The following is a 72,089-nucleotide window of genomic DNA, read 5'->3' as shown; positions in this document are numbered from 1 at the left end:
CTATGTATATTTCCAATCAAAACAAGCAGTCATGTGAATTCCCACTGGAATTGCAAGAACTGTGTAAGAGCAAATTATGCTCAGTTCTGGATTATGAAAAGGGATTGCTCATCCAAAAACCTTGAATTCTGTACAAGGTGAAAAAGGCATCCAGAACAAATTTATAGTGCCAAGTTGTGATCCCATCACAGTCAGCAGCAAAGCTCTCACTGATTTCAGAGGGACCAAGACTTGGACAGCTTTTTTTTTTTTTCCTTAAGAACTGGCATCATATAATGCCACATGCCCATTGTTATTGAATAGATATATTTATGTGCAAACTTTTGATATTGATATTTTGTTGTCAGATTGTCACTTAGTGGAATTCAGTGTGGTCAGTTTAACAAACCAAAATGCTACTAGTCAAGTAAATCTGTCTGCAAGAAATATCTATGAAGAAGACTGAATCTTAAATCCCTCTTCACAAAGTCTTATAAATGAGGAAATAGCACCAAAGATCTATTAGTAATAGTTATTTCCTAATTGCAGTGGGAAGCATCCTGCATGCTTAAATAAATATTGTTAACTCTGACCTCTTGGTTCAGCAGGACTGATAAGACAATTGTTTGACCTATATGAACACATACAGTATGCATGGACTGAAAGCAGCAGGAAAACAGGAAACAATAAATCAGAAATTAGAGCACTGATTGTTATAGCTAATTACATCAGACTTCTGCTTAATTTCTCACTCTGTCATTCTAACCTGATTTTCTTGCCAACAGACTTTGCAAATTGCTGGTGTCACGTACATACAGCATATAATAATCTTTAGTTACAGTGATTGACAAATGAATGAGAAGAAGAACATAGTTTATTATGGAAGAATGAGCAGTGACACACACCAGATACCTGCTCAGATGTTTTTTTAATTCACTTACCTAGATATGCTGCATGATACACTTTGCCAGGACCACAGGTTTGGCATCATAACATCATAATTGAATTTGTGTCATAGTTTGATAATGCTGGACAAAGAAGGAAAAATAAAGCTATAAAAGGAGAAAAATTGCATAGATTGATCTCCACAGCAAGAGAGATAAAGTGGTAACCAGAAAAGTTAAATCAATTCCAAAAATAATAGGCTTAGAATTAGGTATATTAATCAGCATGTTTATTCTTGATGTTATTTTCCTCATACTGCACATCAGATGACTCGATGTCCTTATTATTGTGTCTTTCTACATTACTTCAGTTTCAAACTATATCTTCCTTTATCCCTCTTCATCACTGCCATCAGGATCTTCAGATGTCTTAAATGAGCACAGACTAATTTTACTGTAGCTAGAAATATTTGGTAGAATATAAACAATTAATTTGTAGCTATTGAAATTACAATTTTGCCCTTCTCATCCTAGCAAAAAGTCATTATCATGTTTGTTAAGGCACTGTCCTTCTGTTAGATGCTTTCCTTTGGACCATCAGCTTGCTGACATTGTTTTGAGAGCTCAGGCCACACTATGTCACAGGTAGTTTTTGATGGGGAGAGATGCAGCTTTCACTTTCCTCAATATCTCTTTGACTCCCATCAGTGTGAGCTCAAGGCGAGTAGAGCCAAACAGACACACTGGAGAAGTACCAGAAGGATTAATATTGTATCATCGTTGCCTTTAACAGTCTGTGCCTTGTGTATTATGTATTCTGAAAGTACCCGTATGATTTAGCAAGCAACATCTGGTAAAAAAAAGGAAAGAACTCCAGGCCAATGTAATGTTTTATTCATGCGGTACACCCATATATCATATTCCTTAATGTTATTTTGAGTATTGCAAATTATTTTCTTCACAACTGTTGTCATGTCTGCTTCATCCTATTCCTTTGGGATTTTTATTTGTAACTTTGTAAGGGTCAAGGCCTAGAAATCAAGCAAAAAAACAACATATTTAACAGTCATTAAAACTTTCTGGAAAAGCTTTTGCTTTACCTATCATGATAAGGCAACGGTCTTCCTGCAGCAGCAAGACTGGGGCTTATCACTACAGATAAAGCAGGAACACTGCACAACAACACAGCTTTCTGTTGATTGTGGTGGGCCACATTAAAACATTTTGTATTGTTGAGGGATCCAGCTGAGCCAGAGATACCCCCTGGTCTCTCAGCAATGTAAGCACCAAGCCAGGAAGCTGCTCCAGCTAGCAGAACAAAAACCTTAGGAGATACTAACAGTGTAGAAGAAGCCCTGTAAAAATTCCAGTTTACTTTCTGATTTCCCTCATGTTATCTTGTTGAATTCCTGTCCTTGTTTCGGAGAAAGCCAGTTCATCCATCTCCATATAGAAGACAAGCACAGTTGTGTTTGCAGCATTGTTATCAAAGAGTAATGCATGGATAGAGCAAACAAACAAACCCTAATCCAAAGCTATTTTAACTGCAGCGTTAGAGCTAGGAAACCTGCTGATTACCTCTTGTTATGCATGGCAGCTAATGGGACTAATGATATATTTGAAGCATATTCTTAAAACTATGCGATACAGCCAAGCTTCTTTTTGCAAATGAGTGGGTCCATATCCCCTCTCCAATGGTTCTGTTGTGACCTAGCTGAAGAAGATTCAAGTACAGCAAAATCCTGCTCCATATTTTGACATGAAAGGAAGATAGAGAGCAAGCAACCTTTGAGAAAATCAAAAAATTTCTTGCAATGAAGTGTCTGCACAGAGTAGCCTGAGATAAACAGGGGAAAAGCCTTTAAAGTAATTCCACAGAAATACAAACATCACATGTGTTCCATTATCTTTCTCTAGAATGAAATAATCCTGAAGCATAGAACAGGAATACAGTTGACTATTTTTCCTCATAACCAATGAATATAATTTTTTCTTGGAACTTGATTTAATAACATCTCAGTTACCTTCCAAAACTAAAAAATTAATGGAAACTGAGGAATTCATATATTTGCTGTACTTTTTCTGGGTTTTTTTGAGTGGTAACTCCCACCTGTTTGCCTGTTACTGTAGATTTTGACCTTTAACACACAGAAATCTGCAATCTGCCCCTCTGCATCAGACTCGGTACAGAAGTCCTGTAAGTAGACCACCCCTTCACAGGTAAGGAAAGCCATTAAACCCTGTGAATTTTCACAGTGGATAAGCCTAGATTAATTTGACCCAGGTGTTTGTCTATTACTGTGCATGGGAACACTTGCAGTGTCCCCTAGCTCTTTCTCCTGCGGTGGTCCAGCCTCAGTACTCTCTGGACTCTAATCTAAACCATGTAAGAGTCCCAGCTGGCGCAGGACTTTGTAGACAGGCTCTTGTTATGCTGCTTGTGTCACTTTGATGTATTCTTTTGCTTTACATATGAATACTTGTAGAAGTAGGAGGAAAACATGGAGAGCCATGTGCTGGAGTTAAGTTACAAATGTCAATCCCTTATTCAGCATTACAAAAACGAGTCCTTGATTTTATGCTGCACATGCGAAGGGAAGTGTCATTATGAGCAATGCAAAAATGTAGAGGTAAATCTGTCCACATTTGCACCTCTGCAGCCCTTGCTGAAGTGAGGTTGTTTGAGCAGAAGTAAGAGAGGTCTGAATCTCTCCCATTAGTATTTATTTGCATGTAAGATATTTAGTTTAATTTATACTTTATTTTAACACCAAAAAATTAATTGAGCATTAATGGCTAAATAATTGGATGCTAAGTCAATATGTGTATGGATGCGAGAAGGCCAAGATGCACATAATATAAGATGACGTCTTTTATTTTAAAAATTCCATTATTTCACCTCACTTTTCTTGACTTAAATAGAGAGAAGAATAACTTTTTCTAATTTAGCTAAATTTTGCTAAGTTAATTAATGGGTAAAAATGTGAACTTCCCCACATACCCCAAACCTGTGCAACTGAAAATATTTCTAAAATTAATCATGGCTAAAGTATAGTACATGACTAAAAGGTATTCTCATATGCCTGGCCTACAGTAGACACAATTATATATTGGCAAGATTGGAAATAATGTGCATAGCAAAATTTTTCATAAGGGTAAGATGAATCTGCAAGGTCTGATTATCTGCTCACAGCACTACAGATTGGCAGCTAATAGAATTAGGCTTGTTTTAAACATGTATAACTGAATTGGGCCCTGGGTAATCAGAAAGTTGGCATATCACAGACCAATTTTTTGTTATGAATAACCCTGTGAAAATCCAGGGATACATCTGGAAACCCACATTGTAAGTGAGATGAGAATCAGGCCATGCCTGAAAATTGTAATTAGACATAAACCAAAAAGAAAAGACAACATTTTGACTTGAGTAAGCTGAGCTTGCTACATCTGTCAGATGCATAATGAAAGGACTGCTCATATCCTTTGGCATAGTAACATATAATAACTCTGTAGTAGTACTTGTCTTAAGACTGTTTATGAAGATGTAATGCATACCATCAAGACTCACATTTTGAGCTAAGTTTGAGACCATGCTAACATTAATATTAATGGTACAGAACAGAATTACTCAAAACCACAAGAAGAAATGTCTCAGTTATCACAAACTCAACCTCAGACTGTCAGAATGGTAAAACTTAACCGCTAATATTTAAACACAAAGCTAGTAATCAAGCAGTCAGTTACATTTCACCTAGACCAATCAATGATGAAAGCTGCAATTGCCTCTAGACTGCTGCATCTTTAGTCATCAAATCCAAACGTATAAAATTGTTTATAAACAATGGAGATGTTGAATGCAAATGGATTTCAGGTACTGCACAGTTCAGCCTCTGAGTGCAAGGATTGGATTAGTCCCATTTTGTTCTGAGGAGCCATTTTTTCAGAAAATGTTTAAGGAAATTAATGGTTTTATTTATATATTCTTGATTTGCCTTTAATTCAATCTATTGCAAAGGAAAAAGCAATCTTTTCTACCTGATCTGAAATGCTAGTACACAAAGAGATTTGTATTCCAAATTTATACCATCCCTTAAGTGAGATGCCTCATCCTGCCTTGAAGATAAGATTCCAGGCATTGCTCAGATACTTGGGTATAATTTATTGTAGCCACACAAAAGTCAGATCTAAATCCTTTTGGATCATGATGCCACAAAACAGCAGTTCAAAGTTCAAAGAGGGAGGCCGACAGATGCAATTAAGTTATCACTGTTGGGATAACTGTAACCCTTCCTGTGCTTTTAGAGCTTCTGGGATCCTGAAGATTGTAAAAAGTTAAAATATATATATATATAAAAAAGAGCATATTCCTCAACCCTACCTACATTTTCATTGCAAAAATCACAGCAGTTGTGATAAAATACATCCAGTGAATGACTTCCTGCCACTAAGGAAAAAAAAAATCCAAAATCTTGTTTCCTGATGACTACAAACTTCTCTTGACAAACCTCCAGTGCCAAATGTGGTTTCCATTTACTGTTTTGGGATTTATTTGTCTATGCCAAAGTTCAGGTGTGCCAGCTCTTTGTAATAAGCCATTTGGATGAAAGCTTGGCTAGCTCAAAGGATTCTGATGTATTTTATTGCTGCCTTTTAAGATTATTGTTCAGAAATACCAACTCTAATTTTGAAATCAATTAGCCATGCAGTCTGATGAGGTGTTGGCCCAGCTCAGGTTCACACCCGCTGTCCGCAGATTATTGTTAAGTTGAGTCAGGTCCTTAGAGCTGCTCTGTGTTGCCAGCATCTGGTGTACACATGTTTGATGTCCTCACAAAATGACGCTGATGGCTTAAATGGCAAGGCTCTAATGAAGAAAGCCTAGCAAGTTTTCTGCTGTTTGCCAGCAAAACATGATTTTTACAGGGCAGCGTGAAAGTCTTTTTTTTCCCTTGTTTAACTCTTCAATATCAAAAGAATATAAATCTTCCCTGGAGAGAGGAGATTCAGCAAAGGTGACAGGAACGGCACCTGAGGGTCCACTATAGGTAAACAGAAGGAAAATCCCCCTGGGATCTTGCATCTTCCTGGCACCTGTATGGCCTGCTACCTCCAGAGGGAAGGGTGTCTGCTTGTGCTGGCCAGTGAGTTCCATGGAGGGAAAAATGTGACACAGACAAAAAGAGAGGCACCCAAGCTTCTCCAGGGAAAGCAAAGTGAATCGCAGAATATTAGAATGTCTTGAGTTGGAACAGACCTCAAAGATCATCTAGGTCTTCTGCCATAGGCAGGAGTGACTTGCACTAGTCCAGGTGGCTGAAATCATCCAAAAGGGTTTACAATGGTTGTGCCATGACAAAATATCTCAGGATAATCCAAACAAAAGATGAGCTTATTTTCCATTACATCTTTGAAGCCTAGGAAGTTTTTCTGTAGTTTCTCCAGTTTCATGCATGAAACTCCATGCTTAGATAAAAGAATATAACCTCAGAGGAAGAAGCAGAAATACAAACTAAAAACACCCAACAAAAATAAAACCCATCAGACTGTGTTCTTTAACACATATAAGAGAATTAAGTACTTATTCCCTGAGATTTACTTCATCAAATTCACCTGTAGGAGCTGAATAACAGCAATATGAACCATACTGTACAAAGAGCTGTACAAGCGATGTGTGATGAGTTATTTGTGATCATTATTATGCTAGTCTATCTTGAATGATATATGCTAAACAACCAGTCTAATCATCTCAAAGTAATTTAGAAGTATTACATCATGGCTTCAGAGCTGGAAGAGCCTTCTATTCAAACTGCAACATTTTGGAGAATATTAAGTACGTGCAGACTGAATTTTATCTTCCCTTCTTTGTTTTTCAAAACTGTAAGCATTTTGGTTTTTGCTTGCATTAACTGTCATGGTCATGTGGTTGTTTAGAACCATTATCCTCTATGCTGAGTAGAACCAAAAGTTACATACAAACAATCAGTCTATCTCAGAACAATCAGGTATGAAAAATCTAGTCCTTATCTGGTCAATAAAATGGACATGGCAGCAGTATAATCATTCTCAATAGTTACCCTAAAGGAAAAATTACCCTAGAGTCCAGGCATGGCTGTACAAAGTATCAATACTCAATAGATTAATTACGTTCCTTCCATCTGCAATGTGCTTCTAATAAGAATGCTAAAAGGTGCGTATGTGATAAGAAGAAAATGGAGAAAAGGAAGGAAGCCCAGAAAAGTAAGAAGGAGAGTTGGTCTGAAGGACAGTTTAGGGGAATGAGGTAATAATCAATAATAACCAAGGAGGATTTTTCTATCCTTAAATCCTTGAAAATTAAGCATGACAAAAGTGTCATGGACACAATGGTTTGTATAGCCCAGTATCCCACCCCCAACGGTGCTCATGTAGGGAAATAAAAAACAAGTACAGAAAAATCTAATACAAACTCTCCACTTCTAGCAGTCATGGAGCTACTTCCCACATGTTTAAAAGTCACTGATGCATCTGTCTTCCAGGAATTAGTTTAGTACTGTTTGATTCCAAATACTTTCATATTTTACTTTCCATTAGCAGTTTGTGGCTAACAACTCTGTACCACATTTAGTTATGTGGGGAGAGAAAAAAGGCCTCCTCTTGAAACTGTTTTAATGTGCTGAGTTCTTGTGTGAAGAAAAAGTAAATAAAGATCTCATATTCACTTCTTCCCCATACTTCTTGTTTTTGTCATACCTCCTCTATATAGACCATTGTCCTTTAGGTCACTGTTCTTGCAGTCATTGTTCCATACTTTCATTCCAGCCTTATCAATCTTTTTATCTGGTTCTGTTTTATAATTGTGGCAATGCAATGAACAGACTCTGTACACCAGATTCCTTTTTAGCATGGATCTCAACATTCTGGAAACCAGAGCCTGCAGATCAAAAGCCTGAAAAATCTTGCCTCCAGACTAGCCAGATCTGGCATCGCTCCGTATACCGTAAACAAATAGCTTTTCTTTAACATCCTGGAAGGTATATTAAGGGAAGTTCTGTTATCTAAAATCTCATAAATTTATAGATGACTGAAGGGAAATGTGAAGTTCTGCCAAAATGCCACTTCTTTTAAATAATTAAATAACTTTCATTTTCGTTGAGGCCAAAAAGAAAGGTGTATAAATGGAAGCAGTTTGGCTGCTCCTGAGTCAACAGTGAAATAGTTTAGTCAGTCTAACCAGTTTCTTCTAGGTCTATCAAAAATTGGCCTTTTTAATTAAGTTCATTAAGACACTTTGATATTTTACTACAAATATATCCTATTTTACAGTAAATCCATTTATCTTTCTGTTAGTCAGGCATGTGATAGGTAACACCTATCTGCCTATAACTGGAAGACCTTGCAATAATATTAATGCCAGCAGAGAAGGCGAAATTGCTCTGGTCAAAGCTGTTTAGCACAATAGGTATTAGCCAAGACTTGAGGGTAAATGTTGGTAAAATTAAGGAAACCCATTATGATATCTCCTTACAAGCATTTCTATACAGTCTGACATCTGAAAACAACACTTAGCCTCCAACACATACCGGGGAGATGACCACCTGACTGTCTCTGTCATGAGTTACTGTTTGTATCATTAAAGTTTGGAGCTTGGACTGAGCACTAAAATATATGATGTACTGGGCAGGTATAATAATTATGGGAATAAATATTTATGGGTTTCAAAACATTTCAGTGAGGAAAAAATAAAATTCTTTGTCATAGGAAGAATCCTTTTCTCAATTAAAATAGTTCTTTTATAGTGAGTGGCTAAGTTTACTAGCTCCACATCACACAGCACCACTGATCATGTCATTAAGAAAGACAGAAGCTCTGAGCTTTACCTATCTATTAGTTGTTGATATTTGAATGGAAATATGCTGGGGGGATGAAAGAAAATCTCTCTGTTCATCCCACTCTTAGTGATAATCCAGTTTCTGAATTGTCTGCAAGGTAAATATAACAAAATAAATAAGACTAGAGTTACTCTTCCACCAGGCCCTTGTTAATTCTGCTAGTCTGTAAAACAGAGTCTGCCATTTAGGCCAGGTCTCAGGGCAATCCTATTCTTAGCCATATAATTCTCATATTGTTGGTGGGGGGGTTTCTTCTTAGAATTCTGTTATAATGGGCTATTAGTTCCTTGGTTTCTACCTGGCTTTTTTGTCTACCTTCCTATTCATTCCTTACCTTTATCTGGGATGTCTCAGGCACTACATACTCAGGTTTGATTTCTCAGCTTGTTACATCACCACCATTTTTTTTTTTCATGAGAAAAATTATATTTTCAATCAGAATATGATTTAATTGATTTAGGGCTTGGTTTGGGTTTTTTTTTAGTTTGGTTTTTTATCAGTTGGTTGGTTAATTGGTTGGTTTTGGGGGGTTCTTTTTTGAAACACTGAATGAACAGAGCTACACAGAAACCATCAGCATGCATCATGAAGTCTTCCTTAAATGTCCTTATTGCTCTCTCTCATAACAGTTATTGCCATCGCCATTACTGTACTCTCAATGAGTAACATGGTAGAGGATAGCAAATGGTTTAATCTGAAAATCATTACCTTTCTTGAATTTTAGAACTGCTTTGTAAAGAACTGATCGGAATCCAGTGAAATTCTACCTGGCTTTGGCTAGTTTGTGCAGCTTTTCAAGACTTGTGTGGCCCAAGAGACAGGTTACTTCTATCTGAATAAAATAATAAGATAAATACCAGGCAGTAAGCATTAAAAAGAGAAAATTGTATGCATTGCATAAAAATTGTAATGCAGTAAGCATTAAAAAGAGAAAAGTGTATGAAAAATTAAAATGAAAATTTATTTAAGGCACATTTTATATAAGCTTGACCTTGCTCACATTGTAATCATTTCCAATCCTTCAATGACGTCAACCTATACAAAGTTAAGCCTCGTAAAAATAGAAAACGTGAAGGTTATGTGGCAATACACTGACAAGTTTTAATACCACCTCTTTCATAGCAAATGGCCAGCATAGGTGCAGAACTGCCTGCTAGTGGAGTGTACTTATGGAATTGAGGGAAAGAAAAGGCAAAACTCAACAGGTATAGAACATAGGTCATGACACACACATTGAGAAGTCATGACCTTCAATATTAAGGCAACAATTCTGTCCTTAACTCTCTATATGTTATGAACAACAGCAGCTAGACTAAGGGACACTGTCACCATAAATTGAGAAGTCAGAGAGTTTTGTTGCTTTGCTCCAACCATAATGTTACGTAAATGCTGTTTTGTTGGGCCTTTAATACAATAAAGGACTAATTCCTCAGAAATCAAGGGTATAAGTCATGTAAATGAAAACTTGTAAATTATGTCAGTAATCCATAACTCATACAACTGATTTGGAAACCAGAGCCTTATGGTTCAGAAAGAAGTAATTGCTTTATTAACTCCCATTTATCAGTATAAAACTGGCTAATTTAACTGACTGACTGATTTATATATTGATACTTTAAATTTAGCTCAACATCCTAATTTAATAAGGAGATCACATATGGATGTTTAAGAATATATTACTTTCTTGTTGGTTGATACTCTAAGCATGCCCTTATTAAGACAGATTATCTCCTTTCCCTTGCTCTTTTAAGAGAAGGACAAAACAAATTATATATATCATTTATTCTACCTGACAGAAAGGCCATGTTTCCACACAACCCCCTCTCTAGTAATATATTGAATACATGACTAACCACATCATTCATTCTCTTTTTAACATCCATGATGTCATAATCTTTTGCAACAAAACAGTAAGGGTATATTCCTGCGTGCAGACCTTTGGAAATCACCACAGGGAGTCAGACTACTGAAGCACAGTCAAGCAATAAATCTACCAGGTACACTTGAAACAAAAGTTGGAAAGAAAAACTAATATGTATTTATACACCTCTGATTCTCCAATAAGTGAGGTCTTGTGTACACTTAGCTGATCCTAAATTATATGTTAAGAACTCAAGTGTTCTCAGTAACTACCTTTAAATCATAAAATCGAGGCAGAGCTGTATTACTTACTCGAAGTAAAATTATTGATATTGCCAACTATGATAATATGCTTTTCAGGGAGAGACACGGGTTAGGAGCCTAATGAGCACAGCTTTTAGGTATTGGTATTAAATAACTTGCAGCTGTAACAATCATAAGTTATAATCCTTGTAAGCAAGGTTACAGAAAGTATATGATGTACAGCACTGACTACAATACACATGCCAGAAGTAGAAGTGTGAGCATTCAGTGTGATTAACTTTCAACATTAACACACCTATTAAATGTGGCACTATTAGGACAAGGCTGTGTGTAGATCAAGGTAGTCAGGTCTGAGCCAGCTTTCATTTACATAATTTGTCCAGATTTCTATTGATAGCAAATCAGAGAGCTGCCCAGCCAAATGCACATTTCACTATTAAAATGTAGTCTGAAAACTTCAGTATTATGTGGGATTTTGATCACAGAATCTGCCAAACTCCAAATAATAGGTCTAATATCAGATAACAATTTGTGCTAAATTATGGCTTGAAATATCCCTTTTATATCTCATGCTATCATCCAACAAGCATTTTATTTTCCAGAACACACTTTTAAAATTGTGGATATTGGTTAGGAAATCAAAACATTTTTATTTTGGCTCTTCATTCTAAGGATTTGCGCTGAGGATTCATACGGACTTCAAACCTTAATAGCAGATGATTAGAGCAATGTGAAAATTCACTTCCTGAAGTCCAGCCAAGTTCTAAAAGGAATGTTTATTTTGGAGCCTACATTTTTTTAGCGTAAGCCAGAGTATGCGATCTTGCTACTTAGAAATTACCAGAATGTTATTTTGCAATACAGAAAACGTACCCCAATGCCCACACATCCCAGGCCTGTCTCCATGGTGATTCCAGTTCCACATATTTGGACTTAATGCGCTTTACCTCAAATGAAACTGGAATTAAACAGTACAATTCCATCCAAGAATTAAGCCTTCCTTTTTTGTCATTTTATGTCTATAGAGATATCTGATCAAGATGAGGGAAAAGAAATTTGAGTTTGGAATACTGAAAGTGAAAATCTCTGGGGTTTAAAGTCCATGTGTGCTCGTTCATCTTTGCAACCTCACAATGCTAAAATCGTATCATGTAGCTGAATTCATTATCTATTATATTACATTACTCTTCCTCTTTCACTCTCCCCATCTCATACAGCATTTATTCTTCTTAGCCATATGGTACACACACAGCTCCCTTAACATATGCTGGGCAACCTTGTTTGGGGAATGTGAAAAATAAATGTCTGATTAGAACCAGAAAGCCACTAATGAAACAAAATGGTCATTATTCCATAGAAAATAATCACTGAAATGACATCCCTAATGTGCTTTTTGAAGGGTATTTCCTCAGTAACAATAGGCTGATTGCTGAGATAGATGGGTAATTGAGAAAGCTGAAAAATGTTCAAATAACTTAACGGTCAAGAAAAATGATGAAATTTTTGGTTTGCTCTGAAGACAACAGGAAGTGTTTGAGAGAAGGCTATAGTTTATCAGAAATACATTTTCTTCCTGTTTGCAGCAATTTTTCTTTTCTCCATGAGCAAATGTCCAGTGAAAGCAGAGTGCCATTCAACCAGAGGTAAGTCTGCAACAGTACTGGCTTCAGATGATACTGAAGGCTTATAAGGAAAATAATAGTTCTGTCTGATCTCATCTCATCAGAAAAATGTCTCACTCACATTCAAGTGTTTTTCAATTCAAAGCTGGTTCTTCAATCTCCCAGCACTATTGCACTCACAGTGCGATGGACTCGTATTTATCAGGAGTGAACTGCTGCCAGCAGCTGAAAGGTTTGTGGTTTTAGTGAGTGCACTTCAATGTAGCTCATCGTGTATTCACTCTCCAGAGTGGTGAACGTTTTCTTCCCTTCTCTAGAAAAATTGTTTAAGGGCAAAACAAAACACTTTGTGTCAAATCTGCTTTCCTGTATTACAGTTTAAAGTAAATAAATTTTGAAAAAAACAGATATTTTAAATTTAAATCCCTGAAGATTGTGATGAAGTTGAAATGGTAGTTATAATTTTTCTTTTCACTTAAAAATTCTTTTTTAAAGACAACACATTTTAACAGATTAAAAAAAAAAAATGGAAATAACCACCTCTGAAAGGTGGGGTTTTTAAAAAACTAAACAATCCTGCTAATAATAAAAAGACATTGACAAATGATGGAGCTTATTCATAACTCTATTACTTTAAAGAACATGGGGTTTTCCACCATTTTTGTTCTAAAATCAGTTCAAAAACTGACCCATGAAAACTTTCTAATTGTTGAATCATTCTGTTTAACTAACAGGACACACTGTTGCTACAATTAGTGGCAAATCTGTCCAGGAGACTTCCAAATGTTTTTGACTGTGTGTGTTTAACAGATTATTCAGTTTGCTGTAGTTTTGTTAAACTTGAAAACAATTCTTAAAAATGAATGTGATACCATTGTGAGGGACCTGGACAAACTTGAGGATCACAAAATATCCTGAGCTGGAAGGGACTCACAAGGATCACTGATTCCAGCTTTTAAGTGAGTGTCCCCTATGGGGATCAAAGCACAACCTTGGCACTATTAGCACCATGCTCCGGTCAACCGAGCTCATCTCAGGGGAAGCTCAAGGTTCAACAAGGCCAAGTGCAAGGTGCTGCACCGGGGTTGGGACAGCCCCTGGTGTCGACACGGGCTGGGGGATGAAGGGCTTAAGGCCAGCCCTGCCCGGAGGGAGTTGGGGGGGCTGGTGGATGAGGGACTGGACATGACCTGGCCATGTGCACTCACAGCCCAGAAACACAACTCTGTCCTGGGCTGCATCCAAAGGAGTGTGGGCAGCAGGGTCAGGGAGGAGATTCTGCCCCTCTGCTCCATCCTCATGAGACCCCACCTGGAGTATGCATCCAGCCTTCTGGGATCCAGCACTAGAAGAATGTGGACCTATCAGAGCAAATCCAGAGGTCACAAAAATAACCAAGGGAGTGCCTCGCCTCTGAGGACAGGGTAAGAGAATAAGGACTTCCTAGCCTGGAGAACAGAAGGCTCCAGGAAGACCTTATTATGGCTTTTCAGTAATTAAAAAATCTTTAGCAAGGTCTGTTGAAATAGGACAAGGGATAATGGTCTTAAATTAAAAGAGGGTCAATTCAGATAAAAAAAAAATGGAACTGATTTTTGACTGTGAGTGTGATTAAACACTGGAAAATGTTGTCCAGAGAGGTGATGGATGATCCATCCCTGCAAACTTTCAAGGTCTGGTTGAATGGGGCTTCTGAGCAGCCTGATCTGGTTGAAAATGTCCCTGCTTATTTCGGGGAGATTGGATTAGGTGACCATGAAATGTGTCTTTCAACCCAAATTATCCTATTATTCCACAAATAGCAGCTCTTGGACAAATTAAAACATTGCTATGTTAAGGAAAACTCAGGCTGTTATTTTAATTTTATTTATAATAAATCTATTTTAAATATATCTAAATCTATTTTAAATAGAGAGATATACTTTCTCTCCAGTTTTTCTGAATTCAAGATAGAAGGAAATTCAGTGAAAAAATCTCTTTTCTCGGAGAAGATGTTGAAGTTTTGTATGCTGAAGTTTTGTTCAGGTACTGCTTCAGACTATACTGTACACTTTAGAAAGTGTGAAACAGCCATTTCTGTTAAGTCCATGATCCCATATCATTATTTCTACAACCAAACAGCATCCTATACTTTCAAGGATGCCTGCATTAATTCTCAGTGCAGAAGCAGGACCACATTTTCTCCTTCAATCCACATCCTGATTCATATTCCATTGAAATTAAACAAAGATGTCATTGGCTTCAGTGAGCTTTGGACGAGTCTTCAAAGGCATTTTAAACATAGGAATCCTATATATACCAATTGGTTTACTGCATGAAAAACTGTACCTACTTAACTTGCAGAACTAAAGACATACATATGTTGCAGAAAAGCAGCCTAGGAGAAAAGAAAATCACAACTTTACAATGTTTGCTAGAGAAATATCAAGCACATGCAGAGAAGAAAGAGGATCCATTTGTTTAGGGTCTGCCTTAGGGCTTAGAAACAAAAATTCAAGACTGCAATACTAGAGTCTTCCTATGTGATCACAAACTAGTTTATCCACTTCTGTCCTTCTGTAGGAAAGAACAGTACTTCTGTAATTACAAACCAAATGGATAAGTATTTTTAAAATCTGTGGCATGTTCTAATGTTGTGCTACAAGAAGCACTTAGGGTGGGGCCCAGACATAGGCAAAGAAGGTCTCTACTTACGTCAGTCAGCTGGTACCTACCTACATCATCTTCTGGTACCAAAAAAATCACAGTCCCACCATCTGCTTTGCCCATGCCCAAGCTCTGGAAGCCTTGTGTGGTTCTGTCTTCAGGGATCAGGAAAAAGTTGCAGTGAGGAAAAGGGGATCTCCCCATCTCCTCTGAGAAGCAATAGGGCTGGCACCAGCTGTGACACCTAACTCCAGTTCTCTTCTCCTCTGTCCCTGGTCTTGGTCCTGAATATCCATTGCTGCTCTGAGACAAGAGCATCACAGAGTTTCCTTAGCCAGGACAGGCCCTTTTCTGTGGGGTGATAAATGGGAAGTCACACAAGTTTAGGGAGAAATTAAATGTAGAAGAACACTCCATCCACTAGGCAATAATAAAAAAATGTACACCTAAACCATATATGCCAGCACTATATCTACTTTGAAAAAAAATTTGCTATGGTTGAACACAGTATAATGGGTGTGAGTTAAATGCATTCAAAAGATACCTATCTCATCAAGCTTCCCTGAGAATTCAGTCACAGGGACATTTGGGTTGCCTATAAATAGTTCACTAATAGCTATAGGCATGAAGTGAAAGACAAATTGCACACTGCAGACAACAGAGGGGTCAAATCCTACCACAGTCTTATACACCCAAGTAGCATCACTCCAGAAAACTTGAGGTTTCTCTTCTCTGTGATTGAAGAATCTTAAAAGTTTATTTTCATCTTCTGTTTAATGAATAGTCAGAGTTAATTTAGTCTTAAAACTTACATTTTCATTCCACTGTAATTGTACATGTTGTTCAAACATATATCTCCTTGTAACATCTTTACAGTGAATTATCTAAATCTCTAGCTACTGTAATTTTTTTGTGTTAAAATATTTTATGATAATTTTATAGAAGTATTCATAAATTGCATTGTATACATTAATGCTGGATTCTTAATTTTAACCATTTTTGTTTTGGCATATGTTGATAACATATTGATGTTTGCACTAATTACAACAACCTAGCCTAATGAGATTTTCACGAATGCACGCAGAGTGTTAATCAGTATTTACCAGAAAACAATGACTCACTAAAGGAAAGAATCAGCCAAGTGTACAGCATGTCCAGACGGTAGAGATTGCCCAAGTTGTTTTCTTTCAATGCCAGTGTAATCAAAATTGGTTTATTTCTCATTTGGTCAATATCAACATAATTTAATAGCCTTGAAATGCACCAGCAAAGAACCAAATCACTCTCCAGAGAAGCACTGGACAAGGAACGCAACACAAAAGTAAATATCTAAAATAAATAATTCCAAATAATTGGAGAAAGACTTCAAGTACGATCTTATTTTTCCCATGTTTTCCTTTTTTTTTATATGGCAACTCTGACATGTATCAGGCTGGCATTTTTTTTTACATGTAAACATGAAGAGCTCACTATCTTTTACATATGAGTCAACATTTCTGGTTATGGAACTGTCTTTGATGTACTTGTTGATGGCCAAACTTCTGTCTTTAAGTCTTCAAGTCTGACTCCATTCCTCCATGAAGATCCAGTAGCCCTGGTGGAAGTCTCCTGTGCTGTTGATGCTCCCCCTGCTGATAGCGTACAATCAGGAAAATGAAGTGCCAGGGTTTCAGGGAACAATGGGAAGAACAAACCACTTGGATGGGGTTAATACAAGAAATATAAACAGTAGAAGAAATCACAGAGAGAAGGAGATGGGCAAAATCAGAAACAAAGGAAGGGGTAAAATTTTCTTTGGGCAAGAGATACAAAGTCACCAAATCACCTACATGCTCCAAGGAATCTACCATCAAAACATGAATTTTCTAATCAGCAGAGTGGGAAAGCTGCAAAATCTGTGATGGGTTTGAAAGAATTTACAAGAAAAACAAGAATTTCTTTGCAGCAGTCAAGCTCACATGGGATATGGGACATCAGGATTACAGGCTACATATGCACCAGGCAGATAAGTGACAAAGAGTATGACACCTCCCCTTCATCAGCTATCATTAGTTCAAAGGATTGCTAAAGAAGTCCAGTAGTATTGATGAATTTCTAAAGGATCAGGCTTTCATTTTCCATGATCTTTCAAAATCTCAAGAAATTATACATTACCACTTCCCCAATGGCATTCCACCCACACCAAAGAAACAGTGCATTTGACCTCCATGGCTGTACTTGTCATGGCATAGTCCTCAACTGCAGGGATGCTTTGTGCTCCTGTCTCAAACACTGAGTAATTCATTTGCCTCCCAACAGAGAACTGCATCTGTATGACAGATAAAGCCTGGTGTTGTTGTAATAAAATTGTCAACAGAAAGTGCAACACAATGTTTACTCCAATTAAGCAAATCTACCCTGGAGATTTGGGTCTTATTCCCATCTTTGACATGAAGGACTGTGGGCAAGTAAGCACCCGAAATTGTTCACAGCTGATCACTGTTCTTTTCTCATTTGATGGGAAAAATCAAAGGCAGGATTTGTCAAGTAATTAATATTTATTTTGGGGGGTAAATGATACCTTATTTCTCTCCACTGACAGTAAAGTAAACACTCTTAATTCAGATGCAGACATTCATTTCTGTTGTGCTTTTAGCTGTAGGATCTGAATTTTAGAGGTGAACACTCCCAAACACAACTGAAGCCACTCTCAAACACAACCAAATCCAAAGCCTCTATATTTCCCAGGCACAAGGCAGCAGCATTCCATTATCCTAAGGATTCTGAGGGCAAGTGTTACTATTATAGAAGTGCAGGAGAAGACTCAACTTAGTTGACAGTGTGGGTATTGGTAATTTTGTCATAAATGTTAAGGATGAACAGAACTGTTGCTGCCTGTAAAATCAACGTATTTTACTTTGCATGTGGTGCACTGGTGCATTTTTATCAACAGCATGCCTGTGTTCTGCAAGTAGTGTGATGCAGGACACCAAATGCCTGCATCTGGCAAATGAATCCCTTTCAACAAAGTTATCTACCTTCATTTTGCTTTTTCATAACTACTAATAGCCTTGTTGCCTTTCTTTTTTTTTTTTTTTTTCTTATGTATAGCTAGCTGTATTAGCTGCTGCTGAAAACTTTACAGGAGGAAATATTCTCAGTGAAAGTTTATGTACATCATGAGGAGAGGTCAGTTTTTAATAAAGCTTCTTTAAAAATGGTTAAAATATAAGAGCTCTCCAAAACAGCACTGGTCCAGCCACAAGAGTAGTCAGTTCAGACCTAGAAGATCCTCTTTCAATGCCTTGCTCTGAAACAGGGTAGGAGAGAACAGTAATTTGAAGCTGAGCCCTTCACATTCCAGCTAAATGCCCAAAAATTTCCTGCCAGCCCTAATCTAGAGAGCAAAGAGATGAAGAGAGAGCACATTAACTATATGTGGTTGCAATGAACAGTTTTATATATAGCAGTAAAACTGTGAGAGTCAGCTTAGGCATTCTTGACACAAACAGTCTAGTTTTGCAAAATATGACTTTAAGAAAAGGGAGAAAATATGGAGCTGTGCTGTTTTTACAGACCATTCCACAAATGTAGCCTTAAAAACCTTTGGTGAAAAAAGGTAAAATCTGTCTTTTGCTGTCACAATACTCTGCTACCATCAATGAATTTTGTTTAGAATAATATGGCCTTAATGCCCCCATCTCCTGTAGAATTGCTCAGACTGGTAGTTGATTAGAGTGGAGAGAGGTGCCAGTATTATCTGTGTTAGTGCTCCAGAGGTCATCCTACACTAACAAGACCGCCCCAGTCAGGGATGACAGAATCCAGCTGTTGTGCCTTCAGCTGAATGAGAGGAATCCACTTAATGCCAGAGATGCATCTCAAAAGATTAACTATTCTAACTAGTTACTTTCCACCTCTGAAAAAGTGTCTGGCTCATCATTATTGTCCTCTTTTTAGCAGAGGCCTATGGTATACATGAAACCATTTACCTTTTTAACCTCCTGAACTGTAAGGCACCAAATACACATTATTTTAAATGGATAAAACAAAGTTTTAACTTCACTGATATCTGATTAGAGGCGAGCTCATGTAACAGGGGGTATCACTCCATTTCAAAGAAATATGCATATGCACATTTTAGACTTTTAAGCAGTGTACTAGATGTGCCAGGCTCCCTCTGTTTAGCAGCACTGAGTCCTGATCTGAACGACAAGAGGAACACAACACAAAGCATGCTTGCAGTCATTATACAGCACTGCTACAATATACTCTGAAAATCTAACATCCTTAGGTAGAGGTTTAATATTTTAAAAATACTTTAATAAAAACCTAGTGTTAAATATCTTAGTTAGATTTTTTTTTTATAGCACTCTCTTGGTAGCCTGAGACTTCTTCCTGACTAGCACTTTCTCATATGTTATTTCATGGGTTTTTTTGCTTTGCTCTTTAAGAGGATTCAAGTCAGCGCGGCTCTTGCTTCCAAGCTGCTCACGTGCTCGCATGTCAGCATCCGTGGGAATGTCATCTTGGCTCCGGGGCTACAGATTTATGGCTTGGCCACCAGAGGGTACCAGAGTTTTCTAATGAAGGGAAAAACAGTCCTGAGGTCAAAGCATACCTATTGTTTCCTTCCATTTCCCACCGATGCTGATTGCTCCGGGCTGTTTTTTGGTAAGGTGGCGGGAGTTTTTTGGTTCTTGAATCCTACATTAGACAGGACTCATCTCCAGTTTTCTTTCATTCAAGTGATCTTGCCCAACAGAAAAGACATTTAAAACTCGTTTTATAGTTGAGCATGGTTTAACATGCAGAGGTTTTCTTGACATCAGAGTTCTTCAGAAGTTTCAACACACTTGGACTCTTTCAAATACTTGGCTTCTAGAGTGCTGAAAATGAGAAGATATTTTCCACACTCAAAAGAGAATTCCATCATAACCGAACCTGAGAATAAGAGAAAGGCCTCTGTTTTTCAGTGCGCATATCATTTGTAGATTCATAGAAGTTCTATTCCAGAAATAGATTCTATTTCTTTTTATCAGCATTTTGATTCTTCTGATAAAGCTGATGCTTAAAATACCAACCCAGCATAAATTCCCTGCTTTATTGCCTGGTGATTACAGCATTAGAGTGAATGCAAAAACACAGATAGGCATTCCCTTCAGCTCAATGCAGAAGTGGAATAAGCACATTGAAGACAGTGGAAATTTCACAGGAAGGTTTTTCCAAAGTTCTGAGGGTTTTCCTTGTTTTTTACATTAAAAATACAAATCCTGCCTACATAGTTTCCCCAGAACTTGCTTCAATGGCTGGAGATGGAGCGAAACTATGACAACGCAAGAACCCAGGAAGTGAAATTTGAGCAAATCAGATGTGATTTCATCTTCAGTTTTTTGGAGATTTTAGTGACATAAGGGATCGTGCCATTGTGTAGCCTGACTTCTTACATAACAGAAACCATGGAACTTCACCCTGTAATTCCTGTACTGTGTCCAATAAAAATATGGTTGAATTACAGCATAGTGTTTAGAAAGGCATCTGGTCTTGATTTTAGGAGTCTGGGTAAAATGTTTGCTCCTGATGCTCAGGTCATTCTAAAATGAGATGGGCACCTAATTCACTTAGACTTTTAATATTTTAGTTCTCTCTTTGAAAAATGCCTGCCATGATTAGTATGGAGCCATACCAACATACAACTAACCTATTGCCTAATGTTGTTTACAATGATTTTTGTAGAGAAGGAAAACAACATGGACCTACTAAGATCTTACTGCTTCTTTAGCTATTGTAAGGATCTTCACCTCTCATTTATCCTTTCCAAATGCAATTTTTATTAGAAGATATTAATAATAATTTCTTGCAGTGTAATATGAAAAATAAAAGTCTGAGTCAGAAAAACAGCAAAATACATCCTTAACATTTATATATTAAAAATAATGATAAAAAACCAGATTAATAGAAGACTCTAAGCTTTGCCACTGTGGTACTGATACTCTGGAAAACCTGAATACCAAAGCTTTTCTGCTATGTACCAAGCCAGGCAATTTTGAGAACAGTATCTACATCCCCAATGAGAAATTCATATGCTGTGATTTCTCTTTCTTTATGCAGTTTCTAATGATGCTTCTGTAGAAAATTCTCAAAGCACTTTCCAGAGCTGTAGTTGACCATGCATATGGGATCTGCAAACAATATCTATGAAAACAGTACCTGAAAACTGAGGCTGGGAAAGCACAAAGTGATATATGAAAAGATCTAATACCCTTTCTTATCTGCATCATCCAGTTGGAGGATTTCATCTTGAGAAGCACACGTGCTACACAGTAATCTTTGAATTCTACTCAGGTAGGGGAAAACCTATCCTTCTTCTTACCATCCTGTCAGGGCAGTCATCAAGGTACTGTCATTATCAAGTGCTCTTTTCTGTAGGTACAAAGAACAGGACAGAAGATGAGAGGCACTGCCATCAACTTAAACATTCAACTTGCACTTGGTCAAAAGTGCAATAGAAGAACACATCTTATACAACAAAAATGTGTAGCAACATACACTTGAAAGGAAAAAAAAAAATAGGTGAAGTCTTTTTTTTCCATTCCTGTTGCAGCTGCAGTTGAGTAGAGGTCGCTGCTGGTGGGCTAACAGCAGCATCGTGGGAGGAATGGCATCTGCTTGCAGGGATATCAGCTGGGGTGTGCTGCCACTTATTGCCTGCACCTAACCCTCACCTTCCAGATATTATCTCAAGGTGCCACTGAAGACTTTGAACTAAGAGAGGTCAAATGTAACGTTTCTAGTGGAGCACACGGGTCTCACAGAAGGATAGCAGATACACCTGTGTAGAGTCAGGGAGGTAGCAATGCCCAAAACACTGTCAGATTATTTGTTTGCTGAGTCAGAAGCCTCAACCAGTTTGTGCTTTAATTCTCCATCTATGATTTCCCACATCTAGGATATTCAGTTATGAGAATAACCATGCCAAAGTGGGAGAGATCCTTACAGCAAGCAAGTAATAAGAGACTTTAATTTCTTACTTAGTTAGAAAGTGGCATGAAAAGAAATTAAAAAATGGTTGTAGAGGAGAGATGCAGAGGAAGCACAAATGAGATTGAAATAGAAATTTTCAATATGTAAAATAAGTTACTGAAATATTCCTACTCAGAAACAAATATATTGTATCTATCCTAGCTATGTTTCAAAGTAAGATAAGAACTGAACTGTTTTTCATTGGTGGTTTTGAGGATATAGCCAGTTATTTTCATGGAGAATTGCTATGTCACCTTTTAATCAGAAGAAATAATAGATCACAGAACATGTAACGTTTGTTGTTTATTTCCTTAAGACCAGTAAGAATGCAACATGATAAATTGTAAAATTAGACAGCTTAAAATGTTAGCTCAATAAAAGACATCAGGTATTGTTTATGGATTGCAGTGAGGTTTTGCTATTATTTTTTTAATTGTTCCTGCATTACTTGTGGGCATGTGACATAATTTATGCTGTTATGTTGTCAGGCTTCTGATCATGGGAAGGACTATTTGTTTAGACTGTGTAGCTCTTCACTTTAATTCACTCTGGCTCCAGTGTGACATGTTAAAACTACTATCAGTGCAAAATCCAAATTTCCCAGAAAGACTTAAAACAGCACCCTCAGTGAACTGAAATTATCTCCTCTTAAAGCTAATTACCTTAGTATACTTAAGAAAGTAGCACTATAGGAAATCTGTTTCTTTAGACTTTCTTCTATTTCTTTAAATGCCTCAGGTCAGCATGAATAATTGTTGTTTGCTTTTATTGCTATTTTTTTCATTATTCATCTACATGCCTCTGAAAGGACATAAAACTAAAATAATCCAACAAATTAAGAGTAATTTTTAAGGCACACATTCATTATTAAAAGACAAACAGAAAATATTTTCACCTTTCAGTTTATTTTATTAGAAAGAAAGTACTGTGAGGTTTCTATTTAATAGGAAGCTTTAAAGCATTAATGAGTCTCACAGGGCAGTTATTGCAAGTAAATATGGAATGTGTCCAAAATTAAATACATTCTACAATTATCTGTTACCTAAGGGGTGGATGTAGGAGAAATATGCATCAAAGGCTGCTTGCTGATGAAAACAACACATGATTCTGCATTATATGTCACCATCTTTCAAAGCACTCCACCTCACACCATGAGCAGTGTAGCAACTTTCCAGGTCCACAAGAGTGGGTTTGGAGCAGTTTCTTTATTTTATCTGACCCAAACGTAACTTTGGCAATGGTTTTAAAGCCCCATATCCCCAGGATTTTATGACCTCACAGGAGTTGCCTTTTATAAGGGCCAGCCTGGGAGACAAATCAGGAAGCTGTCATACTCCAAAGCCTTCAGTGTGTACTGGGACATAAGGAGCAGGCTGAGGTGAGAAGGGTTTGAGAGGAGAGACTTCAACACAGCTCACTCTCACCTATATCCCACTTCCATTCCTATTTATATCAATTTTATACCAGTTAGGCACTCCTTTCTAATTCTTATTATTGATTTTTTTCCCTATTAGTGCTTTATGATTCAGCTCATCCTTTGTGCAGCTCAGTCATGAACATATGGACTCCCCTACACCTAGTCAGACTGGAGCTGTGTTCATCCCTCTCTAGATATGTATTATTGAGACACTGCCAAATGCACTTTGTCTCAAACACCTTGTACTGATCTCACTTTTTATTAAATGTAACAAACCATTGAGACATGAAAATAAATAAGGAATTATACAGAAAAGTTAATTTATTTGAAATAAATGATAGATCAGTATTCCTACACCTCTTCTAATCCTGGATTATCCACATGGAAAATAACCATTGCTCTCTTTCATTGCCTATTTAGAACAAGCTAATAAATAATAATGAAATTTTTTTAAAGCAAGTTTTTAGATACTATCTTCTGTTTTATTGTCATGGAAATAAAGAAAAACACCACCACAATAAATAAAAAATCAAAACACCCTCTGCAAGCAACCATAATTGCTCACATATCTGTTTGTCTGTTCATCACCCCAGTATCACTTGTCAAGCTCTTTGAACAAAGATTAATTTTTGGTCCAAAAGAAGCAAAATGAAACCTCTAAATATCATGATAATTTTAGTAATCCTCCCAGTAATATTGCCCCTTATCCTAGACTTTGCTTATGTAGTCTTCCCTTTTTCTACACAAAGCCATTGATCATATTGTAAGGAGCTTGTAATGTTGAATCTCTCTCCCATAGATTAGCTAGTTTAGAAATACTTTCCTTTTAAAAGTCAGTATTGAATTTCTGGAAGAAAGAGGAAAAAAATTTGATTTTGATTCTACAGCAGAAAGCCTGTTGTGGAATAAGACTTGTTGAAGAAAAGGGATTTTTAATTCTATGTTATTTTTCAGAAGTAAGCTAAAGATCAGCAAAGAGTTGTGAATCTCTTGTTATTTTAGCCCTGACTACACAGGATGTTTTATATAACCAAAAAATCTCTTAGTGAAAAACTCCTCATGAACTCGTGGCTACAAAGTCATCTTGCAAAAGGGAATAACACTGCTAATTGCACAGGAAAATAATTCCCCTTATCAGTATCCCCTTTTGGTTCTATTCTTGTCTTTTTGGTTTAGGGATGAGAATGACACTTCCTAATAAGCTGCATTTAGTATGCTTCTCAGTAGCATGATAATGGAGAAATTGATTGATTTTCTGTGCCTTCCATAATGAAGGCTACCTAGTTTTTATCTTTATGCAACAATGATAATGATAATAATAATTTTCTTTAAACCCTTGTGGCAACCCCTCCATTTTATCCAATAGCATATAATGATGAGCTTAGCAGATTATGAAATATTTTCTTTTCAGATGGATAACAGTCATCTTTCTGAACAGAAATCAGAAACAGAAAAGTAACTTACATGAATGAGAATCAAAACAACTTGAACCATAAGAAAAGTTTAGGAAACAAGAAAATTTAGACAGTTTGTTGAAAGGCATAGTCCAGAAGTGGACTATTTAGTTTTACAAGCTAAAATTCTCCCTGCTGCAGACAAGTCTAAAATCTAGTGTGTAACCAGTGCACATTAATGTTTCCAGGAACCAGTTTGGGGTTTGGGGTTTTGGTTTGGGTTGCATTAAGGTTTTTTGCTATTTTGTATTTATTAGCTAAATCCTGAGCTCTTGCAAAAAAAATTAAAAAATCCTGCAGCAAAAGCAGATTTCTTACCATAAAAAAGCAACTTTAAAAAGCTTGACTAAGGTAGACTAGAGAGTAGGGCAAGTTATTGGTTTAAATACAGTTTGGGTTTAGCAGTTTAATTTTTTATCCTTTTTTTTATTTTGTGGGTACACACATAAGCATTCTACATGTACATATTTGAGCAACATAACATGTGTTTTAGTGATTAACATAAAGGTAAGCTCAACATGCAATAGTGTAAAATGAACTGGGATATTAACTTACTAACTGTTATCGGAAATTAGAATCCAGTGGAGTTCTGTGTACTAATGCTGAGGTTAAAGACATGAGGAACCAAATATATACAGACATACAAATTTTCAACAGGACTCTGAAGGTTTATTCCTTTTTCTTTCATTTTAAACAAAATCTGAAGTATCCTGCATGCATTTTTGGGTCTTTTGAAAATGCTTTCCTAAGTGTTTAGACACCATGGTGGTGTCTTTTTTCAAACCAGAAAAGAGCAAAGAGCAGATGGAACTTCAAACCTGAAGTAAAGCAGCAGCAAGAGATAGCTGATGACATCTGAAAATGCCAGGACTGCTGATTGTCATCAAGCAAGTTGCCTAAATTTTAAAGAAGTCAGAAAACCTGTTCATTCTTTTATTTTGGGGGGTTTGTGATGTATTAAAATGTGGTGGTTTGCATATTTTGATATCCTGATTTTCCTCTAGCTTGGACATGCCTGTGCTAAAGATCTTAGTAACTTTGCAAAAGACCTTTACACACAATTCTATCAGGGCTAGTTCACAAAAATGTTGGTGTCATGCTTTGAAGTAATGAATTCATGTCTGACTTTGCGATTCTAAAGGTCCTTAGATGGGAGTGAAAAAATAACAGAGACATTCTGGGGTAATCTTTGGTTAGTCTTTGACTGACCTCTTGGAGAATGACTGGATTTCTACTGTGTGGACATTTGTGGTTGGAGCTGAAGGAGGGGCAGACTTCCAGAAATGGGAAAGTCTGAGAACAGCTGGAATATGGTTCCACAGATGCTGTGACAGTATCCAGAAATATCTGTGGTATGACAGAAATGGTGGAGGAGTCAGGAGATTATATTATGCACATTTATTACAGCTCTCTTTTTTACTGCACCTCACCTTAATTTCTTGATGAAACAGAGCCTGGGGATCCATTGTTTAACAGTATTTCAAAAAATAAAATACAGAATTAAACCTCAAGTTTACCATAAAGGAATCTCTGAAAAAAAAGATCTTGCAGTCAACACAGGAAACATTTAAAATATAAAGTTAGTAAGTCTTATTTAAAATAACTTTAATTAGAACATTCTGGAGACTAGATTTACTAGTGTCCATTCTTCAAAATGTTGTACTGATGTTCAATTATTTAAATTTAAATGCATAGTTGAGCACAACAAATACATTCCCCTATGCTTAATTGACATCATCCTGTCCAATCAATTCAGGTTTCTCGTTCTCCAGTCTCATGGGCAATCACAGCATGCATCATCTGGTTACCTCCAAGTCTGGAAAAAACCCAGCAGCTTCTCAGTCCTTTACAAATCCTTCTGATCCCATTCAACAAGGAAGTGCTGAGACCACCAAAGCCAGCAGTATTTCATGGCACAGCTAATAGCTGTGTCAGTGACCAGTGAGAGCAAACCTTTGTAGCCCCAGCAATATCAGTGCTACCAGTGCTACAAGATACCTCTTTAAGCCTTGCTCCTGGTACAGTGATCGGTGAGAAAGGCCAACTGATTGCTCTGTCCACCTATATTTGTAAGAATGCTGTCCTTACTGTACTTAACTCATGTACCCAAAATAATGAGGTTTCTCCTGCTGAGCAAATGTCCTTTACTGAGGTCTCTAATAACCTTTTACACCATGTTCTGCAATCTTTCTATCCAACTTCTGTGTGCTTTTCAGCCAGCTTGAGCTACACTGTCCTTCACTGCTGCACTGTAGAAACTCAGAATTTCTACTCTACATCTGAAATTCTCATTCTCTACTTTTTCTTTCTCAGGGTTGAACAAATTCAAGATAAAGCCTGTGAATTACAGGATCAATCTCAGTTCATTAGCCTTATCTTCTCCTCAATTTTTACTGCATTTTCATTAGCTCACTTAAGCTGATGATTTAACAATTATTAAAATTCCGCAGAAGCTGTGTTGACAATCATTGAAATCTTCATTGCTTAAGAAAGAATAGACCAACATTTCAATCTATTCAGACTATTCAGTCAGATTTGGAGGTTTCTGCTAAAATGAAGAAGCTTTACTTTTGGCTGGGTCCTTCCTCTAGGCTTGTGTCAAATTTATATTTGATCTTTGACACTGGGATGTTATTCTGAGGTTATTTAGTTATTTCTAATGCCTATAAAAATCTAATGATTTACAGAACTTCTGTTCTATTAGTGGGAAAAAAGTTAATTACCCATTCAAAGAAAAATAAAAAATAAAAAATAAAAGGTGTGCTGCTGAAGTGTGTAAATACCACATCTTGATGGAAATTTACTTTGGTAGGTGTTATGCAAACCTCCCAACAAGTCAATTGTGTTGCTATAAGACACTGCCTAAGTTCTCATTAAGAGATTTGGCCTTGGTCTCTAAGGTCAGGTCCCAAGAGGCTATTTGATTCCAGATGCAGACATAGTCTAACCTGCAGCTACTCACTACTTATACCCCATTCCAGGAAAAGAAATCTGATTTCAGAATTTTCAGCATTTAAAAAGAATCTATCCATGAATACAGCAAAGAGGGGGATGGGTGTGATGCACAGTATTAGGAGCAGTGCCTTTGTTAAGGAGACAGCTTTGTACCTTGGCAACCCCTTATATCCGCTGACATCATTGTCCAAACTCGAGTCACATGCAGCTGAGCAACCCAAGATTTTGGAAAACTCTGTACTACAGAACTGAGCTGAGAGGTATCAAGGTACTGAGACCCAAGGAAATGGTTGGAAATGGTTTGGAAGAGGCAGCTGTGTAGTACAGGCTTTGAACATGAACAGTTTAATGCCCAAGTAAAAGAGAGTAAAGACAACATATAAACAACCAGCTTGAAAACAGGGAAATTATTTTTGTTATGTTCTTCCAGCAGACCCTAGTGTACCTGTAGTGCAAACTCTGCAAATTTATACTTCTGGCACATTTTTTCCTAGTCATTAGGCTATACAACTTCACTTGTGGAACTATTCCTGGTTAATCCTATTCTATGACACAGCCACTCCTTGATGTCTGGAAATGAAAGAACATTTCCATGAGCTGCAGATGCCAAAACAAGAGGTTGCTTTAAGGAAAGGGTTCCTTTAAAAATGGATGAGCACACTCTTGGCTTAGATTAAGCCTACTAGAAGTAGGCAGAGGATTTTCCTAAATCTCACAGACAACTTTTATCCCTGGCCATTTATCCTCTGAAGACACCTTGTTGAAAGTTCAGCCTTGCCCTTCTAAAAGCAGTACTGGTTTGGTCCTCTAAGACTGAGCTCTGTAAGGCACAACTCCCACAAAAGCATAAAGATTTTGGGCAGGTTGAGAAAGAGAAGGACTATGAGTCAGGTTGGGTATCCATAGGAATGCACTGCATTTTTCATTGGAAAAAAATTAATAAATCCTTCCTTAGAGGGTTTCTGCTTCTCTGAAGCAAGAAGTGTAGCAGTGCTGCTCTGTCTTGTGAACATAAGTGTCCTGCCTTACACTCAGATGCTGGTGGTCGGCTGGACCATGTCCTGTTTTCAGAATCTGGCCAAGTGTAAATATTTCCTGGAATTTTTGTTATGGTTTTAAAACAAAGGTCAGCATAAGAGAACAGACTACGTATCAGTCCTTTTTCCTTCAGAATTAAAGCTCCTTTGTGAGATTGAAAGAACCTGACTGCGTAGGATTTACTTTCCCTATCTTCAAAGCATGGCCATTTGGCACATAGGAATGGCTCTGTGAGTTCTCCAGCTGACTAATCTCAAAGAAACTCTGTTAACTTACTCAGGCCTGTGTCTGACCAAACCACAACAAACTGTGCCCCACATACCTTATGAAAGAGATGCTGTAATAAAGGAGAGGGAATGATATTTTGTCATCTGTAAGCATCAACAGAAGACTCTTCATTGATACTGGAGATTTCAGTCACCATTAAATCAGCAGCTGGAACTAACTCCTCTCAGAATGCTGATCTCAAATTGCAACTGCATCGAAACAAACACTAGAAATCAGGAAGAGACTGTTAGGGAAATTACCTCCCCTTACCTGCCAGCTGTATAAGAACACATGTTGTACCTGCACCATCTGTGGATACAGCTTCACTGTAATTTAAAGTGTAAAAGCCATCATATTTTTCTGTCAAGATTCAGGACTCCCTAGTGTACACTAATATGTAAAACACTTTGTTGGTATAAGGTCCAATTGCATGTGCACATATGTCAGCCTTTACTGAGGCTCACTAAGTCATTGTCAGGCAGATGTTGTTTTGCCAGGTGTGCTTTTGTAGAACTGACATCTGGATAACTTTCCCAGAGAGGATTTTTAAATTGGAGATGGGCAAAGTCAAAAGGTTTAGAGGTTCAATTAAATAAGCATCTAAAAATCTGGATGATTATCTGAACCAAATCAAGATCTCCAAAATAAGGGTATAAGCCTTATTGAATATCCAAATATTTTATTAGTTCCCTGCCATGAAGACTATTTTAAACTTGTAGATTATTTTAAGTCAGATTTTTGCAAACTACAAAGTTTTGTTTAAGTCTTGCATAAGGTTTCAGGTCAGTTTTATTTTAGCCAAATGGTTTTCCTAGTCTCTAGTTTAAAGCCTGGTGAACGATGTTGCATTCCATTTAACCTAGGTGGAAAATTTCCCATTATTTTGCATAAAAAAAGGGAAGCTTTGAGCTATACATCTTACAAAATATGTCTAATGCAAAAAGCAGAAACTCTGTATAGGAATAAGGCTTTAACTTGCCCATATGTTTTGATGGGAGAAATGGGATATTCCTACCAATACCAGTGGTTCAAAAGTAATTTTTTCGTTTCTTTGTGAAAGAGCATTACATTTGTAACTTGGGAGAATTCAATTAAATGCCTCCATTTTCTGCTGTAGAAAACTAACTAACCTAAAATGAGAAGTATTTGATAGACTTGGACAATTTGGAAGGTTGGATGCTTTTTGCTGCTGAAATGTGTCAGTGTTGGCTTTACCCCCAACAAAATAAACATAATTCTTGTTATTGTCATTTTAAAGCTCTTGACAGGCAATAATAAAAGTTTTAACTAAAGACTGAATTTGAGAGAATAATTAGTAATAGCTAATTAATGATATAGGCATGGCTTAATTAAATAGGTATGACTTATTTCTTTATCTAAAAAATATTCCTCAAGAGGAAGAAAAAATTGGTGATGGAATTTTCTGTCAAGGCTAATAGAAAATTCTTTTCAACACAATGAAATTCCTCAAAGTAATTCTCTCCACTTATTCATTATTTATAATTCTGTGGTGGTAATGTCAGATGATACTGCTTTATTCAGTTATTCAGTAATTTGTTTTTCTTGTAAGTAAAGAAAGGTTTGTCTGACAGAAGATATGTTTTTTAAAAATATGTGAGAATTTTATGGAAAAATATTCTAATTCATAGAACTACTTATTGTGATATGTTACCAAATGCTTCCAGAATATTTTTGTAGAATGGAAGTAATATAACTGGAACCATTGCAAATGAATCAATTGGCTTGCTTGGGACATGAAAAATACAATTATTTCTACTGATATAAAGAGCCATTACAAGAAAACAACCTGGAAACAATGTAAATGTGCAAACAGGAATTCCACAGTTTTCTGTACTTTTGACTACATTCATACCTTTACAGTAGGGCATAAAGACACATTGTAGAAGAACCTTTATTTTGCTACACAAGTTCTCAAAGTTCTCAGTGCTACCACCTTTCAGACTATGTATAGATCACCAAGAACTCTGTAGACTCTACTCATTTGACAGATATACTATATTATATATTTCATTATTCTGTACCTTAATGCTGAAAAAATGTGAAATATGATGGAATCATAGAATCATTAAGGTTGGAAAAGACCTCCAGGATCACTGTGTCCAACCTCTAATTGATCTAACTGATCACCACCCTGTTATCTAGACCAGTGTAATTTTTAGTCATTTTTTGAACACTTCCAGGGACGATGCCTCTACCATCTCCCTGGAAAGTTTGTTCCAATGCTTAACAACCTTTTCCATGAAGAAATTCTACTTGATGTCCAACCTGAACCTCTTCTGGTGCATCTTGAGGCTATATCCTCTCATCCTGTCACTTGTCACCTGGGAGAAGAATCCAACACCCACCTCACTACAGCCTCCTTTCAGGTGAGTGTAGAGAGAGATAAGGCTCCTCTGAGTCTCCTTTTCTCAGAACTAAACAATCCCTGCTCCCTCAGCTGCTCCTCATAAGACCTATCACCAGCTTCACTGCCCTTCTCTGGACTCACTGCAGCACCTCAATGTCCTTCTTGCAGTGAGGGGCCCAGAACAGGATGCAGGATTCAAGGTGTGGCCTCTCCAGTGGCACACACTGGCTCATGCTCTCCTGCTGATAGTTAGCACCCCCAAATCCTCTTCCATTGGGAAACCTTCCAGCTACTCTGCAGTCCTCCATGAGGTTGTTGTGACTGAATAGATGAGGTTAAATCAGAAAAGACTGAAGGACTGTTGGAACAGGCATTAAAATGCCAAGAACCACCTTGCTTTCAGATGAGGATATATGTTAAAAAGCAACTAAGGTACCATGTTGTCTTGAGATATATCAGAGATGAATCCTATTGGTCAGTCTTTATCTAGCAAGGGGCTTTTTAGGGGTTCTGTTTGCACATTAATTGACTTACATTTTTTCATGTATTGTTTATCCTAAGGGCAGACTTCTGTTAAGCAGCCTAGGTAGATCTCCTCAAGCTTTTTAAAGGAGATTACTATTAATGCCTCATGCAGGAGGTTAACAGAAATTCCTTTCCCTCTCCTGAATGTCACACTTCTGGTCATTCTGCCAGGACTTCAATCCCTCTCTTGCAGAACTTCTGTGAAATGAAGACCATAAGGAGGTGAAGAGGAGGTTTCAGCAGCTAGTACACAAACATCTAATGATAGCTCTGCAGCCAATAAATACCCTGAATAAATAAAAAAATATAAGATTTTTTTTTATACAGCAAGCTAAAGTGCTTTAAGATAGCTTAATAACAATAAACCTATGATAAAAAAATTGTAATAGATCATTTTCTCAGTCATGATCTTATTAGTTCTGATTTATTAAAACTTTCTCTTCTCCAGGATAATTTCTGAATCCTGTGATACAAAGGCTTGTCTGTAGAGAAGTCTATCTTGAAACTTTAGGTCTAACTCTCTTTCATTAACAACATTTTCATCAAACAAAAGTAAGTCTATTCATAGGACAAAATAAATATTTTTTTAAAATATATATGCATATATATGTATATATATATACACATATACATATACATACATATATATATTTATATATGAAAACCATAGTTGTTATGGTAGGTGCAGGACTGACAATTATAGAAAAAAAAATGCTTGTATTCTACTGAAAAAAGGCACCAATTGTATTTGCTTCCTTTACAAAATAAAATATTGTTTGTTCTTTTCAGAGTTGGCCTTATTTTTACATGAAAAGTGAACTTTAAGATAAGACTTTATTTTCAAACATAAAAGGATTTTCTTTATCTCACTTCCTGACACTCTGCTTTAGCTGCTTTTTCTTTAAAATAATCATTTGACCTTTTAAATTACTAGAACTGGAGATAAAACATCACAGAGCCTTTGGAGATGACAGACAACTGATCAAATAATTTTCAGTTTCTCTATCTGTATCTTAATGTAGTGGGTTGCAAAATCTAGCCACATTTGAACAGCATCAATCTGGCTTTCTGTCATTTATGTACAGAACTTTTTCACAGAAATCCTTGGTAAAACTGACCTGTAAAAGAGTATCTTTTTCCAGATTGTTGTGAGAAAAAACCCAAACAAAACAGGGGAACTTATCACATTGGAAATTAGCTCAACCACAAATCAGTGTGCACCTGCTAAAATAATTGTCTCTTTCTGGTATTTTCCATATGCTCTCTCACTGTGCCATGCCTTGTAGGTAAATCAGCTATCTTTTAAGTAGACCTGATGGCAATTAAACTTGATGAATAATTGCTGTGATTCCAAGGTATTAGTCTTTTCTTCTTTCAGCCTTGCTATTTATATGAATTTTCAGCCCAAGCATAATTTTGTGAAATGTAGAGAAATCTGAAGACAGCCAGAAGATGTTTAAGAAGACAAAATGAGATTACAGGTCATAGATAGCTTTTTAAAAAGTTGAATAAAAATTAATTGAGGTCCAGGAAGATCAGACAGAACAGCTCCATCTCCTCTTTTACCAGACCTGGGGCTGAGTCTGTGTCATGCAGTGATAAATTTGATTAGATATGCTGGTAACGTGGCCAAGATGATTCAGGTCTTCTTCTTGTGACAGATCCCTATGATTTATGCTACACACAAAATTTTGGTCCAGATTAATTTCATTAAAAAACGCAGCCCTGCAGTTTAATCATGCCAGATATGTGCAATGTGTGTTAAAAAGCATTGCAAAAAAGAGCACGGACCACTAGAGGTCTGAGCATGAAGTCAGATGTGTGTTATTGTCTATCGACACAACCTCCAAAGAAGTTTAAAGGAAACACCTTGAGACTTGTGTGGATTTTTATTAACCCTGCACTGTGAATTGATGGGGTGCTGGGGAAAAACAAACATAGGCAGAGAAAACATGAGGCCTGCCCTGCACAAGAGCTCTTTATTGACAGTTTATGACATAGGCTTGGAGTGGCCCAATATTGTTCCTATGACCTTTGCCTCTCAAAACTTACAGGCGTTTTGAGACTTTGTTCACCCCGTGAGGGCCTGCTGGCCTTGTCATTGCAACTTTCTTCTCAGTGTTGTTCTGAAGATTAATCCTGAGCACTGGAGACAATTACAAGTGCTTTTTGCCATCCCTTGACCTGAATTTCTGCCTGTTTCACTTTCCTAATCGACACACAGACCTAGTTCAGGGTTGTGACAAATTCCACGGGACAGATTAGTAACAGGGCCTACACTTAACAAAACTTGGAGTCACACCCAAATTCCACGCCCATATTAGCCCAAATTCAAGATGTTGAAGGTTGCAAGGTTGCAAGACAGGAAAGGACACACGCAGCCTTTACTTATTTTTTTTGGTCTTCCCCAAGTGTAAGGAAAAGTATTGCAAGAAATAAAGTTGTCTTGAATCCATTTGATTTTTTGTCCTATGTTAGCAAGCCTATAGATACATATATTTTTTCTTATATATGAATATATATAAGAAAAAATATATATTCTTATACATATATTCTTATATATATATTCTTATATATATATATAAGAATATATATATATAATAATATATATATAAGAATATATATATATATATAAAAATATATATATTCTTATACATATATTCTTATATATGAATATAGATACATACATTTTTTCTTTAGTAAAGAAAAAATTAGTGCAGTTGGGTTTGTTACCTTTATGAATATTAAATTTTAGGTTAGGAAAGGTATCTCCCTTGATACCAGTATACCTTTCTGTATTATGCTCTGTTATTTTTTTTGTTTGTTTGTTTTAGTTTCTGCAACAGCTTTCTTTTCAATTTTCCACATATCTTAAAAAAAAACTGCTACAAAAGTGGACACAAATAAATATTTTGGCTAAATACTCTAAAACAAAGAGCAGGCATAATGTAAAAGATCAGGATGAAAATTAAACTTGCTTCAAAAGAAATCCAACATTGCTACCAGACTTCATGTTATCTAGCAGGACTCATTAAAACAAAATTGAACAGAGCAGTAAAATAGATAATAAGTATTCACTAAGTTCTATGGCCAATTTTTCTGAGTGATTGAGTTCTTCGAGAGCTTGCAGAGATTAAAAGCCTGCAATCTATTTTCCTTACCAGAGTCCCAGTGTTGTGTCTTGCCAAATCTGTCTTGAGAACTAGAACAGGAAATACCCTCCCAGCAGTTGTATCTGTAGATTTCTCAGCTTAGGCTTTTACTCATAAACAGTATTCTGCATTTCTGGGGCATGGTCATATTTTTTGCTTCTATCCGAAAAGTTCTCAAATAGCAATGGATGTTAAATATATATCATTCAAAAGAGCCAATAAAATGGAGAATTTCAACCAAGCTGTTAAAATATAACAGCTAAGAAAGGACAGTCAGTAGAAAACAAGACCATCTGAAGTATCAATTTAAGCATAATAATAAATCTGTAAAAACTGTGATCTTTTTCCCTATTTTTTTTCTTGCCTTCAGTTTCTACTTTACAATGGTTGCAATATAATATATTTTTTTAATTGGTAAGTAGATATATGGTTGTTAGGACAAGTAAAAATCACCTGTCAGACAATTCTGTGGAGTGACAAATTACAATAAAATAGTAAGTACTACATACACTACTTATAGTCCATATAGGACACCTGGTCTCCAAGAGTGGAACACCTTAAAATCATCTCCTGAAAATGAAGATAAATTCAGAATCTGTTTGGTTTTTTGGTTTTTTGAGGTTTTTTTTTAAGGATTAGCTAAAAACTATTTTTGTATGTATAGTCACAGCAATTAGTTGCTTCATGTATATGCCAAACTTCTTCACAAACCACAAACATTTTTAGTATTTGTTACACATTTGGGTAAAGAGCTCTCACATGATCTATCCATCTGCGCTAAGAACCTTTTCTCTGTTTGCTTTGATGATCCTTAGTTGCAATATTTAGAGAAATAACAAAAAATTAATGTCTTTTTAACGTCTCCATGCTAGTCTCAAGTTTATTGGTGTCTTTCATGTTCTGCCTCCCCCATTCTTTATCTCTTCCAAAATGTTGGGTTTTTTTTTCAAACCAAGCCTTTCTTTGCTCTGATGCAATCCTGTCCCCCCTCTCTGAATATTTTCCAGATCTACTTTATTTGGTTTTGAGATTCAGGGTGTCAGCTGGATTTAAACAGTTTTATAATGAAGTAGAGGTAGAGATGATCTCTGCTTAATTCTTTATTCACGGTGCCATCTGAAATGCCAAGATATTCCAAAGAACTACAAATTGTAATGTTGAAAACAAAAGTTACATCCAGGTTTTTGCTTTGGGCTGTGTTGCTGGGGTTTTTTTAAAACTTTTATTTGCATGGTTCTTTTGGAGGTTCAAAGTACAAAATATTAGCAAAGAACTTTGAAATACCATTAAGTGACTATGAACCATTCTGATTTGGAGTTTGAGAAATTTCATATTTTAATGGAATCTGTACATATCAGTAAAAATCTGCAAAAAAAACCCTCCACTGCTCATATAAGAAAATTATACAACATTCAAGAAACTTCCACAAAATGTCCATAGCAGTTTATTTTATTTTTTTTCCTCCCTGGTCATGTCATTAGCTTCTGAGTAGCATGGTAAAGCAAAATCCAACACCAGCCCCAGTTGCTCCTTTTATAAGATGACCATCAGGAAGTGGTTCAGCTGATAAGTGCCAAAGTGTTCCAGAAACCCATAGACACATATTCAGTTCAAAACACAAGAAAAACCTTGCTTGGGGAACAGCCATGCTCTCCAGACTGTTTAATTCTACTATTGCTACTTTCTACTGCCTGCATACCTCAAAGGCAGCAAATTAATCTTATGTGTGAGCAGATAATGGCTGAGAGTCTACCAAAGAAATAAAAGGAGCTTTCCAGAGCAGCCTGTGGGAAGAAACAAAAGTTTCAATACAGGAAGACAGAAACAGCAGGCAACAAAGCAACAGCAGATGTGGGGTAAAGAGGAAGCGATGAAAAAGTGGATTTGGAAACATGAAAAAAAGGCAGGAACCCAGAGAACAGAGCAGGAAGACTCTATGGAAAACAGGAAAAATTTTATATGTAAAGAGATCCAGAGTCAAGATGTCAGAAGGACTAGCAACTTGGCCACCTGAATAAAAAATGGGGGAAATTAACATCCTACTTCTGTAAAAGATGGAAGCTGGAGTGTCATTGATCCATGGGATTCTTGGCATACATGCAGGAGTTACTGAAAGGAAGAGCTGGTGAAGGGCACTGTGCACAGAGATGTGAACTCTGATGAATGGCAGGAAACCTGGGCAAGGTTGGTTTCTCAGGCTGCAGAATAAATGCACAGTTCCTGTGCCATCCCTGTCTCATGAAGTCCTGAAAGGTTCTCCTAATCCCTACAGAGGTGAATATGCAAATTGTTTTGGGAGGGGTGGAAGGTGACACAGAGCCCAATGATCTCCATAAGTCCTTCTGTGTCATGTCTTCTTGACATTAGGAACAAGAGGAAACTATATAATTAATAAGGTGATTTTATAGTAAATGTTTTAGATTGTTAAATAATGTTGTGGGTGAGCAAGGAATAAAGTCCCACACAACATACAAATTTGTGATCCTTGTCAGCAGCTGTGGTAAAGTTACTTAGGAAGGTGGAACCTCTGCCAGCCTGTGTATGAAGAGTAGATGCCTAATATTGCCCAACCTCTCAGTACTTACTGTGAAGTGAGACACCAAAGAGCACAGAAGATGCTGACAGGGACAGCACCACATTGCATGTTCCACATGCAGCAGAGCTGATAACTACACATGCTAATAAACTATTCTAATGCTAATGATTGAGAAGATGAATCAGATTACCTCACCATAAAAGTTGCACTGGAGATAGTACCTCGTGTCATTGTTTGGTTTTGGCCCAGCTGGTCTTTATCCAGTCACCTGAATGTATAAATGCCAGTTATCTCCTGAAGCTCCTGAGATCTAAGGTGCCAGACAGTAGCCTTCTGCTTCACACTAATAAAATTATCCCATTTTTGTGTCTGGAAGTCATTGAAAAGTATAGAAATCAAAAATCCCTACCAGCATGAAAACACTACTTTCACATTATATGATTGATTTTCACTTTTCAAATCTTTAAGAAGTTCCATCTTGAGGTCAAGCAGCCTACTGAATTTCAAGACAACTTGAATTTCATGACTCAGAAGCACTGTGGAAATGCAACTAAAAAATTTAGACATCACAGTTCCAAGTAGCTGGACATCTTGGACAACTGGGCAGCACTTATGCACTGCCAAAAGTCTTTATTGAGTCACAAGACATAATTTTAGGAGTGAATATCACACAAGCTGTTAAGCAAAGTTGGTTATGGACAGTTCAGTTTTCCAAGCATTGCTTTTAGTGACCTACAAATGAATGTTTACAGCCTATCATCAGATGCATACATTTTGTTGGCTTATAAAAGTTCTGGAAGAGTCTACTAGAGCTAAGCAGAATTTAATCATTAGGAAAGTATTTCAAGTCATTAAAAAGAGCATATGTGTCTTGGAAAAGTTGATATGTAGAATTCTGGTGGAGAAAGGGGGAGAAACAACAATATTTTACTCATTAAATAACTTCTCCCATGTCGTCTTCTAAACTGCGCATGGATACACAGCAGTTCACAGAAAACACATTTGCATCAGATTCCTGGAATTGGATTCTTTTTAGTATTCTTTGACGGAAAATGAAGGCTTGGCTGCTTACCAGATTATTTGCTCTATGATAAATGTACAAGTTTTACAAGCTCTGAAGGATTGTGGAAAATCATTCCTGAGAAATTTGATCATCACTGAGGCTGTTGCAAAAACTGAAGATACGCTACCAGCTCACTAAATCCTATAACTGAGATATGAATGCAGAAGTTACACGAGAAGGCTAATGTAAAGTATATTTATTAATTGTGAATAAGAAATTCAATTACATACCTCCATAACAAAGAAGGTCTCTTGGAAACAGCATGACAGTGGCTCATGGCATGCTTTCAGGAGATCAGTTATCTTCCACCTGAGCTTAGTTGCCTCGCTTGAAGTTCACTAAACTGCGAATCTCTACAGTCAACACTATTTCCAAACTTGTATTTGCACCCCTCTTTCTGTCTCTGATATCATAATCTTTTGCAACATGCTTAAATACCTTCTCTTGGCATTAAAATAGAGCGGGATGTTATTTTAGCATCACTAGTTTCAGATTTAAGGTCACTGAATGGTACCAGTGTTTCCAGGTTTCTGAAATGTGACATAAATCTGGGCAGTTCATTCCAGTATCAGAATTATTTCATTCTTATTTTATGCTGATTTCTGTCAACATGCTCTCATAGACATTCACAAAACAGCAGACTTACTACTTTGGGATGGAAATCTATGCACAGTGCAGGGAGTACAGTGGGTATATGTGTTGCAGAATCTTCATCACAATATTTTCATCAGTGGATATTCTGAATATCCATACAAATCATTCATGCTGATTTTTATTATTTTTTTTTTATCAGTGGGACTGATAAAAGACTTTGTTTCCCTATCCAGCCACATATTTTGACAAAACTGGGGGATATTTTTATATTTTCTCCCTCTACAAAATTTTGGGTGAAATGGAAGTTGTTGGAGAAGTAAGAGAGAATGACAGTTTTTTTCTGACAGAGATAGGGACATAAAACATAAGTTAATAAGACATTTCCTTAGGAAAATTCCAGCCCCTTTATCTCTCACCGAGTGAGTCACTTTTGCCCAAGAATGTTTGTGTTTTCTCTGTAAGCATTTAGGCCCTGTTATCCTCATATCTCTCCTGTAAAGATTTACTGTCACAGTGGAAATTCATAGAGGAAATAGGCACCCTAGAAGAGAGTTTTTCAGTGGAGACTGTGTGGCTTCAGAGGAATGGTTTGCAATGTGTTGGTTGAGCCTAGAAACACACAAAGTGACTAATTCCTCTGCTGAGTCATGATAATAATGCATGCTAGAGCTCTGCACAGAGAAGGCAGCAACATGGGGGTTCCAGTGAGATTGTTGAGGGGTTATTTTAAGTAAACTTAATAGATAGATCCTAGGTCCAACCAGAGTTCAAGTGGGTGTGACATGTTTCACTCTGGGTCTGACAGGAAATAAAAAAACATAGACCTGTTGAATTGAAGGAGCAATTATATATTGACACTTATTTTAGAATTCTTGAAATTCATGTGGTCCATTTTTCTCACCACACCTGCAATGAATTCTAGCTACCCCCAGTGTTTCTGACACAGTTTCAATCTAGCCAAAGAAGGTAATAGTATGCCTGGCATCCATGCAGCTTGGATTATCATCTTATGGCAGCATAGCTGACATAACTAAATTAATTTGACTTAAGAAATCAGAGAAGTCTTGAACTGTTGTCTTGTAGATGACAAACCAGTGCCTTATCAGCTGAGCTACTCAGATCCAGCCTGCAGTACTCTTAAGTGTGATTTCATCTAAGTAATGTGTTGCTGAGTCTAATGTCAAATGGATCTATCACATTACAACCTGTTCTAATTAAAGGAAAAGAAGATTAAATGTGTATGATCAGTCATTTAAAAGGCTGTAGCAGATTAATAGCCAGCATTTTTCCAGCAGTTTTGAAGTGATTTTATCATTATTCCTTTGAGCAGAAACAAATACCTTTTATTAAATTTTTGCAAACTATGTGAAGATAAAGCAGACTCTACTACATTTTCTTGCAAAAATAAACTGCAGCTCAATGTATAAGTCTATCCATTCATTTCATTTGTTTTATTGAAGAATTAATGTTCAAATAGCAACAATTTAATCCCCCATTAAATCTTGGCCTTTACTATTGGCTGGCCACAAGCCAAATGATACAGAATTTAGACCATTAAAGATTTTGAATATGGGTGAGTAACTCATACCAAGAATATTTCAGTATTTCTTAGAAATAGGCTCTATTTTTCTTCAGGTATATTCGTACAAGAAAAAATAAGACTCATCTGAGCAATTTGACTTGAAGCCATATCCTTTGTTTTTTTCCCTTTTTGAATTTGCAGTGGCTTGTATCACTTGATGGTGCTTTTAAGAAAAAGTGCCATGCAAATGCAGTGCACCTCCTGAACTGCTGACTCTTGGTCATCTAGACAAAGTCAGTGCCCAGATACTATGGGTCAGACCATCATTTAGTATTATAATCTATACATTTATAAATCTATAATCTATAAATTAAAGATTTCCATCACCTAAAAGTGCTTGTTAAAACTATATGTAACCTACTGGAGAGTGTTACCTCTTTCCAGTGTCAAACCCTTAACTCCTCTCTTTGACCTAAATCCTTTTCCCAAGATGATCTAGGCACAAGGAATCATACTTCCCACTAAAACTTTTTTGGTTTATGCTTCCCTGTCACCCCTGACAATGTAAATGTTCCTAAATCACTTGAGCATCAAGTAGGAGAAGGTAATACTTGAAGCACTTTGGAGGTCTTTGTTGTGGATCTGAGTCCCATACCAGTCTAAGATGGGTCTTAATCCCACAGCACTTCAAAGTATAATAGATATATCAAGCATTAAGGCATCTGTGCAATGGAAACAACCTACCATATTCTAATTTTAAAAGGGAAAATTGAACAATATTAGTAGCAGTCCCTTATTCATAACCAAAATTGGAGCACAGAGCAACAACAGACTTAGGAAATGGAATTACTAAAAAAAATTATTTCATCATTCCATTCATTCCATCATAAAGAAAATTACTTTATGATATTTTTTCAGGCTAATCCTTATGCTTTCAAAAAACAGCAGGCTAGTCAGTATGTTTTCCAGATTACTAGATTAAGTGGTAATCTTTGTGGATTTCAAAAGCCAAAACAGAAATAGTGGAATTTATCCCACCTTAGACAGACATTGCAAATTATTTTTCACTGTACCTGTTGAAAACTATCTTTTCCTGAGGTAACAAGAATACCTCAAACGTTCTATTTTTTTTAATAAAAGAGAAATTTAGATGCTAAAAAAAGGTTAATTGTTTATTTACATGTACAAGCCAGAAATATATTCACATGCTACACAGATATTTAATGAATTGATTTCTGCAAATGTGTGATTAATTTCATTTCTTAGCTAATTTTTCTTTTTTCAGTTCTTCTCTATATTTGCATTTCCTCACACAGAAGGAAATCTCTATGTTTTGCTGAACTAATTACATCTCTCTTTGGAGTTCAGCACATTGTTAATTACTACCAGATCTTCAAATATTTTCAGAAGATTCCCATTAGAAAGACCTTCAGCCATTTCTATCCTCATTCTCCGAAGGAAAGTTTGAGCAGAAGCTCTCCCCCAGTAGTAACATTGACACATTAACTTTCCTCAGCCACCTCACTCAGACTACTTAGTCTGGCTCCACCACGGCTGGGAGCCTTAATCAGATATCATACTAAGGAAAGCTATGTCAGTAATGATGTCAGATGAATGGTGGTCACATGGCAACAGTCTCATTTGAAGCAAACAGTGCCACACTTGTTTTTAGGCTACTTTATGACTTGGCTGAAAAATGACTTTGTTCACAACAAAACACCACTAACGTATGAGCTGTTACCATAGGATTTTAGCACGTCTACTATTTTCTCAACATTCTTTTAATATACCTAACTGGACAAACAGTGTAAATATCATTAAACTACACATATTATCAAAGTCATCAATCAGCACGTAAGCTAACCAGATGAAACACTGGCAATCCCTCCCGGCATTTTGAATCCTCAAAGAACTTGTATCACAGAAAACATATAAAGGAGAAAATATTTTAATTATGCGCTTTGATTTGGCTTATACCAGACTCACACATACAGAAGAATAGGGAGCTCTCCTGCTAGGTCCCAGAAGTGTGTTTTTCCTTTCCCTGCTCTGGATGTCAGTGGGTTGGTGGGATATACAGAGGGCAGAATAATGAGACTGAACAGGAGGGAAGAATTTGCCCTCTGGCTCTGTTCACACTGCAACAAAACAGAAGCCCCAAAGTCTCCTGTCGCTTAAACTCCTTTTCTTTCATTGGCTTCTGAGGTAAAAATGCCCCTTGCTATTTCTCATATGCACTTCAGTTAGTGCTCTTCGTCCCAGCATGGGATTACAGGCAAGCATGACTTTTCAATGGGAAGTACTGGAAAGCCCACTGATTTCCCAGGAATTCCGACGATGCTTGGAAGCAGGCCACTTGGTTAAAAATTAAAAGTTTAAATGTCTGGTCACGGACACTTGCCTAGAGAAGATAAATATCAAAGCCAGCTACCAGAAATTGCTGCAACAGAGAAAGATTGCGAGTAGCCACATCCTAAATCTGCTCCCTGCCCCGTAGCACAGGTGTGGGGAATGGGCTGCAGGACAGGCTGGAGTGGTGTGGCACAGCTTGTGAACACGTGTGATGCTGGACCAGACACGGGGACAGCGGGTGGACCTCGCTGGAGAAACAGGGAGAGCTGCAGTGCCTCTCACCGGCATCCTGGGCTCGTGTGGCTCAAATCCCCCTGAAGCTGTGGTACTGGCTTGCACTGAGAGCCTGAAATCCAGATGGGGTCACAGATCTCTCTGTTTGGTCTGTAGCGCTTATTCCATTAAAGCTACTTATCAGGAAAGAAAATTTTTATGTTTAGCCAGACGGGGAGCAGGAATAACAGCAAAGAGAAGTTAACAAAACCCTGAATTTAGGGCAGTGGTTGGTCAGAAAGATTTGAAAAAAATATTTCAGTAGAAGTCTGTCATGGATGATTGTGTGGAAATCAAGAATCCTCAAACAGAAAGGAAGAAAAATTATTCAGATATTTTCAGAGAATAACAGAGTTATTCCTGCCTACTAATATGAGAACAGCAACTACAAATGCATGCTATAGCATATTCTACCCATAAAGGAGAATTTTAATTTTAACTAGTGACCCTGGAACCTTGTTGGCATAGACTTTGGATTATCAGAAATTCTGAAAAATCTGTCTTTTAAACCCTGAAGTCCCAACAAATTATAACAGACTCTGGGCATAAACTGCGTATCATTCATACAGCTAAGCTATTATTTTCTGTTGCCTTCTGGCACCATTTAGTAAGTTCCAAATGAATGAATTCTCTATCCATTGATATATAGTGGGGGGATAAAAATGCAGACTCTCTGCACTGGAAAGCAACATGCATGCTTCTCTTACCTTCCCCTCTCAGTTCCTCTACAACATAAATAGCCCTCAAAAAGATGCACTGATTTCACATTGCTAACAAAACACAAAACAAAACAAAACAAGAAAATCATTATATTTCTATGGGGCATTTTATTTTCAATCACTTTTTTATTTTTTACAGAACATGCAAAAATTTTTGGACCCAGAAAGGATCAGTGTCTCCCACTAGGCCAGCACAGATCCTACTTTAACTAGACACGTTGGTCCTCCTGGGCTGCACGAAGTCCCAGAAGGCAAGCTGAGCATGCATGGGCAGAGGAAAGTACTGTGGAAATCAGGAAAGAAAATACTTGAAGTAGACTTAGAAGAGTTTAAAGAAGGCATAAGATGAGATGGAGCAAGTGTCATCCAAAAACTGCCCACAAGAGGTGAGGTCTCATCAACATTGTCAAAATATTATTGTGAATCCACGTGAGCTTTGAAAGGTTATGATCCAGCTCTGAGAGAAGGAAGATCACTCACAACTCCAGTAAGGTTTGTTTGGTGAGTATTCTCACGGATGACTACAAGGAAGAGAGCTGCAGTGGCTTTGTTTTTTTCCTTTTTTTTCTTTTTAAGCTGAAGCAGCAGCATCTTCTCTTAAATAAAGTGACATTCATTTTTGATCCTATATTTTGGGACTTCATATATTTGCATATTATATATATAGATATATATATATATAATTATATTATGCATATATTATTAACTATTATTATTTATATTAATTAACTATTATACATATACTATTATTATATTTGGGTCTTTATATATTTATATGTCCTATTATTTGGGACTTCATACATATGGAACTTTCCAGGTTCCATCCTGCAAAGTTAGTGGAAGTAGCTGCTTTGAAACAAAACAAAACAAAACAAAACAAAAACCAAACAACCAAAAAAGTCAGGAATAAACCCATGAGCAGCAAGGATAACCACATCAGGGCATACCAGAGGTTTACACTAGCACAGGATGCTGTCTTTGACAGCAGACAGTAGCAAATACCTAGTAAAGGAGATAAGAACAGGCATGCACATGATGATGTCTCCCCAGAATAATTTTCCACCTTGCATTAAAAAGATTTGTACATGTGGTAGATGTATGATGGCAAAACTTCACTGAGCTGATGCAGATGGCAGAGGAAAAGGGTGCCATAAGTCCGTCTTGCATTCATTGCTCTGCTTTGTATATCCTACTTGAACTGGCATAAATTGCACAGCTAGTGAAAACTACAGGAATTATATGCTGTCTCTACAGAGACTTTTTTTCCTTTTTAATCTGGGAACTATATAACAGGTTTGAGATTAGGTTTATGCTTACACAATTAATATAGTTCAGTTAAAAATACACAGAATATTACTGATTAACAGGACCACTATTAAATGTACTTTTTATGTGATCACTGGCTGTTCTCCTTTACCAGTATGCCATATAAAAATTGTCTTTTAATGGAAGAATACTGTACAGGGACCAAAATAGAAACTGCTAAAACAAACAAGATAATTATCTAAATTTTATAATATCACTCATAAAACGTCTGCCTTTTCCCTTTATGAGCTTGATAGATTAAATTTAGGGCAGATGTTTCACATAATTTACTCAGAAAACAGGAAAATTATTTTAAAAAAACTCATAAAACCTACAAAAACACAAATGACACTAATCTAAAACATGTGCAGACTACAGATTTAAGGGAAAAGTTAGTTATTCCTGAAGCTATGGATAAGGATGCTTAAAAGATAAAACCATCTCTCCCACACATTTTATAATATCAGATATTCTGAACAGCTTTGGACAAACAAAAGCCCCTCTAAATTTAGGGTGCATGAGGTAGCTCTGGCTACTTTCCCAAAGAGGAACTCGCAGAAACACAAACCCTGTTCCTCAGTGCACAGAAGCCAATCTGTGGTATCCTAATTGAATTTCAGAGGTACCTGCTGTAACATGAATGTTGTGGAAGAATACCAGGTAAAAGTATTACATAATATCTGTTTATGCACTATAAAAAGAGAAAGAGGAGCAGGTGCAATGTCTTTAATCCTCAAAGAAAAAGAACCTTTTCACTGTCAAGAGATACCGAAATCAAGTACTGTTTTAAATGGAAAGTATTTATCAACAGACAAAGATATATAGAGGCAAATTAAATGAACATTTAGAAAGATTTTGTTTGGAAGGCTCAAAAGTCTTCACACCACAAAACTTAATTTTAAGAATAGGTCAGATACAGAGATCCTGGGGGGAAAAAAAAGTATATTGTGTGCTGTCTTATTGCAAACTCTTTTAGCCCAAAGTCATCTGTCAGAACATATTTTATTATTATCTGGGTTTATATATTACTTGTGTTGTGAGATCAAGTTAAGAGAGCATAAAGTCTGGCAGTGCTTGTGGCAGTGCTGTTAATGGTGGCAAGCAAAATTTTGGGTCCTCTCTAGACTGACCCTTAGCTGCTGTGAAAGGTAAAGTTGAGTGTGAAACTCTTGTAATGCAAGAGACAACAGAGATGTACCTTTGAAATAAAATTTTCCCAGTCTGTCTCCGAGTAGCACTGGCTCCTGCACTTGGTAAGGGCAGGAAAGGAACTGAAACACTACACCCAGCTGAAGGCTTCTGAGTTATGTCCTTGGTTTGCAGTGTAAAAGAAATTATTAAACAGAAAAAAAATAATAATAGAAAAAAATCCCTTTTACAAGACTACCAGAATCTTGAATAGGATATGAAAACAGAATAGAATATAATATGAAATAGGGTATGGAATCCATGTCTATATTATTATTCACTTTCATGTTAGTAAAAAGCACTGAACCAAAGAATCTCTGTAGCACACATAAACCGTGGGAACAAAGTTTAGGCATAAAAGAAATACAGCTACTATGCTGACAGTAGTCACGGATTTCAGGATCACAAGAAAAGCAATAAATATTCTAAGCCAAACTACATGCTTTAAAAATACCCAAAACAATAGGCAAAGTATCCATTTCTCAGTCCTTGGAGTTCAGAGAGACAAGGTACTGTGGTGGTTTTGCCTAAATCCGGCCCTGCACTGAAAGCAGATCAGCTAGAGAGCAAATCCTGCTGCTGCTGCTGGGTATGAACTCCTTCTGTGCATAAGCAAAGCTTTCCCTTCCAAGATTCTACCCCACTGCACTTTGTTCCTGCTGGCAACACATCACAGCCTGGTTTTGTGAGCTTGATAAAGAGGATTTGGCATTGGAGATACATACTGTGTGTGAGATACCAAATGAAGTAGCAAAGGAATGAATGAAAACTACCAAGTGTTGCTCAGCCGCCCTGTGTATCATCTGAGAAAGACAAGCCAGCAAAGAGAAGAGCAAATAAGTCTACCTCAGACTCTTGGGATAGCAGCAATTAACTCAATAGACTAAAATGTGCTGTCATTCCCTTTTAAGAAGCAGAGTTCCTTCAAAGGCAAACAATTTCCCTCCTTGTATTGAATCAAATATTTTCAAAGGTGTCACCTTAATAAAAGCTGTGGGACAATTCCTCTTTCAGAACACATCAGGTTACAGCAATGCAGGAAGAAAAGTTCAAATGGTTTGTGACTGGTAGCATCAAAGCAGTGCAGGACAAACTAGCTCAAATACCCAATCTGAGGTAGGAAAAACAAGTTTGCATTGATGTGGCATAAACACATGATCTTGAATAGATATGGCCGAGGCTCCAAAATAAAGCTGCAAAAATAGTTAGCTTAGTTCACGTGTCAGTTCTTCCACAGACCATAAATAAGCTTCAAAGAGTTATAAAACCAGGCAGTAGACACCAAATGCATGCAATCTTGGAGTAGTGCTAGTAAAAGTACATCACCACCTCTCTGCTGAACAGAAAAATTAGGTAAATACTTCATTCATACACGCATACACACATTGCATACACACATTCACTTCAGAGCATTTCTATGGTTTATTAGGTACTGGCACTAAATAAAGTTTTGTAAACATTTTCATTTCATGATTGTTAGTGGTAAAGAGAATATTTGTGGTGCATGGTCACTAAGCAAACAGAGTGAAAATACTTTTACAGGGAATATAAACAGTTTTATGGAGTATCAGAGAGCAAGAGGAAGCTGCAAATATAGAGCACCAGCAGCTGTTCTGGGGCAAGGCAGCTGCTCTGGATCCATCTAGTAGCAAACTGTATTTGGGCAAACAAGTGGGTGGGGGACTGTGTAATGGAATATAGCAACTTTTAAAGTGGCACAACTCATAAATGGATGAGAGGATTTCTTTCTCTCTTTTTTTTTATTATTTTAATAAGAATTGGGAAAGTGGCCCAAAACTGTTCCTGGATAATCAGTTGAATAAGATACTGGATTTATTCCAGTGTTATTGACGCCATTTCTCAATCTATTTTCCATGAATATTCAGTTTAATGGTAGGAAAGCTTGAAAAAACAGACACCAGAGCTGGTGCAAGAACATATGGCATATCCACATTATAAATTTTTATGTAAGATCCAAATCCTTAGAGATTTATTTGTTCTGTCACAAATAAATAATAAAAACACTGGAGAACTCTGCATGCAGGCAAATTTACTAAAAGCACTGAAGATATGTTTGCAGAAAGCTTTCAGCAAATACCTGGGAAAGCAAGTATACTGTAGATTAGCCCTGTTGACTTGTGGGAAATTAATCAATGAAAAAAAAAAATATTTTATTTATAAAATTTCTTACTCAGCTCCAGTCCAACAAATGTACTAGTCTGTAATGCTGCAGCCAGGGCTGCTCATTCAGCGAGCAGTTGTTTCTTCTCTTGAGGTTTCTAGAGTAACAACTGGTTGCCAACAGTATATTTTTGCGGTAAATAATGACTACAGGTTTCTTTCATCCCCAGGAAAGTTTTCTGGGTGCAAGCACCAATCCCACCGTGTATGTTGCCAAGAGCTGGTATTTCACCCTGCATGCAGGGCACTGTCTGTGTGCCTCTGTTCACAGGGTAGGACTTCAGTTGCTGTAAGCTCTGCGGCCTCTCCTCACCCATGGGTTTCCATAAATGCTTCTGGTTTTCCTAGCAGTAGATTTCTTTCCGTGACAACCACAAGTAGATAGGTTGTATGTTCTCCAGACAGCTGCTGTAACTTATTGTGGAATACAAACCCAGCAGCATCAAAGCTGCCCTACAAGTAATGTAACTACAATAAGTGGAAGGAAAATTGATTTTTGACTTCAGCTAGCTGAAGGGAATGGACACAACTGCAACATTTCTGGTTCCTGAACACACGCGCACAGTTCAGCTGTCCCTTTTTGCTTGGGCGAAAGGGGTGCTGCACTCTCAGGCTACTCTGTCCTAAGTACAGCTGATCCAGAGTATCTCTCATAATGACTGTGAGAGAAAAATATGCCTTTGATCCATTCTCATTGCCAGATCTCTGTGAGATGAAGCTTTTATCCAGCTGGGAGTCTACCTTCGCTTTTGACAAGACAGAGCAAGGCTGGTGGTTCTAATTCATGGCTGCAGCCACTTTTACAGCAAAATCATCTTTATTTCTTTCTTGTATTTACACTGTTGGTATGGTTTTCATACAGTACATTTGTAATTGTGATAAATTATCTCTAAGCATGAGATGGCCCTTCGGGGATTCCTTGGAGACAGCTTTGCAAAGAACCCAAGATTCATAACTGTCATCAACAAAACCCAGAAATAGTCACTTCCCTCATTTGTTCATCTGAATCCTGTGTAAGAAATGACCACCACACTCTATAGTTGATATCCCTGGTTATCAACTAGATTTCTGCCAAACTTTGTGTTGTTATCCTTGGCCCATTAGCCTAGAGATATTAAGCTCAAAATTTTCAGTAGAGTTCCTGCTGTATTCCAGTTGGAGAGCAGTGACTCATTCTCCCATTTCTCTCAGGAAGAACAGATCAGCTATGAGCATCATTTACAAAAACAAATGCAGGCCTGGCTTCTTAGACTAAAGCATTAATTACTTCCTTTTAATCACCTGTTCCTCAGTAATTAGCAGATTTCTTGACAATTGGTACGGAGTAGTATCATGCACAGACTTGCCGAGAACACTAATTTTGTACTGAATCTGCACCATAAAAGCATCTTGGTGCTGTACTTTCATAGCTGTCTTTTACTCTTGTTTAAAAGAGTATAACTATCAATAATGCTTTGTTCAGTACGTGTGTATATAATAATGTATATGAGGCCATCATTATGGTGTTCGCTGTGGAAATAATGCAGTCATACAAAAGACACATTGCTCAAAATAAAACCTAAGATAAATAAAGGAAGCTATAAAATGCTCTGTTGGGCCCGCTTCTGGACCTATTTAAAGTCAATGGCAAAATTCCCACTGACCTCAAGCAGGAACTAGCTCCTTTTTCTCTTTCTAGATTTGTTTAGAAAGAAATAGAATGACAGACTTGAAAGGTAAGACGAAATATTTGGGGAGAGGGAGAGAAAGAAGAAAAAAAAAAAGGGAAAGAAATCAAAAGGAGACAAAGGAAAAGAAAAATCTGTATTTTTAACATTCTTCATAGGATGTGAATTCTTGTGCAACAAGAATTGCTTAGGGTGGATTTTTTCAGATTTTCCATGTTCTGGTTTTGCCAGAATACTTCCATATTTTACTGCTTGCATTTCTCTCCCAGCTCTTTACACCCTTTTCTCTGTGGGCACTTCTACTGGCCCCAAAAAGCACGTGGTGCTTCACAAAACTAAAAATGTGTTTGCCATTAAATATAATGTGTAAAATCCTACAATGCTTTCAGAAAAATAACGCTCACATATCCAAAATGAGGGGAAAATGGTACCTAATCATAGATGTAATTCACAGCATTTATTTCAGCGGTAATGAATGTTGTCAGGTTTTTCCTACGCTGAACAGCCATACCTGAGGGGCTCAGCGCTAAAGGGCACATTCACCGCTGACATAAATGGTAACTAGGGCCACTTCAGTGAAGTTATCTCCAATTAAGCCAGCCATTACACTCACTTCAAGGTATGCGGTACATTTTACATGATAGAAGCAAGTCCAGGAAACGCTGAGTACTTCTACGAACCCTCTTCCGTGTGTGTGACTCCTGGGCTCGGGCTCCTCTCCCAAATCCGGCGGGTTTGTGGCGAGTGCCGCCCGGGCAGAGCGCGGCGATGCTCAGCGCCGGGTCCTGTTTCCCGTCGCAATTAACAAAGCGGCATTCAGCGAGAGACACCAAAGAGCCTGCTGCACTTAAAGGGCTAAGGAGAGGTGATAACAGCCTTCGCTCCGTTAAGGCTCGCTGCCCAACTTTACTGAAAATGTAGTGACAGATAAAACATAAATCAACATCCTTATCGTTCTGGCTTCCTTGCCTGCCAAATGGGGGTTTAGTTTATCAGCGACCTGCAGGCCCACTGGCGGCCTTTACACTTACAGCTGGTCAGCGGGGTGGGACAGGGTGGAAGCTAAATGGCTGCTCTAAAACGCCTTGCTGTAAACAACCCGGGGAAGGACTTCCTTGAACTGCCAGTTACCTGAGTGCCATCCATCTCACTAAAGCGTCTGCTCCAAGAGGGGTAGTATCACCAGGAAAGAAAACAAATAAAAGACACCCAGCATGTCCCAGCTCAGGCGCAGGCTGGGGAATGTTGTCCCCTTGAGGGGGTGAGCGATCCTCAAGGAGGTAAGCTCGTTATGGCATTGCTCAGAAAGCAGGCAAGTATTTTGGAAAAAAAGGGACTTCATCAGCACAGCCTGCCTCCTCTGTTTTGTGACCAGAATGTAGAGCCTTTACACATATATTTATGTATACATAATGCACAGTGTTTGCTTTGACGCCCTGTGTGCCTCATCATGGGAACAAGTCTCTCAAAGACACCAGTATCCCACAAGGCTCAGGAGAGGACTGTACTGAGGGCATGTTCACCCTTCCTTGCAAGCCAGCTGACTTCTTCCCCCGTGTTGCACATAGGTTGCTATATGTGTAGGGATTTAAAAGTGTTTGTCCCAGTTACATTTGCATTAAGTTCAGCTCAAAGAGCAAAACCCCTGCTTATGTGGAGGCTATGAGCTTGGACAGGGGGGCCCCCAGTTTTTGCTAGTTATGGGACTACATTAACATAATCAGCCTCGTGCAAACCCTTGGTGAGGATGAAATTACCATTTAGGTCAGTGATTTACTTCTCCCTTAAGATACACTGCAGCTAGCAACTTCTTAAGAGTTTAAAGTGAGGCAACTGTAATGGTGTGCTTATGTCACTCTCAAAAGAGTGTAAAACACAGGTAGGTTTGACAGTGCATTTTTTAACTAAACTTGAGTTTATTTTAAAAGTATTATTTTTTTTCCTGTTCTTTAACTATAGGGAGTTAAGCTACAGTATTTCATTTAGACAGCAAACTATTCCATATTTCTTTGGGTTTTGAAAACCCCATCTTCTGGCAACAACTCCGTGGAAAATGATGTGCTGAAATCACAGGTAGAAAGTGAAGACACTGTTGCACCCATACTGTTGTTCAAAAAAATGCAGATGTACACACTGAACAGTGTTATGTACATTGGAGCCAACCCTTCTGGCAAAAAATTGTACAATTTATAGTGGAACTTTTGCTTACCAACTCTTTTTTCTCACAAAGAAACATTTTCTAAATGTGTTTCAAATACCTGGGCTATAAAGAAAGATATTTTTCTCTTTGTGTACTTGTTTGTTTAGCAGTGTACTTTGACAAGGTTACCAAAGCAACAGCAACGTGCTTGCAACTATATTTAACCAAAAGTCTTCACAAAAGCTCATATTGTACATTCTCAGAGTGCACATACATAAATTAGTTCATCCCCAAGAAGTCTGTCAGAAGAGTATGTTCCAGTCTAGAGCTACAAGGAGCTGAACAAGGAGTTTTTTGAAGGAACAGATAGCAAGAGAGCAGTCTCTGGAAATGACAGAGATGAGAGCAAAGCCCTTCCACTCTCAGTGCACTCCAGGCAGAGAGACGATGGAGTAAAAGAAATGGCCTGCACACCCAGGACAAATAGAAGGTGTATTGGAAATGCAGCAATTTTATAAGAGCTGTAAAGATGAGAGAGGGCAGGAAAGAGGGTGAGAAGGGAACCAAAGGCAGAAACCAAAGTTGAAGTCAAAGAAAAAGAAAAGGACCAAAGGCAGAGTGTATGAAAGGATGAATGCAAGACACAAGTGGAGGTAGAGTGCCATTTCAGGGATGCCAAGGGAAGAAAAGAAAACAGAATAGAACCAGAACAGAATATTGAAATATTGGTGAATGTTCTACTTTAGTTAAAATTTTGTTTCCAAACTATCTCTGCTATAAGCTGTGAACTGTGCTTACAAAAATGACTGGCTTTCCTCTAGCTGCTGAAAATAGCCTAAAAAAGGCAAATCACCTACTACTACAGCTACCAATTGCTATGGGGCCAACTGTTTGTTTGTTCAAACACAGCACAAGCTAGGTTTGGAAAAAAAATCTGCCTATGATATCTGTTGTTGTCTTACACCATTCTACATGACAGAACTGACTCTGAGATGGGGCTTTTTAGTTATTTTTAATTTAAAAAAAAAAAAAAAGTTAATATGCATTTTAGATGTGACTGCCCAAAGTCATAAATCTCTAGTATCTAAATTGTCCAGGTGACTTGAATTTCTCTCACTTATTCACATTTCATGAGAACATGTCCCTGTCATTTTTTCCTCTGCAGCTTATTCGTACATGTAAGTCTGACATAGGACCCTGTTGTGTTCCAGGGGCTGAGGATCACACAGTTTGGAAGAGACTGTGCTACCGGCCAGAAAATTTTCTTCCTAATGGAGTCCCAGCTAACCACAGGATCTGCTGCAGACCACAGACCAGCCAAGCACTACTAAAGACAGCCCACTAGGTTGGAATGCAGACCACAGTTTGGAAACCACTGGATTATGAAATAAACAAGATAATATTTTAACCTTTACTGTCAAACATGTTTTTCTTGGAGGACTGTTAGGGCTGTGTAAGAAATGGGGTCATGTCTATAGGATTGTCCCAGAAGCTCAGTGGAAATACAGTGAACTGTGTTCTTCCAGAAATCAGCAAAAATGTAGACAACTGAAAGAGAATGGTAATTTTTCATCTTCAAAGCCTGCAGAGGTAATTCAGATGTTACCATCAGAACTCTGGAATTTTGCATCATCAAAAGCTTCATTAAAACTAAAATGTGCGTCAATGTATGATAACCAGCACCGCAAACTATGATTTCACTTCACACATCTCTCCGGATGTGTCTCAGCCATGACCAGTACCAAGTTAATATTTATCATGCATCTAAGTATGAGAAATTAGTGCCAAATATTTCAATACGATGAGTCTGAGCATTCATATGTGAGCTTTTTGACATTAAAGGTAAGGAAAGAAGAGGTTATTATAGAAAATGAAGACACTTCCTGACAAAGACAGAATTACACAATTTTGAAAGATAATATTTAACCTTTGCAAAGGCCAAAATTCTTTGGACTGATGCAGAAGTTATAAAGACAGATCTTGCCAAATGTCGAGTAATTTTTGAAGAATTACTCTTTTTTACAATGCTCATACAAAAAACCTTGGACATAAAACTGAGAACTCTGGAACAGGAAGGAGAAATGATAGATGCTTTAAAAAACAAATCTATTTAGAAGCCATTTGTCTGAATTTTGTAACATCCACTGACAATAACATATTTTCATCCTTGACAGTATTTTACAAGTTCATTTCTTCACGCACAGAAACCAGTATATTTAGCTTCTCAAAATGCATGTTTTAAAAGTGGATAGTGATTGCTCTCTTCTATATTTTATAAAAGAAAGGAAAAGAAAAATAACACTATGCAAAACAAAGGAAACATATACACATAGGTCCACATGTAGAAATCTGTTCATAAACTTACATTGAAATTGATTAACACAATTGTGAAGAAGTGGAATTAACAACAGAGTTTTTCCTTTTCTGCAATATCCCAATTTTAGTATAAGGAGCTCCATATACATTTTCCTCTGCAGATGGTAACTATGCTTCCTCTGAATCAGAGCTTCCTATGTAGAGCTTCTGTTTATAGAAACATTGAACACAAATAACCCTCTTATTTAACTGAATAACTTCTTTTTGGTTTTGTTGCTGTTGAGTGATGAAACCACGACAAAAGCTAAAGCACTACACAGTAGTAATGTGAAATCAAACTCTGCATAATTGAAATCAAACTCCAAAACCTGAGACTTTTGAGGGTGCTTGCATTCAGGGCATATTGAGGAAAATTCCACACATGAAGAATGTCATAACAGCAAAGAAAAAATGAGAAAAACATGGAGGAAGGAAACAGCAAATACAGAGAACACAACATCTGTAAAATGCACCAACAATTCCAAGCTTACAATGGGCTGTCACTGCACACGCAATGAGGAAATTTCATTTAAAAGTTACAAAAATGACCTTGCTTTGAACCAAGTGAATGTGATTATTTCTGAACTGAACGGAAAGTAAAGAAGTTTGGATTAAATGTTTACCAGTGCCAATGTCCCAGAACTTTCTTTGGCTCTATATTCTCTTTTCCTATGTTTGTCAGCTGAATTTAATGTTCTCTTCTTTTTGTCTCCTGGTCTCTTTGACCTTAATGTGACATTTTAGTTGGGTGATTAATTACTATTAAATGGCACTGCATTTATTAAATGGAGTCCTTGTCTGTGTAAGAGCACAGTCACAATGCAACGATTCAGTTTGATAAGCTTAAATATACACAGTTAGATGTGGTAATATCTAATTTGTCAAGGATCTTGTGGCTAGCTTTTTTGCCACACAGCTAGGAAGGAGATGTGATTGCACAAAAAGCTTAATATTCAGAGCTTAAATGTTCTCAGTAAATTGATCTTCTCCATCATGTAATCTTATTTCAGAGTGTGCAGGAGACAGCAAAGTTCCACACAAGCCTAAGTTGCCTTAATAATAGGCCTGAGGGTTCCTGACCATAGAAATAAAAGCTATGTGACAAGATTTGTATGTCTCTTTTCAGCAGACAACATCTGACTCGCCTTGCCAGAAGCTTTCTTTCTGGGTTAATTGAATATAAATAAGAATTGATGTCAGTAAAAGGATGAAAAGTTCATTGAGAAAGAAAAGATTCATCTATAGTTTGGACACCTAAGTGAAAAAGAGATTGTGAATATTTAGCTTAGTAGGTGAAACACCAACACCTAACCTTGTAATCAGCCAGGTTATTATTCTGTCACTTACATACTCTGAACACTGCTTTGCTCTCTGCTTATCTAACAGCTGATTTGGAACTTTTTTTTCAGACTACAATGAATCATCAAAGCAAAACTTCTTGCAAGCAAAAGGTTGTTTTTAACATCTGCTGGGAAAAAAAAATCAGGCTGGACAAAATAAAAATGTGAGGGAGACTTTCACAAAAAGCTCAGGAGTTCTGGGTGCTCATGGGAAAGTCAGACAGCAGCTGGGGCTAGTTCCTGCCTGTTTCTTATATCAATTCTTTTCCCCTTTGGTTAAACACAACTAGGCCAGCAAGAAGAATAACAGAAGTTTTTCTCAGGTTTCAATCTCAGCCCTCATGTCTTCCTTTTCCAAAACATTAATTCTTGCTCCTACATCTGCAGAGCCAGTGCCTGTCTTTGTAACTCTTTCCTACTACACACAAAACAACTAGAAATTAAAATAAAAATATAAAACAGGTCAGGTTAATATAAGAAACAAGAGGCCTTCAGCCATATCTCAAACCTGCAGGTACTTTCTCACAGCGCTGTAAGAGAAGAGTCACACATCTCATCTGAATTTAGGAGTTTACAGAGATCTTGTAGAGATGTTGTGGAGTTGTGGGCAATATTTGAGCATGCATCTTCAGACTTTGTTTAGATCTGAGATGAGTACCTACATATCAGCCACAGTTGCAGATGCAGACCTTCACCAGAAACACATTTACACATGGTCAGGGGACAGCTCCCACCTTTCTGCTGGAAAAGTGAATCACTAAACTCTAATACAGAGGCATCCTCTTTGCATGATGAAGAGTCACGCTGAACTCCATGCACAAGGAGATAGTTGAGCGTGCATGTTCTGCAGGTTGGCAGACACCGTGCCATCTGGAGACATCGAAATAACCCTGCCTTCAGGCCAAACATCAGCAGTGAAGTGAATCTAAATGACCCAAGAAAGGCCATAATCTTGACTGCCTCTAACAGGATTATATTGTTGTCTTGACTACTGATGACAGTCTAATGATAAGATTGCGCAAGAAAAACATGCTTGCAATTCTCATTAAGGATTAAGTCAGCACATTCCCAGTTGCTCCTGCATGGGTTTGTTCACCTCCATCTTCCATTATCAGCAACAGGGAAAGAGACACATTCATATTGTCCAAAATCATATGGGCTCAGGATTGCAGGCAGGAAGATGCACCAGGTGTGTGCTTTAGCAAAATACAAATCTGTTCAATATTCTGCATGCTAGAGACATGTCAGGCACTTCTTCCAGAAAACTTTCTAGAAATTAGATCCAACTGCAAAAAATACCCTTTTAGTCTGGGCATAGAATCTACTTTAAAAGCATTTGATTCCTACCTTCCTTGAAAAAATATATTTTTATTGGTCTAATTTGCTGGTTTTAGGAAACAAAACAAAGGCATTTAGTCGTCTCTCCCCTTGGCCTTCAGAACAAATTTCTAGAAAACATTGAGCAACTTTGCAAATACAGTTATTTAGTCTCAAAAGTAGGGTAACTATTTTCAAATTTTAGATTCCTCTACTTCTAGAGCCAATTTAATCTTACTTTATATGATTAATAAAAACTGGCTAATAGCAACACAATACATTTCAAGTTTATCTAAATGAAATATTTAAATTTATCAATCCAAAGGAAAATTTTACTTCAAGGAAGTATCGGAAATATTCTTAAAGATTTTACAAATCACAAAATTGACTTTCAAACAATGTCTAAACTTGCATTTTGGCAGATGATGAAACATTGTATTATTGCCACTAGAGCATTTATGGGATTTCAGACTATTGATAAACATACACAGAGAATTTACCATCTGTGAAAGAAGCGGTAAACAAAGGTTTACCTTCGTCTCTCAAAACATAAGAACAAGTTCCTGATGTTCAAATCACAAGATATATTACTTAGTAGAGATTAAACTAAAAACACAATCTGACATACATTTCTTTCTAAATACAAAGAATAAACCCCCACAGATTCACAATATAAACTGCTGATTGGAGTGCTAATTTTCAAGTCATAGTTTAATGATCTCCTCTGTGCAAGCAAGAAATCAGGGAAATAACTGTAAGGAGTCTATAAAATGGAGGAATATAATATGACAACACACCAGTAATGGTTTCAAATTACGAGCAAATCTGAGCAGGGGAAAAAAGTCTTCTCCCCTTTCTCCCAAACACATGCACAATTTCCTTTAGAAGAAAAACAAGAGAAATAAATGCATTGCTTGCTCTTTCTCAAAGGTATATCAAATGCTGATTAATTCTAAATCATCTGAATTGTAATGTGACCATCAGAGCAAAATGTGGCCTTACAGTTCTTTCCTGTAACTCAAAGGGCAGTAGAAAAGTGACTGTGTTGAAAGAATTATAGCCAAGGACATAACTGTAATGAAGTATTATCACAGACATATAATATTATCAAAATATCAAACTCTACACATGTCAACAGTCACCCACCGTGATTAGAGGCAGATCTGGTTTTCAGTTTAGGTGAAAGTAGGCAGTTGTTTACGTTGGCAGATCACGGGGGAAAGGGAGGAAATGAAATGCCCCCATCCAGGGTGCCATGGCCCCATGGCCTGTTTGGAGGACCCCGAGAGAGAGACAGGCAGGGACAGAAGCTGTGCGCCCCACCACCATCAGATCAGCTCGGAGAGGGAGCAGAAGGTTAATGCTTCCCTGCCCACCAGTTCCCAGTAAATCTGCTCCCTCCCAATAAATCCCTGCTTTATTTCTCCAATCCTTCACGTTTACCTCCGGGGATGGGGCAGGAAACAAAACAACCCCTCTGCCCACCACCACCTCCAGATTGGTGGTGGGTCCCTGGAGGCCACAGCCAATTCCTTTCAATCCCCTTCCCTGACAGCTGCCGCCAACCCAGAAAAGGTTTGTGGCAGGTCCCCAAGCCTAGTGACCTGCTCCCAAATTTGTGTCTTCTCACACAAGCTGCCATAGTGCTGCCAGGCTTTGCCCAAAAATTCTTTTTCGTCCTTTGCCCGGTGGCTTCTCCTTGCAAGGCCTTGCCTGCAAGCCTGGGTGTCGATTCACCAAGCAGGCAGTATTAAATTGAAACACATCAACCATTAAGCATGGCTAAAGGTGAGCATGTGAAGGAAAGGCAGTGTCTGCTGTCAGATTACAACCCTTTTGAACTGCAGCTTTATACAACTGTCCTCTATGCCTATTATTTATGAGGTGAACTGAGGATATGACAGCCTCGTCTGCTGATGTGACAGAAAAAGCACATTGTTCGCTTTGAACCTTGCAGAAATGTGGAAAGCTTTCTTGCACTCCTTTCAGCATAGCCCCGCTCCAAGAACCATATTGACTTGTAATAGCTTCTGTTTATGCAGTGCAATGAGCTGAGGTCAGTGGGAAAGTGTCAGCTGCAGCGTATGACTCCGCTTTCACTGCATCATGGAACTTGGCACGGCCTCGCAGTGACAGATAACAAACTGCATTCTATAGCTTTCAAAACCCTCAAAGGATATGTGGCTGGGAAAGGCTTGCAAATGCCTTCTCTTGATTAATAGTCACAAAACTGAAGTGATCATAATTTAGTCCTAGCAAGGAGATGGACCTCTCTCCAGAAGCAATAAAGAAAGACACAAAAGCCCACAAACCTACACAATATAAAGAAATTGTCTTTAAAGAAATTCACAGCCATCATGCCAGACACTAAATGAATTATTTCTCTCATTTCTTGTCTCACCACAGTTTCCTCCCACTTGGACACACATGTTAGGCATTCAGTTAACCTCGAGCATAGCTCTCCTGGCCGTATCACTGTATCTGCACTCCCCATCAGGAGGGTATGCTAGCCTACATTTTTGCAATGTAAAAAGAGTGACATCATTTTTTTTCTTAAAGTAGCTTGTCTGTAAGAGCACTTCAGCTGTACTGAGCTCGGCTCAGTCCCAGAGCATGCTTGTTCCTGTCCTGTGCTCAGCACAGTGCTCAGAGCTGCTCTGACTCACAGCTCTGTGCTCAATACCCCATTCTGAACCTCTCAGCTGCATTTGCTTCCCCATCTATAACTTTCATCGACCTCCTGCTCCTGCACTGCACTTCCTGGGAAGTGTTTTGTTCCTGGACCCAGCGGAGGAATATGTTATGACAATGGAGTTTTAAGGAAAGCTTTTTGTTTTGTTGTGTCATACACTTTATCCATCCCATTTTGTCATCTGCTGGTTTTCCTTTCTTGTTCTAGCACATATTTCATTGCTAAAGCTATTTCACAAGCAGCCTTGGAAGTCAATCCTTTTTCAGATAACAATTTTTTTCAGCTGATCCACCTTCCTATGTACTTCCAAATCCATCAGAGAGTACTTTATTTGGCTACAGTCCTGCAATGTATATGTGAATATTTATAGAATAAGTTACAGTGCCATTATACTCTGAATGAATCACAGAATTTTTAAATTATTTTTTATTTTCTTTCCAATCAGAAAATTCAGCTTGGGATTCTAACACTGAACTTCACTGACTGTGTAGAAACAAAAAACTAAAAAAACACCAGGACCTTCACTTGGGAAAGAGTTACCTTTATTTCTTCAGGAAAAATTGAATTTTGAATGGTTTGATCACTTTTTGATCTAATAAGTGGCTGTTTCTGGTGTTTTAGACATTCACAAAAATGTGTTATGAAAATATAAAAAAAAAAGGATTAATTTCTTCTTACAGAGCCTCTGGTTGCTTTTTGGAATCCCATGCTACAAAGTGTCATTATTCTGATTTCACTGAAAGCCTTCCCCATTTATTGTTTGGTCTCTTTCTCTTAACTGAACTGCCTTGAATATTGGGTTAACAAGCCTCAGTGAAATTTCTCTTCTTTCCTGTATCCTGATAATATATACAAGTAACATGTGGCTTAAGGTCTAGAAAAAGTTTTTAATTAAAACCAAGTGCTAGAATTATACTGTCTTCGGGTTTCCTCATGTTTCCTGACTTTTTTGTGTCAGTTCACAGTAAAAAAAGTTGTTGAGAAACTTTTTTGTTACTGGTGTCTTGTAAATACCTGGATACACAAACTATTTGTTTTGTTGCTTATTGCAAGAGTACTGTTATGGATGCTCAGTTTTAGGATATTAACTGTAGGAATGGGAAATGTTTATACTTTTAAAGATACCTCTGATTATGAAATTACTGTTGAAGTACAGTAAAATAAATACTACGTTCATTGCCTTTTTCTTCTTTTACAACATGGATTTTGTTTTAAACAGGAACACACAGCAAAATCCTGAAAGTAGCTTGTATAATCTAATATGCTGTATTTGCCTTCTGACAACCTTCACCAACATCCAAAAGTAGTCCTTTCACTTTTAGTGACAGCCACTGTTCATGTTATATCTACAAATTTCCTTCTTGAAAGAGCTGGTTCTCTTACAATTGAGATACCACTGCTTCTGCATTTGCAAGGACAGAGGGGGTGTAGTTGGCCTGGATTCAGTTTTACATAGCGTCTGCAAGGATTTAAACACATCAAAGTGTCAGCTAGATTGAATGAGCCTGAATCTATTTTAGAGTCATTGCAAGTTTGATCTCCATTTGCCCAAGGTCTCTATTTATTTTAACTTCACTAAAATTTCCTCAGCATTATAAAATGAGTTAGTCTTGTTATCTTTCACTCTTTGCACCCTCTTAATGACAGCAGACTCCAAAACGTTTCTTGCAAAAATCTCAACCCTAAATACCTGGGTTTTTGCAACAAAACAGGGGCACCATCTTGTATAAAAGTTCCTGATTTTCCCTGTTCAAATGGATACTATTCCTGTTTATTCTTCAGCTTTTGGTTGTAATGGGAAAGCCAGGAGGAATATCTCAGGACGAAAACAGAAGGCTTTGAACTAATAAAAAAACAAATCACACTTACTTTGAAGTATTGTAAGAAAACCCTAATTGTACTTTTTTGATCCTACCACGTTTTCAGGCCCATGACATCACCTGAGGAGCTTTCTTTCATTAAAAATCTCATTGTGTTTTTTGAGAGGAGATTTACATTCGCCCAGATTTAGAGAACAGAAGGCTGATCCAGACTCTGTCCATTCTTTTCTATTAAAAAAGTATGCAAAGACCAAAGGGGTACTTTAGTGGCACCTCAGCATTTCCATCACACAGCTCAGATGCTGGTCTTGACTTCTTCACCCATTGCTTCCCATACTCTATTACCACCTCTTTGAGAGAACATTCACCTAACAGGATGTTTCTGCAAAATCCTTTGAAAGTCAAAGTAAACTCTCTTGTTTGCTACGAAAAAGAACTGGATCTTTATTCAATTATTCTTATTTTAGGGAGTGTATAGGAACAGACTCTCATAATTAGGGGACTGGCTGAAGGCTGGCCCCTGTGTGAAGTCTGAAATTGTCTTTCTTAATCTCACATATAAATCGGTAACAATTTTAGCAGTCCACTTAAGTATAATATTCAGGAGGACTTGTTTTGTATTTATTTTGAAAATAGTTTTCTATATTTCAATATCAAAAAAAATTAAAAAATAAAAAGGAAAAAACCCCACAAAAGCCACAAAAAAGCCCAAGAATGAGAAAAACAGTTAGAAATCTACATCTACACCAAAGGTCTGCTCTTCTTCCAGAAGGCTGAAAGCTATGCTTTTTACAGTGACTTGAGGATATTTACAGGCCAGCCTCAATTCTGTCCCATTAAAAGTCATAAGGCCTCTAACAAGTCCTTTCATGTGTCATCAGGGCATAGACAAATATATTAAAAAATAAATATTGCCTCTGAAAAAAATTACCTTCTTCTCTACCATGCTCTTCAAGGCCAATAATGAATCCATTATAGGAATTTTGTTATAATAGAAGTCCAAATTCTAATTTGTCTGATGGAAAATTATGAAGAAAAAAATGGATGATTTAACTTCTCTAGTCTGTGTCTTTTCTTTGCCCTTTAAAACCCACTTCAGAAAAACACATGAAACCTTGCTTCTCCCACAGTAGACAATGTCCCCTTCTACGTCTGCTTCCAATAACATGAAAAATATTATTCTCTGCTACAAGCTGTGCTAAGAATCTCTTTTGGGAAGTAATGACATCTTTGCATTATTAATAGCTGATTCAATCTGACTTGCTGTAGTAACAGCTTTTACCATTGTGAGATTAGGTTCAACTAACAGCCTTACAAATTTCAGCATGTCTTTATCTAGAAGGGTATTATAACACAGTGTCCTTCTCTGCCCAAGAAAAGTAGCCAAACAGAAACCATGCCTGCCTCATGTCATCAATCATGAGCAAGCAATTCTCAACTACACTTATCCCCTCTTTTAAGGAATTATTTTTGAATCTCAGAGGGAAGGACTAAATAAAGAGAACAAACACTTTCATGATTCTTTCTCATTTTATTCTTTGCTATTTCTTCAAATACCTCAAAGCATCTTTCCCTTCCTCTTGCTAAAGAGTATCTGTTTCTCATTGACTTCCTTACAGTGTATATTTCAATCTTTCCCCACATTTGTTTCATTTTTCCTTTGGTAATATATTTGTTATCCATACTTCCACCCATTTACTTACTTCCCATCCATGCTGTAAGAATGCCTATAATACTATTGAGCAGATATTAGGACTTCTTTCACAGATTTCTAACACCGCAAGGGGCAGGACTGGAAGAGTGACATTTTGACCTCTCATTTACTGCCAAATGAGCTATTGGGTGTTCTGGATACATTGGTTCTCCTTTTCCTGTCAGAGCAGGCCATTCTTTTGCAGGTATTATCTCATCAGTCTTTCAGACAAGTGTGCACACTAAGCTGGTCTGGTTCATGAGTGATCATTTGTTTTTCAATTTTGTTCATCTTCTTCTTTAAATGAATTTAGATGATACAACAACTAAGAATTTGAGGACAAGGAGGATTGAAGCACTCAGGGCTACAAAAGGTTGCTGATATTATACAAAATAAGGAGAACTAGAGATTTAGGACACAATTTGAAAGAAACTGAAAAATAAAAGTAGCAGATAAATAGAAACTAGAAAGAATGGGAGCTTTTGGAACAGTCTTTTTCTTCTCTAAGCTTTTATTGGTTTTATTACTGACACTATTTAATCTTAGATGCATATAAAATTTGTATTTTTATTTTCTTTCCTTTAAGGTGTGTTTTTCCTGTCTTAGAAAAAATAGCAAGTGCCTGCTTTTAAAGCATGAAAATAATTTCCTGAAAGCTTAAAAAGAAGGAAATATGCCTAAAACAGGATGATAGTATAGGATGAGAACTAAATTGGTTTAGAAACATCACAAAATCAGTCTGTTCCTCAGAGAGTCTGATCAGGATACAAATTATGGTTGGCAAGACAAACAAGAAGCATCTGCTGAGCAGCTAAGTCAAAATCAGCCAAGCTAAATTCAGACCAACAACATAAAATTGAAAAGGTTTCCATCACTCCTCAAATCTCAATTAACCAATTACATTTGCCTACTTTTTGCTTCTAACAGTTTGTAGCTGCTGTGTTGACCTCATCTTTGTAATACTAACAGATTTTTGGTTTAAAAAAGAAGAAACTGGCAGGAAAGTTCCCAAGATATAGTACCTTTTTCTCCATTTTCAGATTATTTTAACAACCCAGATTATTATGAAGAATGTTTTTGGTTTTGCTCAGGAGTATTGATAAACAATTAACTGTGTGTACCCCACAGGAAAATACATGGAAATATTGAAAAGTTGTTTAAAAGATCAGGGGAGATTATACTACAGAATAATATTTAGACTTTTCACATTCCCCAACATAATCAGAAAATTATTATGACCATGTTTCAGGTTTCATAGTAAAGCTCTTTTTTTAGGAGAAATGAATTATTGCAGGCCTAAGAGCTATGTGGCTGCTGAAAGACTACCAACCTATGATGGTCCCTCTGTTCAGATGAGTGCTATCAAAACCATGGTAAAACCTTAATATTGAGCTGTAAAACTCAAGGGAAAATATATTCACATGAAGTGATTATCTCTTATGTTTCTAGACATTCTAAAGATACATTACATTCTCCTAATAATACTTGCCTTCTTTTGGATATGATATTTTAGAAGAACAGCTTGCACTTATAATCAGCACAATTTATCACCTATCCCCAAAGTACCCTGCTGTTGAAATGCCTGACATATATATTAGGTGTTGTGGATTTAGCAAAAATTGAATTATAAATTGCCTTGCCAGCTTTTGCCTCTGGAAATAATGAAAAAGTGAGCTAAAGAAATGTCCTCCTGAAGGATTTATTTTTAGTGGCAATAGAGAAAGAAACAACAAACATGGATTGACCAGACTTTATCATTTTAAGGACTGAATATCTTTGTCTCAAGGTAAGTTTTCATTCTTTTTAAGAAAGAAAATACTCTTCTGAGAATGCTTGAATGTCCCTGAAAATAACCCATTAAGAAAGGAAGTAAAAAATAAATAAAACCCTAACAAAACATTGATTTGTATTCGGTAAGCCCATATGAGAATTTCAAGGCCTCGTGCCCAAATTAAGTCAAGTTAAATGTCATCCAAAATACTTTCTTTTCTCTTCTCTTTTCTGCTAAGTGCTGTTTCTCAATGAATGAAATTATTTGCAATGGCCTTCTAGAGTTTAACATTGTCCAACTACCCAAAATAATAGCGCCTTTAATAAGTTATCTAAATTGGCATAGTGATGTAAAATCCATTTCTAGCAATATTTCAGCATCAAATCTACATAGTTAAATTATTATAAAGATAGTCATAAATACAGTAAGATTTAGCTCGTCAGTTTTAAACTGACATCTAACATTTCTTTATGCAGTCTGTGTTGTCTCTTAACAAGTCCCTGTCCAGAGAAAAAAAGGAGCTTCTGTTCATCTACAGTTACATAATTAAAAAAAAATAAAGTCTGTGACTACACACACAAATATATACCCTGCACTCTGCATTTCAGTGAATCTTGGAATAAGCTTTCCACTTACTAACCTAAGTTGAAATTTTAGCTCAATTTGTGTCATTTTTAAAGAACTTCTACCATCTTATTAGATATTTTTGCTTTAATTAACTGATGTTTCAGCATGAATGATGAAAATATTTCTTCTTTTATCAATTTTAAATAGCTCCCAGTATTTTGGATACAGTTGTTTTTGATACAATTGTTACAAGAATACAAAACCATGGAGCTGGCAAGAGTGGGGGGTGTGGATGGGAGGGGGTGGGAAAAGGGTGGAGGCGTTTGTGGAAAGAATTTAAAAGTAAGTACTTATCAGTCAAATATTGCCCTTTCTTATATTAAATTTCCTATTACAAAATTAGCTGATCATAAAGTTTCAATGTGTCTTTGGTAGTATTGGGCAAAAACTGTATGAATTGTCTTTTCATATTTGATATATTCTACAATATGACTTTCAAATTACAGCCCCATGAAATTCAGTCACCAGTTTGACTGCACAGATTAATAAAATTTAACTGTGCAATGCTGATATGACTGCAGGCAGACAGATGAATTTGTGCCTAAATCTGTCTGAGAATATAAGTGATATAAATGTTCATTCAGTTCATCGTACAAAGTGACTGCTATTTCTTAGGAAATGATGTAAAGAAAATACCAAAACAAAAGGAGGCAGAGCTGTAACTTCTGAGAAGGTGGATCCTTAACAAACACAATGGGTAGGATCCTTACTCTCAAGCAAGACAAGAATGTTTAACATTTTGAAGGACCAAGTGGATAAGCTTATTAAAATTAAAAAAATAAAAATAAAAATAATAAAAAAAAAACATTAGAAGAAGGTGTAAAAGAAGTTATTTATCATAAAAATAAACTCTCCATGGAATGCAGGGAATAAGATTATAGGAGACCTTTTACTTACAGAACTGGAGCGCACAAGTCTTCATTCTTTTCAAAACTCTAAGTACTAACAGCATTTGGGGGGGAAAACCAAAACACACACACAAAAATTGTCAAAACAAACAAGCAAAAAAAATCTTAAAGAAAGAACACAAAATAGAAGAAAGGGTGAGTTTTTCTAGTAGCTGGATTTATATTTTGTTCCATCCTTGTTTCCTTGTTAGAGGGATGTAATAAAATATAAGCTTTTAATGCCCTGCCATTTATTTTTTCTTTTATATGGCTATGTACTTGGTTTCATTGGTCACTGTAGGTGACTGAGGTCGAGGAAAGAATTAAACTATATATGCAAGAGGCCATGATTTACTTGCATTTTATAAAATGCATATATAAAGGTTTACAAATCAGGCAACATGCTGAAGAAATGTGTTGTCATCATACAGCCACAAAATATCCTGGGGATTAATCCTATGGTGGCCCTGCACTGACACCTGTAGTATATGTGGGCATTAGGTCAAAATATTAGCTGGAGCTAATGATGGGCCCATTATAGCCCTCCTTAGTGCTCATTACTTAGGGGACCTTTTGAAGGTGCTCTGTATCATTCTCTGGCTGACAGGCCAGTCAGTGAAGGTTAGCAACTCCCTCTGAAGTCCTGTTTCTCTGTTGTGGCTAACAACCTACTTGGGGTCATGGAAGGCACACATGGATTCTTCACCTAAATGACAGAAATCGTATAGGAAATAATTAACATCTGCATGAGGTACAAAGATTTCGAAGGAAAATAAATTTACTGGTTTTCGAGGTTTTTTGGTTTTTTTTCTGAATTGAGCATTATCAGCACAACAATGAATCAGCACTGTTGGCTTTGCACTCAGGTCAGGGACAGCACGAGTGTGTGTGATGTGTTCAGGAGCCCAGTGAAGGAGTTCTACACAGATGTGCATGGTGAAGCCAAGGGGTTAAAATAATATTCCCCTAATGGTAGATTAGAATATTGATGAACAATGAGGTTCTTCACAAATAGCCCTGATGCTTCAGAGCATCTTTACCTTAGATTGGTTTTCCACCTCCTTTAAAACCTCCTTTGCAACATCCTACAATTCATTATTTATTCTGATTTCCAGCTTTAACAATCTACATTTGATCCACGGTTAACTTGGTTTACTTATAAGCGTGGAGTATTCCCTTTCAGTTTAACGAATGCGTAATGAGGAGGAATAATTGTGCTTTTCCAACTTACTTTCCATTTCTTGCATATCTTATTACATAAAAATAATAAATAACTCTTGAAATTTTATTTCTTATCTTCATGCCCCTGTAATGATTTAATGCCAAAAAACCCCAACATATGCAGGGCTATAGGCCTGTTAGTACAGTCTTTTTTACTCCCTAGTTTTGAATATGACCTTGCCTTTCCCCAACTCACATACCAATTCCTATCAGATGTCAAAACTGATTTTAAAGCTGTCATATTTACTTTTCTTTAGAGCTTGTTTTCACACTGATGTTTCACTCTGATTTCTGAATGATTATTTGGTGCATTTGCATAAGTATTTATCCCATTAACTTCTCTCAGTCCTTTGCGAAATACAGAGATAAAATTATATTTACTTGCAATAGATGCTCTCCCTCCATAAATAAAGGACAATTTGGTGAAATTTATGCTTGTATATGTTTCTCCATGAAAAAGAAAACTATTAGCATGTGCATCTTTTTTCCTGGCTAACACTTACAAGCAGACAGCAAGAGACATAAGCCTGCTGAAAAAGACACATTGTAGCTGTGAACAAGAAAGCATGAATAATAGTGCTGTGGAAATATTGTACCTCAAAACCTGAATGCATTCCAGCAAAAAAATGCATCACAAACTATGGAGCTGAAGACAACCATATGGAAGTGCTCCATACTCAGCTATTTCTCAAAATGCAGATTTACAGATTTCTCAAAAAATGTGCATTGAAATCTCCAAAACAGTAATGTTTTTATGTGTGCTTGAGCAAGAAAGAAAAAGAGAAAGATAAAAAGAAAGATAAAAAGAAAAAGAAAGATAAGACAAAGACAAAGAAAAAAAAGGAAAAAAAAGAAAAAGAGAAAGAAAAAAGAAGAAAATAAAAAATTCATGACCTTCCAAAGTTTGAAGCTGTTATCTGCCCAATTTTAGTACAATATAACACATGGCATCGAGGAAGACACTAATTTGATTAATGAAGTATTTAGGTAACTCAAACTGTAACTAGTCAACATAATTTAACAAAGTTTGAAATATTGGAGTTTAAGTACATTTATTGTTCAAGGAAAATTTAAAAAGAAAAGAAAAACTAAAGGAATGAAACATCCTCCAGTGTATCAATAGTAAAATGAAAGTCATTCCTTCATAAAACAGTCCACCATTAAAAGCTCTAAGCTGTGTTCTGAATAAAAGATTCCTTGAATATAGATCAGTAGCAAAAAAAAGCACAAGAAAGCAACTATTTTCTGAAAATCAAGAGGAAATTCCCCAAAAATAACTGTTTCAAATGGAGGGTTCTGAGTGCCATTTACAGCCCTGAAGCTGAGCTCTTGGAACAGCTCTTACACCCTCAGCATCTGACCAGGCCCTAGGGATTGGTAGGTAGCCAAGGAAAACCATTTCTGATGGGACAATGAGACCTGAGTTTGTCTATATTACAGGTCTGAGGCTACAAAAATATTGATGGACAGCTAAGAATCAAATCCAAGTCACCTCAGTCACTAGGTTAAATAAATGAGATTAAAAAGGTCAATATAAAGAAGTAAACTGAAGTGTCAAAACACCAAAATTCTAACCAAAGCTTCAACAATATTTTGCAAATGCTAGAAAAAAATTGTCAATGTGCTTTGTTACCACCACAGAATCCACTGCAAAGCTTCAATAAAACAACTTGTTTGTTCATTTTTTTCACTGTATTGCCCTTTCCTTACCCCAGTGTCCCAGAATCCTTCTCACATTATTTTCAATACAGTAGAGTATGGTAGTGGGGAATCATTTCAGACAGTTTTTCTAGAGTTTGAAAACTAATTTATTTCCCACTCCAGTCAAACAGTCTCCAATAATGGAAATAATCTGTTCCTAACCTGAGATGACTTTTGGCAAGTTTCAGAGCAAATATTCATGACAAAGTCATAAGCCTTTGTTAACAGAGTTTTCCACTGGAAATGCTGACAGGTCCTTAAGCACAGTGGTGAGAACAGCAGCTCTGTAATAAGCAGTAATTTAAAGGCTGTGCACTAGTTAACTATTAGTGCTAGTAAACAAGTGACCCTGATGGGATTTCAAATTAGAGCTTCAAGCAGCTCATTTGATATTTAACTCTCATGCTTTCCCACCTCATGGCAATGGAAACATTACATAGGATAACAACATTATTTAGCTCCCTAACTCACTCAATAGAAATCTGATAAAAGCAGATAAAACTTTTGTGACAATAAGAAACACCATATTTCAGCAAATTCAGCCATTTAACATTTTTCTGGTGGTAATTGCATCTACAGCTTTACACTGGCCTGTGTTGGCCATGACACTTAGCAATGAGAAGATAGTGTGTGCAATCCTATTCTGCCAAAACCAATTTTAAAATAATCATCTCTCATTTGACAGGGAGCTTGTGTCATGGAACACAGCAGAGTCTTGCCACTTCCCTGCTCTGTGCCCTTTGGATAGACCAGAAGTAATCACACTGCCCCCCAGAAAATTGCTGCTTCTTCCAACCTGAAACCAGGAAGCCACAACTGACTCTACAGGGAATGCCAGTGACAAGCCTAGAGTATGGAAGAGCATTTGATTTATAATCTTTAAATCAAGAACTCTCCTAGTGCCTAGGCAAAATAAAACATTTGAACACGCTTTTATACTACCCCAGAGCTTCAGAGAGGTCTCGTGTCATATCCTCAGCCACACATGCTGTGGTGCTGTGCCACATGAGCTGTAAACAGCCCTGAAAATTCAAGCAGAGAATTTCACCACTGTTGCTTACATTGACCTCCTGCAGGTATATAAGGAAACCACAGCCCCTCCTCCCCCTGTGTCTCATAGTCAAATGCAGTAAGTTTTCACAGAGAGGGAACTCCTATATGCCTTTGTCTGAGAAGCCAGGAAATGATGGGATATATATTCATTTGATCATAGTCCTCTCCAGCTCTTAGGCCCTTTAACCTCTGATAAATTGTAAAACAGAAGGATTTTCACAGCAACCTTGTCCTTCCCCATCTATCTGCTCCTTCAATATTATGATTTAGATCTTTAAAAATACACATAGATTTATATGTAATAAGATATTATTTTTCTTTTCATAGTTATCAATCACATCTCATAGTTCTACATGTCAAAACATGTTATTGAAGAGAAAAATCCTATAAAATGTAGGACACAAAATACACATCATTAACGGAAGAACTACTACAAGAAGAAATACTAAATAGACAGTAAAACTTTTTAAAACAAAATATTCCTACTCCATACTGCTAATATTAATCAGATGTTTAAATACCCTTAGTATTTTAAAGAAAACTTTTACAATGTATTTTGGTCTCTACAGGTAGTTTCACAATGGCATTTCTAAAAAAGTCAATTATTCATCCAGCAAGATACCATGAAAATATGTGTAGTTATGTGTTCTGAGACATTTTCAGTTGTAAGCAGATTTGTTATGACTGCAGAAGGAAAAATCAATGAAGCAAATAATCTCTAAAAAGCAGTAATCTTATCTTCCTCCCACTAATTACAAAAAAAAAATAAAT

The 72,089-nt window shown here is 37.1% G+C and overlaps 2 long non-coding RNA genes across 3 annotated transcripts; one reads left to right on the top strand and one right to left on the bottom strand.

Annotated features, from left to right (window-relative positions):
• Positions 1 to 36,383: 36,383 nt before the first annotated feature.
• On the bottom strand, positions 36,384 to 51,641 carry LOC117244219. Of its 2 annotated transcripts, XR_004496846.1 has the most exons (3): positions 51,315 to 51,641; positions 38,033 to 44,411; positions 36,384 to 37,085 (listed from the first exon to the last, which is right to left on the bottom strand). It is a non-coding gene; the product is annotated as an uncharacterized LOC117244219 (long non-coding RNA). The 2 variants fall into 2 exon arrangements; XR_004496845.1 differs by lacking the exons at positions 36,384 to 37,085; positions 38,033 to 44,411 and adding an exon at positions 44,449 to 49,487.
• A 111-nt stretch (positions 51,642 to 51,752) lies between these two features.
• LOC107202794 lies at positions 51,753 to 54,255 on the top strand. The gene is made up of 2 exons (XR_001520829.3): positions 51,753 to 51,981; positions 54,053 to 54,255. It is a non-coding gene; the product is annotated as an uncharacterized LOC107202794 (long non-coding RNA).
• The last annotated feature ends 17,834 nt before the right edge of the window (positions 54,256 to 72,089 follow it).

The sequence above is a fragment of the Parus major genome, chromosome 4, assembly GCF_001522545.3.
Source record: "Parus major isolate Abel chromosome 4, Parus_major1.1, whole genome shotgun sequence".
In the NCBI taxonomy this organism is placed as follows: Eukaryota; Metazoa; Chordata; class Aves; order Passeriformes; family Paridae; genus Parus; species Parus major.
The sequence above is the reverse complement of the archived record's forward strand: the minus strand, read 5'-3'. Positions and strand labels throughout refer to the sequence as shown.